At 38.6% G+C, this 72,089-nt stretch overlaps 2 protein-coding genes across 2 annotated transcripts; both read right to left on the minus strand.

Annotated features, from left to right (window-relative positions):
- Positions 1-7,022: 7,022 nt before the first annotated feature.
- On the minus strand, positions 7,023-9,573 carry LOC137185249 (golgin subfamily A member 6-like protein 22). Its single transcript, XM_067593598.1, has 3 exons — positions 9,468-9,573; positions 7,819-8,694; positions 7,023-7,696 (listed from the first exon to the last, which is right to left on the minus strand). The coding sequence occupies exons 1-3, from the start codon at positions 9,495-9,497 to the stop codon at positions 7,373-7,375; spliced, it is 1,230 nt and encodes a 409-aa protein (XP_067449699.1). The 5' UTR covers positions 9,498-9,573; the 3' UTR covers positions 7,023-7,372.
- Positions 9,574-11,339: 1,766 nt separating this feature from the next.
- Positions 11,340-12,264, minus strand: LOC137185325 (uncharacterized). The gene is made up of 2 exons (XM_067593663.1): positions 12,136-12,264; positions 11,340-12,013 (listed from the first exon to the last, which is right to left on the minus strand). The coding sequence occupies exons 1-2, from the start codon at positions 12,241-12,243 to the stop codon at positions 11,690-11,692; spliced, it is 432 nt and encodes a 143-aa protein (XP_067449764.1). The 5' UTR covers positions 12,244-12,264; the 3' UTR covers positions 11,340-11,689.
- Between the last annotated feature and the right edge of the window lie 59,825 nt (positions 12,265-72,089).

Raw genomic sequence — 72,089 nt, forward strand, 5'->3', positions numbered from 1 at the left:
TTCTTGTGTATTTAACACATACTCAACTGGTTCAATAACAGTAAAGTTCTTTTCATAAAATCTTTTGTGCTGTCCCAAGAGGCCTCTCCCTTGAGAGCAAGTTGAGTGGGTTCAAAGTTACAACAGAGACATCAGCTATGCAATTATTGTCTATGAAAACTTTATCAATGACTATCTTCATATTTTGATGAGCAAATTGTCCGATGTCAAATTCAATTATCAATCAATCATCAATTATTTCCTGTACTGCTGAATTAAATATACAGACAGGTGACAAATTAAAGGAAAGACTGGTATAGGTCTGAATGCTTGACCCCTAGAGTGAGGGGATCTGGTGGCTCTGTTATGCTGTGGGGGGCATTTTGCTGGCATGGTTTGGGTCCACTTGTCCCCTTAGAGGGAAGGGTCACTGCAAATCAATACAAAGTTGTTCTGATTGATTACCTTTATCCTATGATGAAACATTTCTATCCTGGTGGGAGTGGTCTCTTCCAGGATGACAATGCCCCAATTCACAGGGCACAAGGGGTCACTGAATGGTTTGATGAGTATGAAAATTATGTGAATCATATGCTATGGCCTTCACAGTCACCAGATCTCAACCCAACTGAACACCTATGGGAGATTTAGGACTGACGTATTAGACAGCGCTCTTCACCACCATCATCAAAACACCAAATGAGGGAATATCTTGGAAGAATGGCAACCTTGGCATTGATTCTACAAATCTCTGGAACTCTTCTGGAGGGATGAACGCCATGAATTTTTCCTTTTCACCAGGTAAGAAAACGGCAATGCTATTAAGTTTTAACAACACAAATTCAAAAGCAATATTAAAAAAAATATATACAAACTCACCTCCTCTTTGTCTTTGTGTAACTCAGTCGGAAACTTCATGTAACTTAGCATTTCTCCAATTTGCATTTGCACTCAGTCTGCCTCAACTTGTAGTCCGTAGTCAGGTGCAACACTCTATCACTGAAAGTATTCCACTGTTTTTTACTACAGTGTCAATATTTTAGCTGTCGTTGGAATACTATGGTCTTATCCTCTGTGGATAACTGGTTAGCACCACACTTCAGTATTATTACTGTTTATAGTAATAGCTCTGTGTTACATTCTTACTCTGTCAAGTGGCAACTTCTCTGGATTTCCTCCCCCCTTCCAGTTTCCCTTTTTTCATCTTATACCTCACAGACATGAGTTAAATGAACATTGACAATCCGCACGAAACTCACAATTAGTCAAGACAATGGATAACTAAGCTTAACTTTTGAAAGCTTGAGTTCAATATCAAAAACTTGTGAGTTAAAGAGAAGAAATAAGTTCACATAACTTAATGGGTCTATCGTATTTTACAGTGTATGATCTAAAAAAAACCTTTAAAGCTTAAGCGTGTGTTTTGAAGGACAGTGTATTATTGGTGGGTCATCCATATCTGCAAGGCCCAGAAGTTTAGCAGTGCAACCACGGATTTGTCAGTCATCTCTCTGTCAGATGGAATGATGTTAACTTTTTTTCATTCCCCCAAAAGGGATATATGATGACAACTGCGGCTGTGCTTGAGTATTCCCCAGCACTCAACACTAAGATACATCCACTCTTCTCTCTCCGGCCACTTGTTTTGCTTTCATTCAGGATGAAGAAAAAGACTTCTTAATACATCCCCAGATGTCAGAAGTACTCTTCTTTTCAACAGGGAAAGTCTGTCTACATCGCAGGCGACCACTTGGCTGAAATTCAAAGAGAGATGCACATTTAGAATGATAATCACCTCACAGTGGATTTTTGTGAAGCTCTCCAGCCTCGCTGATGGATGAGCTAACGAATCAGAAAGATGACAGATATTATCTGAATTAACACATTCCCCCCAAAAGTCCCCCACTGTCTCAAAGTTCAGCATACAAGTGTGATTTGTTGTCAAAAAGGGGACAGCAGGAGTGACTTTTTTTTGCTTTTGAAGTGTCTTTTTAATCAACTGGCGCAAAGGGAACCCTGCTGTCAGCTGACAGGAGAGAGGAAAAGGGGGAAAAGCTGAGTGTCAGACTTAAATCCCTTACTGACATTGATTTAATTGAGATCTCTGAGGTGAACTCAAATGATGAGATTTAAATCAATCTCAGGCTTTGGATTTGGAGTTTCAGAGAAAACTAACGGCACATATAGAGGATTACCCACATGAATAACAATGATGATGTGACTAAAGGCTTAATTAGTATCTTTTAGTACTTGCGGGGTCACAGAGAAAAATGTCACCTTTAAGCAAAGACATGAAGGCAGAGATTCAATCAAAATCTATCTCTGATATCTCTCCAAATACCTGTCTTATAACTAAAATGCCCTAAAATCATGTAAAGATTTTTTTAAACTGCATCAGGCAAGACTCTGTAGGAAAAAATAACCTCAACCTTATGTCGAGCTGCAGTGGAAAGAGCTTCACACTAATGCTGGTCAAAAATTGAATCTTTTGTACAAATTCTATTTCTAGTTTGCACTGTCACATACTGCTTCCAGGAAATAGCCACGGCTTTGCACTCTGAGTCTGACACCGACAAAGGTTCTTGTCTTCTCCCACCTACTCGGCTTTCATATGTTGCCTAGTAATCAAAATAGAAACATTTTAGGCTTAAACAGCCTTACAAACTCACTCAGTATTGTGTAATAACGTTTATGTTTGGTGAGGCATTGCTGGTGGTCACTGATTGACTCAAGATGTTTTCCCCTTGGGGCTGACCAAAGCTGTATGTGTTTGCTCTTGAGACCATTCAACACAACAAAACTGTATACTTGACTCAAACTTACTTGACACAGCTGCTGCAGATACCTGCTCTCATACATTTTCACTGCCTTTGATACTACTTTGATGCTGCCTTTGGTTCTATCATGTACCAGAGTCAGACAGTAGAGTCAGTGCTTGTTAATTTGTTTGCCTGTGGATACTCTTTCTGGCTGCCTATTGACTTTGGCGATATTCAGTCCTGTAGTTTGGTTGACGACTTTTGGTGCCACAACATGCAACTTTGTACATTTTTGTTTATTTTCTGTAAGAATAATACACAAGTAGCATCAACACAATTATCACAATATGTAAAGTAAAATTTTGGAGGTAAAATGTAGGCTAAATTGCTCTACTTCCACTCAGTACCTGCAAATCCTGTTAGCGAGACGTAGAGCCCTGCCACTATTGTGCCTACAAATTATCTCTGATTTGCTTACATTAATCTGATGTGATATTTAACAAATATAAAGCCTACCTTGTATAGTTTTTCTTTGACACTATGGCAACTCACTAGCCTTGACCTTGAACATTAAGTGCACATAAATGAGCCAGTGTTGATGTTGATAAGCTGCTGTACCTTGAGTATTAATAAATTAATTATTATTATTACTACTACTACTACTACTAATAATAATAATAATAATAATAATAATAATAATAATAATAATAATAAGCTCAATCGGCTTCTCTCAGAGTGTAAATAAACATACTCACTGCTTTAACCACACCCACCTTGTTCTGACATGTGGCATCAAAATTGAACATTTAATAGTCTTTCCACAAAATCCTATTTTATCAGACAATTATTTAGTAACTTTTTAATTGAGTGGGGTTACTGGACTACACACTATTAGACAAAGATGTCTATCTGATGGTGCTGTTGCTGTAGCTAAATTTAAGGAAGTGATTCCATCAGAATAGAATTCAATGCCATGTCTCAATACAACAGGGGACTCTTATGCTAACTTCATTCCCTCTTGAATGACACTCAACTCCATCGCCCCTTTAAAAAATAAGATAATAAAACAAAATAGGTTAGCTCCATGGTATAACTCCCAAGCCCGCAAATTAAAGCAAACATTGCAAAAATTTGAAAGGATTTGGCATTCAAACTGGAAGAATCTCGCTTAGTTTGGCAAGATAGTTTAAACATATGGGAAGGCCCTCTGTAATGCCAGAGCCACCTATTACACATAATTAATAGAGGAGAATAAAACAGTCCTAAGTTCCTTTTCAGCACCTTGGCCAGGCTGACAAAGAGTCATAACTCTATTGATCCATGTATTCCTATAGCTCTCAGTAGTAACAACTTCATGAGCTTCTTTAATGATAAAATTCTAACTGTTAGTCAAAATTCATCACCTTCTGCCCTCAACAGACACCGATTTATCCCAAATGCGGAAACCTTAGAAACAGCTGTAAAACCTGATATATATTTAAACTGTTTTTTTCCAATCAACCTTCTTGAGCTAACAATTTCCTTATCTAAACCATCAACCTGTCTCTTAGACCCCCAAATAGGCTCCTTAAGGAAGTTTTACCCTTAGTTAGCACTTCTTTACTAGATATGATCAATCTGTCTTTATTAACAGGCTATGTACCACAGTCCTTTAAGGTAGCTGTAATTAAACCTCTTCTTAAAAAAACCTACTCTTTATTCAGGGGTTTTAGCTAATTATAGACCCATATCTAACCTTCCCTTTCTCTGCAAGATCATTGGGAAAGCAGTCACCAATCAGTTATGTGACTTTCTACATAACAATAGTTTATTTGAGGATTTTCAGTCAGGATTTAGAGCGCATCATAGCACAGAGATAGCACTGATGAAAGTTACAAATGACCTCCTGATTGCATCGGACAAAGGATTTGTCTCTATACTTGTCTTGTTAGATCTTAGTGTTGCATTTGACACCATTGACCATCACATCCTTTTACAGAGACTGGAACATTTAATTGGCATTAAAGGAACTGCATTAAGCTGGTTTAAGTCCTATTTATCAGACCGATTTCAGTTTGTACATGTTAATGATGAATCCTCTGTGAAGGCAAAAGTTAGACACGGAGTTCCACAAGGTTCTGTACTTGGACCAATTCTATTCACCCTATATATGCTTCCTTTAGGTAATATTATTAGGAAACACTCCATAAATTTTCATTGTTACGCAGATGACACCCAATTATATTTATCAATGAAGCCAGATGAACCCAATCAGTTAAACAAACTCCAAGCATGCCTTAAGAACATAAAGACCTGGATGACCTGCAATTTTCTACTACTAAATTCAGATAAAACTGAAGTTATTGTGCTTGGCCCTAAACACCTTAGAAACACATTATCTAATGATATAGCTACTCTGGATGGCATTACCCTGGCCTCCAGCACCACCGTAAGGAATCTGGGAGTTATCTTTGATCAGGATATGTCCTTTAACTCCCACATAAATCAAATCTCAAGGACAAATCTCAAAAGGCCTTTTTTCACTTACGTAATATCGCAAAAATCAGGCACATCCTGTCCCTAAAAGATGCAGAAAAACTAGTTCACGCATTTGTTACTTCTAGGCTGGATTATTGCAATTCCTTACTATCAGGCTGCCCTAACAAGTCTCTAAAGACTCTCCAGCTGGTCCAGAATGCAGCTGCACGTGTATTGACTAAAACTAGAAAAAGAGACCACATTTCTCCCATTTTAGCTTCACTACATTGGCTTCATGTAAAATCTAGAATAGAATTTAAAATCCTTCTCCTAACTTACAAAGCCCTTAATGGTCAGGCACCATCATATCTTGAAGAGCTCATAATACCGTATTATCCCACTAGAACACTGCGCTCCCAGTATGCAGGCTTACTGGTGGTCCCAACAGTCTTTAAAAGTAGAATGGGAGGCAGAGCCTTCAGCTATCAGGCTCCTCTTCTATGGAACCATCTACCAGATTCAGTCCAGGGTGCAGACACCCTCTCTATGTTTAAGAGTAGGCTTAAAACTTTCCTTTTTGATAAAGCTTATAGTTAGGGCCGACCAGGCTCCCCTTGGATCAGCCCTTAGTTATGCTGCTATAGGCCTAGACTGCTGGGGGACTTCCCATAATGCACTGAGCTCCTCTCTCCTCCTCCTCCTCTCCATCTGTATGCATTCATGTAACATCAATGCATGTCACTAACTTTGCTTCTTCCCCAGAGTTTTTTGTGCTTTCTCATCTCACAGGAACCCCGGGTCCTGGGCCGAGCCTTCACGGTCCTTCACAGTCCTGATGGCATCCTTCCCTGGCTATTGATACTTATACTTATTGTTGTTGTTATGATTGTTGTTCTTCTGTCCCCCCTCCCCCTTTCCCTCTCTCTTTCTCTCTCTCAACCCAACCGGTCAAAGCAGATGGCCGCCCACCAAGAGCCGGGGTCTGCTTGAGGTTTCTACCCGTTAAAGGGGAGTTTTTCCTTACCGCTGTCGCCAAGTGCTTGCTCATGGGGGAATTGTTGGGTCTCTGTAAATTAAAGAGTATGGTCTTGACCTTCTCTATGTGAAAAGTGCCTTGAGATGACTTTTGTTGTGATATGGCGCTATATAAATAAAAATTGACTGATTGATTGATTGATTTACTTTGTTAGTTTAGGTTGGTAGGATGTAAACCCAGAACGAGAAGCTTAGGATCCAGTGGTAATGTCTTTTATAACATTTGATCAATCATATTAATAATATCTTGCCAAAAGAATTTCACTCTCACACATTCCCATACACAGTGGTACAATGTCCTTCTTGCCTCATTACACTTGACACAAGTATCAGGAATGTTATCATTAAACATATGCAATTTAACAGGAGTTATGCATGTATGCATGAGCCATTTATACTGTATAAGTTTCAAGCTACTGTTGACTCTAGGCTGAACAGTATTCACCATGGCAACAAACAATAAATATATTATTTGAAAAATAATTTAGGGTTGAGTTGTTGTATTCAATTTATTCATTTCATATTTTTGAGATGACAAAAAGCAGAATTGATGACCCCACATGACCCCTAAAGTTTACTTCTGAGACAACATATATACATTAAAAATTAGTGGCCCCAACACTGATCCCTGGGAAACCCCACAAATTATTTAAGAGTGTTATCAGAAATGATCATTATTCATTCATTACTTTCATTGTCATCTAAATTTATAGTGTCAACTACTTTTACATTGTGTTAGGGTGAAAATGATCATCATCAGTTTACAGAGAGTCATATAAGATAGATATTGAAAACCTTTTCTGTTAATTTTTTATTGATAGTACAGTACTAAGCTTCACAGGAAGAAGAAGCTGAGTGGCTTCTTCTTCTTGTGAAGCTGCAAACGTAATTACTGGACCACCGTGTTGCCCTTGTAGAGGAGAGAAGGAGGGTGACATAGGCTGAATTGGTGGATGGATGGATGAGACGAGATGAGAGAGAGAATTTCCTGAGAGAGGGAGGCGGGGGAGAGTCTGGACGGGAGGAGAAGAGATGGGAGAGGTTTATGGGGTAAAGGGGTAGAGGGGTTGGGATGGTTTGTCGGGTAGGGGTGAAAGAGAAGAGGTTGGGGAAGGGGGGCGGTTAGGAAGGGAGAAAGGATGTCACTCATCTCTCCTTTCCTTCTCTCTTTTTTCCCTCTCCTTCCTCTCCTTCTTCTCCTTCTTCTCCTCCTCTTTCTTTTCTTTTTTCTCTCTTTTTTCCCTCTCCTTCCTCTCCTTCTTCTCTTTCTTCTCCCTCTCCTCCTCCTCTTTCTTTGCTTTCTTCAATCTTTCCTTCTCCATCTTCTCATGTTCTGATTTTTCTTTCTTCATTCTCTCCTCCTCCTCTTTTCTCTCCCTCTTCAGTCTCTTCTCTATTTCTTTCTGCGCCTTCTTTTCCTCCTTTTTCATTCTTGCCTTTTCTTTATCTGTTTTCTTGGCCAGCTCCTGAAAAGACAGACAACATACAATTCAGTGTTTTCTGCGTCCGAAGGTTCAATCTGAAACAAACTGAAACAAAATCCAACAGGTTATTATTCAAATCAAAATGATCAGCTGATGTGACGTACCTGAAGTTGGGCATTTTCTTCATTCAGGAGCTTTATCTCCTCTTCCATCTGGCTGGCCTTATGGCGCCACTCGTCTTCCAGTTGCTGTCTTTGTCTCTGCATTTCCATTTTCAATCCATCTTCTAGAGATTCATATTTTCTTCTCCACGCTGCCTCACTTTGTTTGCTGGCTACTTCTCTTTGGCTCAGCTGAAACATATTCTCTACAAGAGCCTTCTTTTTCTCCCTTACTACTGAGATCAGGTCTTGCTTTTCATGGGTGACTTGGCTCAACTTCCTCTCTAAGTCCTCCTGCAGAGTTTTTTGTTCGGCGAGGACCTTCTCCTGTTGAGACCACTTGCTTTCCCATGTTGCCTTCAACTCAGTGACAGTCTTGTTGGATGAGCATTCCAGCTCTGCCTTTTCCTCCTGGCAGACTTTTGATATCTTATCATTTTCGCTCTTCCAGAAGGCCGTCATCTTTTCATATTCTTGCTGCCAATACTTGATGACCCTCCTGATCTCTACTTTATGGTGATGCAGATCTTTCTTAAGGGAGTGGACTTCCTCCTCCTTTCCTCTCAGTTTCATGTCCATCTTTCTGCAATGATCATCAAACTGCTGGTGATTTTTGTTTGCGGTCTTCACCAAAATGGCTTTTTCATCCAGCAGTTCCTGATACTTCTGCTCCCAGTCGATCTCTCTGCAGGCCATCTGCTCCTTCAGAGCAGAATTTTCTGCGGCCAACTGCTGGTTTACTGTTTTGGAGTCCAACAGGGCTCGCCGCAGGGCCTGCAGGACTCTACCGGGAGTGTGCTGGTTCTGCTCCGCCGTTTCAGCTTGGCTGACATGGTCTGGACCACTGGCAGAGTCTTGGTGCAGCACTTGGAAAGGTGTCTGAAAGACAGAAATGTACATGCAGGTAAAAATACTGTCCCATCCTTACTTTGGATACATACAAAAAGACAAGAGGTCTTTCATCATTATATTTATCAATACAGTTGAATGTACTGTAGCCATAAAAAAATCTCTTTCATTGGCCTAAGCGAAAATGTAAGTGAAAATATATCTGAATATATCTAACAGGATGTGAGAAATGGTTTTACACTTGTTCTTATTTGCTGCCCTGAATGATAATCATTATTCTCACAACAGCATGTACATGCACTGCACAGTATATGTATATGGAGCATTTCTCTCAAGTCTTCATATTTTATCTAAAGCCTTAACAACTACAAGGAAATGATTTTCAAGATACACTTTCTTCCATCACTTCATTATCTCTTTCCATTAAAATGATCAAAATATTAAGTGTAATTATCACATGACAGCACAGCACTTCATTTAAGCTGCAAATGGCCATTAGTCACTCAAAACATTAAATGCATGTGCCAAAGCCTTGACCAAAACACTCACATTCTTGTGACAAAGTGCACTAAAATATAGTTTCTGTATTTCACTTAAATACACTCACTCAATAGTGAAGTTAAATATCCTCAACACACAAATGTATAGTAGAACATCAGGCTAGCAACGTGAGTTGTTTATTAAAAATCCCTTGTGTCAAGAAATATTCACAAGGATTTTTGTCTGAGCTTTAGATAAAAGATGAAGCAGATAGCAATTGAAAAAAGTTTGCCTGAAAGCATTTCTTGCTGAAAAATTCTTACCTCAACTCTTGACATGTTGCTTTTCTGCATGACGCTTTAACACAAATAGTGTAGCGATATTTGTTGCTTGTGGAGATGTGCTAGTTCAGTTTTCGTACTACTTGAACTGTCGATTCTTCAGTGGGCGCTCTGTTTGTACTGAGAGATGTCTCTCTGTTTGAGTCCAAGTTGCAACAGGCTGAGTCTGTCCTTTACGATGTAAACATTCCGTATGACATCTCAAAGGACACATGACAGCGTCATCACTGGAGTTCAGAATGTGATGTCATCATTAGACCTTTTTATTGTCATGTGACATGGTCAGATTAAACCTCTCATGATAAAATGCAAGACTGGATGCTTTCGATTTAAAAAATAAAAGCACACAAAACACAAGTGCAGCCCAACATGGCATTTTGAATGATAACGGAGTATTAGGGACACAATGAGGGGAAAAAAATATTTTGATAATATAATAGTTTTGAGATTTTGAGGAAATAATATCATTGCTTTGAAAAGGTTCATTGCTCTATGAGAACAAACTCCTAATATTATGAGAAAAAAATAACATTTCAGTGGGAAATATGAGAGGAGCAGTCTACTTTTTGTTGTAAGTAATATATTTATTGGTTTTCAGTTTGCATTACACATCAAATTGTAGCAGTTATATAGAACATAGCAAACATTTTTCACCCTGCCCCCCCCCCCGATCCTCCATCCCTTTCAGCTGAATACATACATACAAACAAACAAATAAACAAAAAAAGTAATAATAATAATAATAATGATCAAATCAAATCAAATAAATAAAGTAAAGTGTGTTCCTCAAGTCTGTGTACAAGATTGTTATGCTACCTTACTCCCTCAGAGTTTGTTCCTGCTGAAGCAGATTACCGACATTAACATCATGTCTTAAGAAGTACATAAAAGGTCTCCAAATATAAAGACATTTTGTTTACGTCTAACAATGTACATTATCTTTTCCATTGACATGTTTGATGCCATTTCTTTAATCCACATTCCGATTCTTGGCCCATCAGCATTTTTCCAATTAATAGCAATTATACATTTAGCTTGTAATATACGCATGTCTACGAATGTAAGCTCTTTACTTTGTAAGTTTAGGTTGGTAGGATATAAACCCAGAACGAGAAGCTTAGGATCCAGTGGTAATGTCTTTGATAACATTTGATCAATCATATTAATAATATCTTGCCAAAAGAATTTCACTCTCACACATTCCCATACACAGTGGTACAATGTCCTTCTTGCCTCATTACACTTGACACAAGTATCAGGAATGTTATCATTAAACATATGCAATTTAACAGGAGTTATGCATGTATGCATGAGCCATTGATACTGTATAAGTTTCAAGCTACTGTTGACTCTAGGCTGAACAGTATTCACCATGGCAACAAACAATAAATATATTATTTGAAAAATAATTTAGGGTTGAGCTGTTGTATTCAATTTATTCATTTCATATTTTTGAGATGATAAAAAGCAGAATTGATGACCCCACATGACCCCTAAAGTTTACTTCTGAGACAACATATATACATTAAAAATTAGTGGCCCCAACACTGATCCCTGGGAAACCCCACAAATTATTTAAGAGTGTTATCAGAAATGATCATTACTTGTGGCAAAGAGCTCTCTGTCAGAGAGATAAGAGGCAAACCAGTTAAAAACATTTCCAGACACTACAATGTCTTCCTTCAGTCTGTGGAAAATAAATTTGTGAGCAACTGCATTAATGGCAAATCAAGTACCAAAACCAAAAGTTCATTGTCATCTAAATTTATAGTGTCAACTACTTTTACATTGTGTTAGGGTGAAAATGAAGAGTCATCATCAGTTTACAGAGAGTCATATAAGATAGATATTGAAAACCTTTTCTGTTAATTTTTTATTGATAGTACAGTACTAAGCTTCACAGGAAGAAGAAGCTGAGTGGCTTCTTCTTCTTGTGAAGCTGCAAACGTAATTACTGGACCACCGTGTTGCCCTTGTAGAGGAGAGAAGGAGGGTGACATAGGCTGAATTGGTGGATGGATGGATGAGACGAGATGAGAGAGAGAATTTCCTGAGAGAGGGAGGCGGGGGAGAGTCTGGACGGGAGGAGAAGAGATGGGAGAGGTTTATGGGGTAAAGGGGTAGAGGGGTTGGGATGGTTTGTCGGGTAGGGGTGAAAGAGAAGAGGTTGGGGAAGGGGGGCGGTTAGGAAGGGAGAAAGGATGTCACTCATCTCTCCTTTCCTTCTCTCTTTTTTCTCTCTCCTTCCTCTCCTTCTTCTCCTTCTTCTCCTCCTCATTCTTTTCTTTTTTCTCTCTTTTTTCCCTCTCCTTCCTCTCCTTCTTCTCTTTCTTCTCCCTCTCCTCCTCCTCTTTCTTTGCTTTCTTCAATCTTTCCTTCTCCATTTTCTCATGTTCTGCTTTTTCTTTATTCATTCTCTCCTCCTCCTCTTTTCTCTCCCTCTTCAGTCTCTTCTCTATTTCTTTCTGCGCCTTCTTTTCCTCCTTTTTCATTCTTGCCTTTTCTTTATCTGTTTTCTTGGCCAGCTCCTGAAAAGACAGACAACATACAATTCAGTGTTTTCTGCGTCCGAAGGTTCAATCTGAAACAAACTGAAACAAAATCCAACAGGTTATTATTCAAATCAAAATGATCAGCTGATGTGACGTACCTGAAGTTGGGCATTTTCTTCATTCAGGAGCTTTATCTCCTCTTCCATCTGGCTGGCCTTATGGCGCCACTCGTCTTCCAGTTGCTGTCTTTGTCTCTGCATTTCCATTTTCAATCCATCTTCTAGAGATTCATATTTTCTTCTCCACGCTGCCTCACTTTGTTTGCTGGCTACTTCTCTTTGGCTCAGCTGAAACATATTCTCTACAAGAGCCTTCTTTTTCTCCCTTACTACGGAGATCAGGTCTTGCTTTTCATGGGTGACTTGGCTCAACTTCCTCTCTAAGTCCTCCTGCAGAGTTTTTTGTTCGGCGAGGACCTTCTCCTGTTCAGACCACTTGCTTTCCCATGTTGCCTTCAACTCAGTGACAGTCTTGTTGGATGAGCATTCCAGCTCTGCCTTTTCCTCCTGGCAGACTTGATATCTTATCATTTTCGCTCTTCCAGAAGGCCGTCATCTTTTCATATTCTTGCTGCCAATACTTGATGACCCTCCTGATCTCTACTTTATGGTGATGCAGATCTTTCTTAAGGGAGTGGACTTCCTCCTCCTTTCCTCTTAGTTTCATGTCCATCTTTCTGCAATGGTCATCAAACTGCTGGTGATTTTTGTTTGCGGTCTTCACCAAAATGGCTTTTTCATCCAGCAGTTCCTGATACTTCTGCTCCCAGTCGATCTCTCTGCAGGCCATCTGCTCCTTCAGAGCAGAATTTTCTGCGGCCAACTGCTGGTTTACTGTTTTGGAGTCCAACAGGGCTCGCCGCAGGGCCTGCAGGACTCTACCGGGAGTGTGCTGGTTCTGCTCCGCCGTTTCAGCTTGGCTGACATGGTCTGGACCACTGGCAGAGTCTTGGTGCAGCACTTGGAAAGGTGTCTGAAAGACAGAAATGTACATGCAGGTAAAAATACTGTCCCATCCTTACTTTGGATACATACAAAAAGACAAGAGGTCTTTCATCATTATATTTATCAATACAGTTGAATGTACTGTAGCCATAAAAAAAATCTCTTTCATTGGCCTAAGAGAAAATGTAAGTGAAAATATATCTGAATATATCTAACAGGATGTGAGAAATGGCTTTATACTTGTTCTTATTTGCTGCCCTGAATGATAATCATTATTCTCACAACAGCATGTACATGCACTGCACAGTATATGAATATGGAGCATTTCTCTCAAGTCTTCATATTTTATCTAAAGCCTTAACAACTACAAGGAAATGATTTTCAAGATACACTTTCTTCCATCAGTTCATTATCTCTTTCCATTAAAATGATCAAAATATTAAGTGTAATTATCACATGACAGCACAGCACTTCATTTAAGCTGCAAATGGCCATTAGTCACTCAAAACATTAAATGCATGTGCCAAAGCCTTGACCAAAACACTCACATTCTTGTGACAAAGTACACTAAAATATAGTTTCTGTATTTCACTTAAATACACTCACTCAATAGTGAAGTTAAATATCCTCAACACACAAATGTATAGTAGAACATCAGGCTAGCAACGTGAGTTGTTTATTAAAAATCCCTTGTGTCAAGAAATATTCACAAGGATTTTTGTCTGAGCTTTAGATAAAAGATGAAGCAGATAGCAATTGAAAAAAGTTTGCCTGAAAGCATTTCTTGCTGAAAAATTCTTACCTCAACTCTTGACATGTTGCTTTTCTGCATGACGCTTTAACACAAATAGTGTAGCGATATTTGTTGCTTGTGGAGATGTGCTAGTTCAGTTTTCGTACTACTTGAACTGTCGATTCTTCAGTGGGCGCTCTGTTTGTACTGAGAGATGCCCCTCTGTTTGAGTCCAAGTTGCAACAGGCTGAGTTTGTCCTTTACGATGTAAACATTCCGTATGACATCTCAAAGGACACATGACAGCGTCATCACTGGAGTTCAGAATGTGATGTCATCATTAGACCTTTTTATTGTCATGTGACATGGTCAGATTAAACCTTTCATGATAAAATGCAAGACTGGATGCTTTCGATTTAAAAAATAAAAGCACACAAAACACAAGTGCAGCCCAACATGGCATTTTGAATGATAACAGAGTATTAGGGACACAATGAGGGGAAAAAAATATTTTGATAATATAATAGTTTTGAGATTTTGAGGAAATAATATCATTGCTTTGAAAAGGTTCATTGCTCTATGAGAATAAACTCCTAATATTATGAGAAAAAAATAACATTTCAGTGGGAAATATGAGAGGAGCAGTCTACTTTTTTTGTAAGTAATATATTTATTGGTTTTCAGTTTGCATTACACATCAAATTGTAGCAGTTATATAGAACATAGCAAACATTTTTCACCCTGTCCCCCCCGATCCTCCATCCCTTTCAGCTGAATACATACATACAAACAAACAAATAAACAAAAAAAGTAATAATAATAATAATAATCAAATAAAATAAAACAAATAAAGTAAAGTGTGTTCCTCAAGTCTGTGTACAAGATTGTTATGCTACCTTACTCCCTCAGAGTTTGTTCCTGCTGAAGCAGATTACCAACATTAACATCATGTCTTAAGAAGTACATAAAAGGTCTCCAAATATAAAGACATTTTGTTAACGTCTAACAATGTACGTTATCTTTTCCATTGACATGTTTGATGCCATTTCTTTAATCCACATTCCGATTCTTGGCCCATCAGCATTTTTCCAATTAATAGCAATTATACATTTAGCTTGTAATATACGTATGTCTACGAATGTAAGCTCTTTACTTTGTAAGTTTAGGTTGGTAGGATATAAACCCAGAACGAGAAGCTTAGGATCCAGTGGTAATGTCTTTTATAACATTTGATCAATCATATTAATAATATCTTGCCAAAAGAATTTCACTCTCACACATTCCCATACACAGTGGTACAATGTCCTTCTTGCCTCATTTCACTTGACACAAGTATCAGGAATGTTATCATTAAACATATGCAATTTAACAGGAGTTATGCATGTATGCATGAGCCATTTATACTGTATAAGTTTCAAGCTACTGTTGACTCTAGGCTGAACAGTATTCACCATGGCAACAAACAATAAATATATTATTTGAAAAATAATTTAGGGTTGAGCTGTTGTATTCATTTTATTCATTTCATATTTTTGAGATGATAAAAAGCAGAATTTTAGCTCTGCAGCTAGCATTAGCAGCTAACGTAAACTAAGCAGTTAGCGATGGCTTCTCTCTCTCCCTCTCGTTCTCCTGCTCTCTCTTGCTCGGTGTGTCAAATGTTTAGTTATTCCTCTGCCTCCTTTAGTGATAGTGGTACGTGTAATAAGTGTAGTTTATTTGCAGTACTGGAGGCAAGGCTTAGTGAATTGGAAGCGCGGCTCCGCACCATGGAAAAACAATCAGCAGCTAATGTAGTTAGCCAGCCCCCAGTATCCTTTACGGGCCGACCTAGCGTAGCTCCCACTCCCCCCGGTAGCTCCTGAGCAGCCGGGAAGCCAGCAAACGATGTGGGCTTCATAGATAATTGGCAGACTTTCTGGGGAAGACCTGGTCTGATTAGGAGAGACGGCATACATCCCACTTTGGATGGAGCTGCTCTCATATCTAGAAATATGGCCAAGTTTATTAGTAGACCAAAACCATGACAACCCAGAGTTGAGACCAGGAAGCAGAGCTGCAGTCCCACACGCTTCTCTGCGCTTCCATTAGAGCAGTTACCCACCCAAAACCACATAGAGACTGTGTCTGTCCCCCGACCACATAAATCAATTAAATCCAAAGTAAACAAAAGAAGAGTCATTCATGAAAATCTAGTAAAAATTAAAACCACTACTGCAATAGTACAACAAAATAAGATAATTAAATGTGGACTCTTGAACATTAGATCTCTATCATCTAAAGCTGTTTTAGTAAACGATTTAATTTCAGATCATCGTATTGATTTATTTTGTCTCACTGAAACCTGGCTGTGTCATGAAGAATATGTCAGCCTTAATGAATCCACTCCCCCCAGTCATATTAATACTCATATTCCTCGAGACACTGGCCGAGGAGGAGGAGTTGCAGCCATTTTCAACTCAAGCCTAATCATCAACCCTAGACCTAAATTTAATTATAACTCATTCGAAAGCCTTGTTCTTAGTCTCTCTCAGCCAACCTGGAAAACTTTACAGCCAGTTCTATTTGTTATAGTGTACCGTCCTCCTGGTCCGTACTCTGAATTCCTATCTGAATTCACAGAGTTTTTGTCGTATTTAGTCCTTAGTACAGATAAAGTAATTATAGTAGGTGATTTTAATATTCATGTGGACGTTGATAGTGACAGTCTCAACACTGCATTTATCTCATTATTAGACTCAATTGGCTTCTCTCAGTGTGTAAATAATCCCACTCACCATCTTAACCACACCCTAGACTTTGTTCTGACTTATGGGATTGAAATTTAATTTCATTTCATTTAATAATTTTTCCACAAATCCTATTCTATCAGATCATTTTTTAATAACTTTTGAATTCCTATTACTGGACTACACACCATTAGACAAAAATGTCCTCACTAGATGTCTCTCTGATAGTGTTGTAGATAAATTTAAGGAAGCAATTCCATCAGTACTGAATTCACTGCCATATCTCAATACTACAGAGGACTCTTATGTTAACTTTAGTCCCTCCCAAATTGATAATCTTGTTGATAGTGCTGCAGGCTCATTAAGAAAAACACTCGACTCCATCGCCTCCTTAAAAAAGAAGATAATAAAACATAAGAGGTTAGCTCCATGGTATAACTCCCAAACCCGCAAATTAAAGCAAACATCGCGAAAATTGGGAAGGATTTGGCGTTCCACCAAAGTAGAAGAATCTCGCTTAGTCTGGCAAGATAGTCTTATAACATATAGGAAGGCCCTCTGTCATGCCAGAGCCGCCTATTACTCAGCATTAATAGAAGAGAATAAAAACAGCCCTAGGTTCCTTTTCAGCACTTTGGCCAGGCTGACAAAGAGTCATAACTCTATTGATCCATGTATTCCTATAGATCTCAGTAGTAACGACTTTATGAGCTTCTTTAATGCTAAAATTCTAACTATTAGAGACAAAATTAACCACCTCCTGCCCTCAACAGGCACCGTTCTCTCCCCAAACACAGGAACCTTAGTAACAGCAGTAAATCCTGACATATATTTGGACTGTTTTTTCTCCAGTAGACTTTCCTGAACTAACTTCAATGATTTGTTCAGCTAAACCATCAACCTGTCTCTTAGATCCCATCCCAACTAGGCTGCTTAAGGAAGCCTTACCCTTAGTGAGCACTTCTTTACTAGATATGATCAATCTGTCTTTAGTAACAGGCTATGTACCACAGTCCTTTAAAGTAGCTGTAATTAAACCTCTTCTTAAGAAGCCTACTCTTGATTCAGGTGTTTTAGCCAATTATAGACCCATATCTAACCTTCCATTTCTATTTAAGATACTTGAGAAAGCAGTCTCTAATCAGTTATGTGACTTTCTACATAACAATAGGTTATTTGAGGATTTTCAGTTAGGATTTAGAGCGCATCATAGCACAGAGACAGCACTGGTGAAAGTTACAAATGACCTCCTAACTGCATTGGACAAAGGATTTGTCTCTTTACTTGTCCTGTTAGATCTTAGTGCCGCATTCAACACAATTGACCATCAAATCCTTTTGCAGAGACTGGAACATTTAATTGGCATTAAAGGAACTGCATTAAGCTGGTTTAAGTCCTATTTATCAGATCGTTTTCAGTTTGTACATGTTAACAATGAGTCCTCCATTCTAGCAAGAGTTAAACAACAACAACAGTTCTACAAGGTTCTGTGCTTAAACCAATTCTATTCACCTTATATATGCTTCCTTCAGGTAATATCATTACAAAGCACTCCATAAATTTTCATTGTTATGCAGATGATACCCAATTATATTTATCAATGAAGCCAGATGAAACTAATCAGTTAACTAAACTCCAAGCATGCTTTAAGGACATAAAGACCTGGATGACCTGCGATTCTCTACTACTGAACTCAGATAAAACTGAAGTTATTGTGCTTGGCCCTAAACACCTTAGAAACACATTATCTAATGATAGCTACTCTAGATGGCATTACCCTGGCCTCCAGCACCACCGTAAGGAATCTGGGAGTTATCTTTCATCAGGATATGTCCTTTAACTCCCACATGAAACAAATTTCAAGGAATACCTTTTTTCACCTATGTAACATTGCAAAAGTCAGGCACGTCCTGTCTCAAAAAGATGCAGAAAAACTAGTCCACGCTCCTCTTCTAGGCTGGATTATCACAATTCCTTACTATCAGGCTGCCCTAACAAGTCTCTAAAGACTCTACAGCTGGACCAGAATGCAGCTGCACGTGTATTGACTAAAACTAGAAAAAGAGACCACATTTCTCCCACTTTAGCTTCACTACATTGGCTTCCTGTAAAATCTAGAATAGAATTTAAAATCCTTCTCCTAACTTACAAAGCCCTTAATGGTCAGGCACCATCATATCTTGAAGAGCTCATAGTACCATATTACCCCACTAGAACACTGCACTCCTAGTATGCAGGCTTACTGGTGGTTCCTACAGTCTTTAAAAGTAGAATTGGAGGCAGAGCCTTCAGTTATCAGGCTCTGCTCTTGTGGAACCATCTTCCAGATTTGGTCCAAGGGGTAGACACCCTCTCTACATTTAAGAGTCGGCTTAAAACTTTCCTTTTTGATAAAGCTTATAGTTAGGGCTGGCCAGGCTCCCCTTGGATCAGCCCTTAGTTATGCTGGTATAGGCCTAGACTGCGGGGGGACTTCCCATGATGCAGTGAGCTCCTCTCTCCTCCTCCTCCTCTCCATCTGTATGCATTCATGTTATATCAATGCATGTTACTAACTTGGCTTCTTCCCCAGAGTTTTTTGTGCTTTCTCATCTCCCAGAAAACCCTGGGTTGCAGGCCGAGCCTTCACGGTCCTTCGCAGTCCTGTTGGTGTCCTTCCCCAGCTATTGCTGCTGTTGTTATTGTTATGATTGTTGTTATTCTGGTTGATTGATTGATTGATTGATATACATGAATACAGGGTCCAGTCCCATTTACAGACAGTCATGGGTCAAAGGTTTCAGCTTTTTCCCCCTAAGAGTCTATATTTATAGTCAAGCTGAACTAATCTTGTTTTATTGAATTTCTACAAGTCAGGTTGCACATTATGAGCAATGACCCTGTGGCATATTTTTACAATACTTCTGTTATACCAACCCCCTTCGTACTCCAAAGCAATGACACTGTGAAGTGGAGGAAGTTTACTAAAAAGCATGAAAAAGGAGTCACTAAGTACCTGGAGCTGTCAACATACAACATTCTGGTGCAATTTTAACATTTTATTAATCCAGGGAAGGTTTATGCTGGGCATGGATGGTGCCTTTCAGTATAACTGCCTCATATTCATACTATCCCACAGTGCGCAACAGTAAAACTAGTAAAACTGGTATGAATGCTGCTGGAAAATACTGTAAGTAGAGCAACTGGGATGTATATACATGTGCAAAGCTGTGCAGGGAAGAGAAACTGTTAGATATTTTTTCCCTGATTTAATTTTCAACATCAGGGATTTAAACTTTTTCATCTACTGTATCCCTTCTCTTTAGAATTAAATAAATACAATATATTTTAGACTTTGCCCGATGTCCAGTTAACATGTTTCAACCTTTTTGATTTCATGCTCAGCAGGTTATAAGGAGAGAATGTCCAAAGGCTTTGATGGTGTAAGCCGATTTTCTCCTTCACTTCAGTCTTAATTGAGTCTCATCAAGCTGCTGATTGGATCCTGATAGGACTCTGCCGTCATCTGATTACTTGCCAGCTGTAATTTCTTTTTTTAATCAAATTAAATCAATTGGCAATGTTAAAGGGATTTATTACTACTAAGTCTTTTTTGCAATTCAACTGAGCTCAGGCATTTATTCATCATAATCTGGACCTTAAAGTAAATTAACATGGTACTATAACAATATGTTTAATTACGAAAAATGGTTACATTCAATTATTCCTGCTTTATTGTGGATCTACAAAGAACAATTATTTGAAGGCCTTAAATTACATCCTAAATTATTTTTTTTTTTCATTATTTAAGAACTAATAGTTGCTTGAACCTCAAAGGCGGACTGATTATAATAGGTTTAAAAACAGAATCATGAAATGGTTTTATCTATATTTTGTTGTTCAACATTTAAAGCCAGTTGGAAATCAGCATTTGAATACTGTGACTCTCAACTGTGTTGATGGGCCTCAAAATGGAGGTTAAATTGGCAGGCAAACTCACAGGGGTGTACAATGCCCTGAAACACAAACACAATCACTTCATTTGTCACACTTAAATTCCTGTGGAACGATACTTCAAATTCCCAAGATATACAGTCTGTACATCAGAAACTCATTACACGCTTATTACCAAGCAATTAGACAGCAGAGAGCATGTGAGCCCGTTCAAGAGAAATCTGACACTCCTTGTTATGCTAAATAATAAGCTAAAAAAAAAAACTGTGATTTTGGCACTGTAGTCTTTGGTAGGCTTGTTTATTGCTGTCATTATAATGTGCCCTCACACTTCAAGATGCTCTCTGAATGTAAGAGCAGTGTTGACTGGAGTTAAACTGCAATATTAGTTTGCTGAGTTATATCAAAATTAAACTTTTATTAAAATTCAGATATCAGCCAGTGTTATGTCTCTTTCATATGGATATGATGCAGTTTGTTTTATTTCACTGTCTTTTGGTGGCCCTTAAAATGAATGTATTCTAAAGCAGCACATTTTACATTAATTATTTTACTGATGGTAAAAATAATACTAATTTTCTTTCAGTTTGTGGAGAGAAATGTTGTGGGTCTGGACCTCTAAATATCATCTTTTTTGAGTTTTTGAGTATTGAGAATTTGACATGTTTCCACACACAAGTGCAAGGCGCACTGACAGGACTTATATAGTTACATTTAGTTGATGACTGTTCATATTTTAAAGGGTTTTTTTAGGAGCTAAGATAATTATTAAGCTCTGGTAGCATTAATACAAACAAATTCACATTTCTAACATTCTAGATATTTTAGCACACTTTCCTCCTGCAGTAGGCAGCTTCAACCTTCGTCGTATTTTTTCCAACAAGGCAGGCAGCAGGACCAGCATGAAAAATTGGTTGTTTCTAGCAATTAATACAATGGACAAATGAAATCCCATCAATAAGCATCTTAACTATTTAACAAATACACTATTTTAATAGCTAAAAGCAGGAATAGCACATAAATAAGTGATTTGTGCATTAGAATATTTTCACAGTTGCAGGGAGGAAAATAGGCATTGCTGGACATGAAGAGGGGAAACTATTAAAAACTACTCATTTGTGTAGACTAATTCATTTTATAATAAAAACAGTAACAAACTAATTTCTCTAATCTTTCTCTATCTTATTCTGGTGCCAGCAGCTGCGACTGAAAGTGTGTATTAGGATATGGAGAAGTTGTGCGCATCATTATTATGTCATTAATTATTCATGACAGTTTGGCAGAACTCCAAAAAGCAAAACTAGAGTCTCCAGGCTGTCATGTCTCAAGTCGAGTTTCACTGAAGATGAGTACAAATCAAGTCGCAAGTCTTCATTTTTGCCACTCAAGTCCGAGTCTCAAGTCTATAGCTCAGGTAATGTTATATATAATGCTGAATTTTCAGCCCAGGTTTAGCCCTATTATATTGATAATGTTAGTGGCCTTCAAAACCCAGATGAACTATCATCGGTAGTGAAAGCAGTAGCAGTTTCTGAGCACTGGCCTCTACATGTCTGTCTGTGGGCTCTGTTGTAATGAGGCCCAGGGAGGCTTAAAGCTGCATATTCATTTTCCCTGTGGTACTCCTTCCTCGGCCCCTTCATCTCGGCCACTAATCCTTCCTTTGCAGATTCCCAAGGTAAGGTAAACTGAGGGAACAGTGCAGTGGTTGCAGTTCAGCAGTGCATGTTAGGGAACGCTTCTGATACAGGTTATTGTAATTCGTCTCACATGGGAAAAAGCTGACTTCAGGATACCCAGGCGTACTATAAGTTAAAAGAGATGGCAATGTAGTTACGGTGGACAGTTTTGAATATTTTTTGAGTCCCATATAAGGATTAGATACATAGAGTACATGACTTTCAAACACTTGTTGGAAGTTTTCTTTTTGTCAAGAAGCAAGTATTCTTGTTCTACAGTTGAGGTATGAGGGAGGAAATCTACTTCCCATAAAGGTTCAGTAGTGTTAAGATCTGCTGACTGGGGCCATGAAGGGAAGTCCACATTACATTGCTGTTAAAGAAATCAGTGTTGAATTTAGTAAGATGTGTGTTTGTGGGACTTACTGTATCATTTTGTACTTAAAGATAAACCTCATCCTGCAAAATATTGCAGAGTGGCTACAACAGACGAGCAAAATGAGCAAGTATAAGGCTGTTTTCATGTTTCTGTTTCTGGTCTTAAGGTGCCGCAGAAATGTAAAAAATGCATTGGGTGGGCTGGTAGCAAAGCAACACTGTAAACAACAGACAGCAATATATAAATATAAAACATATGGTGATGCAACCAGTACAACAAACATTGAGGAGGTAGAAGAAGTCATCTTTTATTTATTCATTGCTATTTGATTATTAGATAGATGTTTCCATTTACAAACAGAGATAGCAAGACCCACCTGTTTATGAGAAACAGAATAAACCAAAAATAAATATCCTGTCAATCCTTCACTTGCAGTAGACACCTTGTTCAAACATTAAATAATATGAATTTTGCTTTATCAATTATTGTCATACAGTGCTTATTACTTACAACCAGGTCGGACTGTCCTCAGTGCAGGAAGGGGATTGGCTCACATTAAAGGTGTCGGGTCAGTGGCAATGAGAGGCAGAAAGCGCCTTCCTGGTGCAAGGATGCCCTCTTTACTCTTTTCCTTTTTGTTCTCCAGTGGAGTACCAGACAAGCACATCGATATAATAAAAATTTTGTCTGATCTGCACCAAAACAGGCTTCCTATATTCTGTCTGTGATATATTATTAATCAAAGGATGGTCAATTAATTGACCATTTCAATAATTACAATGTATATTGTAATGATTTGGTGAGGAACACCACCAAAGGCACTAATCAGTCAAAATGTATTTCTCCCCATTTACTAAAGGGTCACACTGAGGCTGTGCACTGGTGAAACTGGAAAAAAAATGCACCACTCAAAATTCCATGTTTGGGCTCATATTTTAAGGCATTTCTGTTTAGAGGTGCAAAATATTAGAGGAGGCAAATAGCTGCACCTGATTTATCACGGCAGACTGACCACTGCAGCAAAGGAAACTGTGTCTGAAATTTACCATCTGGGAAGGGTAGGTTTAAAATCTGCTGCATTGTTTTAGTGCGCACACACACAGAGGGAAAGAGAGTATGGCAGAGAGAAACAGGGAGAGACGCAGTTTAAAAGATGCCTTACAAAGTGACTTTAGTGGAGCTCACTGCTCAGCAACACAACACAAGACAGAAGAGCAGGAATGCAACTTTCTATTATTTTTGACAGCAATTTTACCTTTCCTTTTCCCTTTGGTCTGCCTGCCTATTTTTCCTGACTTTAAATGGCCCCCAGCAGCTCCAGTCAAGTGCAATATGATTTTGGCAGCCAGTTGCAGTTGTTAGCTGTTATATTATGTTTGCGAAAACAATCTTGTGAAAGGAGTTTAAAAATTCTACCAAAAATCTTCCACTGATTTTTCAGAACTCATTCAAACACTGATCTTTTTGTTGAGCTGACATCATCAGAACATTTAACTAATATTTCCTCACCCATAATGGGTGCAACTAGAAGTTGCTGATAAAACACAATTACTATATGACAAGTTTACTCACAGCTATTAAACCAGATGAAGAAATATGTACTTGAGTACAATTGAACATCCGACTTTATATATATGTCTGAAAATAAGAAAACCATAATACGACCCCTTTAAATGTGTCACGTGTCCAAACAACTTCACACTTGACACTGCAACACTCAGCAAGTAGGTCTATCTACAGACTCGCAGTCTCTACACGACACACCCACTTTACTACATGACACTCCCACTTTAGGCATGAGGAGGGGGGCATGTCATGTAGTAAAGTTGATATGTCATGTAGGTCTGCAAGACTCCAGATAGACCCTTCTCATTGAGTCAGAGCCCAGAAGCCCCACCCCCCTGTGATGTGACGGTATATAAAACAGCCCCTGCTGCACTCACACAGAGCTGAGCAGCTCGCTGTTCACTTGTTTATTCAAAGCTTATTAATATAAAACATGCCATGTGTCCAAAATGCACTAAATTCCAAATTCAACACTGCACATCCTTGGGTCCCCCACAATACACCCGCCGAGTGTGAAGTTGATCGGATGAACGGTTCTAGAGATATGCGAGGGACACACATACATACAGACAGACAGAGATTCCTTGCTTTTTAGTCAGATGAACTGCAGTGCCTATTCAAAATGTGTCTGAGACATTCTGAAGTAAGTTTGAACATTCAATTTTTAAAAAAAATTTTCAGTTCATTTTTTATTTATATAGTGCCAAATCATGACAATAGTTATCTCAGGGCACTTTTCACATAGAGGAGGTCAAAGACCATACTCTTTGATTTAGAGACCCAGCAATTCCCCCATAAGCAAGTACTTGGTGACAGCGGCAAGGAGAAACCTCAAGCAGAACGAAGCTCTAGGTGGGCGCCCATCTGCTTTGACAGGAATATGCATGCCAAGTTTCGTTCACAATACACAGTTCAATAGTAGAGCTTAAGTCTCAAACTTTTTCAAGTCATTATCAGTATGGATGTAATTCCACCTCCAACCACAATGTGGGTTGCAATGACAGAGTGGCGCTGTCCATTATTCTGCTTGTTGACTTCACGGGCAGAAGAAGAAGCAAATCAACGTTGAGATGTTTGCTTTATATAGTGAGATTATATGGTTAGATTTCACAGATGTATTGTACGCATAATGCATTGGTACAGATAAAATTATTCCACATTATAAAGCTAATTTTGAACCAGATTCAATGTGGAGATGCTGCCTACACAAAAATACTTCAATAATTAAACACTTTGAAAGAGGTCCATTTTAAACTTCATGTTAACACATGCTGCACTTTTACTAGAGTACATTTCTAAATGCAGTTTTGCTTGTTAAGGAAGATTTTTACATTGCTGTTTTGCAACTTTTTTTCTTAATTAAAGCACTCTAATAATTTTTCTACCCATTATTAAAAAGTGGAGTTATGCTGGAGTTATGCTGCACCACCAGGACCTGCAGGACTGAGATGAAGTCTCCCCCAAAAGTTTCTGGTACTATCATGTATCCTTTTCTCATTTTGGATCAACCTTTTCACCCCCAGAAACTGCAAACACAGTTGTCTTTCAACAGAGTACAGCGCTGCACATTGGGTGGCCAATGCAATTTCATTTGTAAATATTAGTTGCAATAATACATTACAATATATGGCCTCATTTCCAACAATAAGAGTTTGTTGTTTACTAAGTGTTTACCCCCATATTTTCACAATGCAGGACATCTTTGATGATTTATGAATGAATCATCATGTGTTTTTATGAGTATATTTAACTAATTCAGGCCTTGCCTTTGATGGAAGAGCACTGGGACTGAGTTACCACATTACATAACCTCTATCCAACTCATTCAAACATTTACAGAGTATACAACATATGTGGAGGTTTCTGTGCACAACTTCAGAAAGCTGTGTTTGCTGTGAAGCAGGAATTTCAGGCACACGTTTCTGATCTACCCCTTGACAAATCACTTTGATGGTGATTCGCTTGTCTGTTTGCATTCACAGCAACTGTCCTGAATTTTGTACAAGTCAATTTTCCCGGCTTGTATGCATGTGGCGCTTTAAAATTGTCTCATTTCCTGCCTCAAACTGTCAAGGGGCAGAATCCAAGATGTCATGGTTAAAATAATTATACTTGAGGAAGTGGCATGATGACTTTGTAGCTGTCACTCAGGCTTATGCTGATTTATATTTAAATATTCATTTATGTTGCTTCTCTTTTTTGTGTTTTGCTCCACTTTTGTCATATGGTTACTATAGAAACTAAGAGAAGAGGAACCCATGTTGTTTTTACTTGATGAAGTCTGCTGGCAGCTTTGAGTGTAAAGTAAATTATGTGGCATCAAACTGAGGTTTCGTTTTCTCTTCCCCTTGTCAAACATCCTGAAGCCCACAATTCATCAAACACACAGCAAATATGTGGATCAAGGCTATAATGTGCAGCAGTTCAGTGATAGTGAATTCCATGTGCTTTGATATATGAGATAACACGTCAGAATAAATATATCTGTTGTGTAAATGTGTAGAAATGTATGCTTAAGGCAAAGTACTGTACTAGTGTGGTATAACCACTGGTAACAGGGACATACAGTACATGGTAGATTTGACACTTAATTTCAGTCCAAAGTGAAAAGTCCAAAATGACCGATGTCAATTTTTTACTATTTACATAATATTTCTGCAAGCTTTACATGAATACTTTAACTCCCATTCTCCTCCTCCTATCTTCTATGCACACACGCATACGCCATTAGCTTTGTACTGACCCCATTATAATTCATGCTAATTCTTTGTGACATTTAGGTTTACGTACAATGTTGGTCAACCCTGTCATCTAAAAATAACACACAATTCTAAAACACTATCCAGAGAAAAAATATGTGCAGGTGCTTGAATTACTTGAAAGTGTGTCAGCAGATAAGAAGCTTTTAGAGCAACTAAAGTAAAGTGGATTGTTGTACCCACTGCCAAATTATTCTGAATGTCTTAAGTTGTTTATTATGAAAACAATCATAAAACATATGTAAGAAATTATTGGTTGTGTTTTACCTAAAGGTGCTACATTTATCATTTTGACATCAACATTACCACATTAATTTTATGATATAATGATAATTACTGTAAACAAACAAGACTGTTTTGTACAATGGTCCTCATTTAATATTTTGAGCTCCCACTTGAACTGACAGGATATCTGCTGCACTGCTTTACCGCTAAAAAGGCTGGATGCTTTCAGTGAGTACCAACAACAGATGGTGGAAGAACTGAATGAATGTTGGCTGGTAGTGAAACTTGAGCTTTGTAGTGGTCTTCAAAACAAACATATGAGTGATGGAGGGTGGTGGCACAATATACAGTACGTCTGGCAGGCAGAGGTGAGGTTGATGGGAATGGTGTCCATGCCTGAAATTTTGGAGAGAGTAACGTTGACTGTTTGGCAAGATGAAGTTAACCAACACTTTTCATCATGGATTTATTTGTTCACTCAGTTTTAAAAAGACACTGAGAAATACTAATTAACTACAGTTAGGTAAAATCAGCACTGCACTTGACACTTTTTTTAGGCTACTTTTATGATACAGTAGGTTTCAATTATGTTACATGGCAACATCTTTGAATGTAATTATAACATAGTTTCATTGTTGCTAAAAAAAAAAAAAAAAAAAAAAAAAAGATGTTGGGTTTCCAAACAGATAAACACATACTAGTAACACAAGTATGAGACATTTATTCTCCATGTTCCATTATACACACATATTCCTCCCTACAATAATACCAAGCCCTATTTAAGCCTTATTTTAGCCTACGGTAATTTATTTTCACATCTTATGTTGTTGTTTGGTGGAGGGGGGGTTGGTGTTTTTTTAAATTTTCTTAGCACCCAACAGTTCTGTGTAAACATCTTCTTGTTTGATTACCTGGAATTGGTTGATAATGATCAGTTTATTAGGACTGCATGACTGGCTGACTGTAAATAATTACAGGAAGTCTATTTCCTACAGGCACATAATTTTCACACTAAGATGCTCCCTGCATTCAGCTTTGTTCCACAATTTTTCAGTTGAAAGTTCTCAACCTTAGGCTGCCAGGTTGTGAAAAATCCTCCTTTCTATACAACCATAAAATTTGCTTTATTTAATTCTTTAGGATGACGCCTCAAATGTACTGTTCAACCGCTTACCTTTTGGAAAGGGCTGCAGGGCATCCAGATGAAAATTGTTTTATTAACAATTTATTAACATTCAAAACTACAGACTAATTATTTTCATCAATGACTTATTAAATATAACTGCAGACATTAGAAAATGTTTACATCTCTGATTCTACTGCATCAATTTTTTTAACCTTCCATCATGAGTCTGACAATGTCATAGGAGTGCAATGCTAAACAGGTGGAGTGCTCTTTTACTTAATTGTATTCCCAAGTCTCATTTCCTTTTCGATAGGAAGTGTTACCCTACTTTGAGCAATTCTTTGGGTGTCAGTGAGTGCTACAATGAACAGAATAGAGCCTTCTTTTATTTCCCTCGACACCAGCACCCTCTTGAATGGCACTCAAGGTGTCAATTATTATGCCCTCTGTCAGTAAGGAGACATTAATAATTTATTCATTCTTGAGGGGAAATTTTCATTTTTCTCAGATCAGAGGTCAAACTCCAGCACAGGACAGCATCCTGGAGCTGGTAAGGATTCAGTATCTTGCACTCCAGTATTTGATGAAGAAACTGGAAGTGAAGAATGATAATTAGGAATAGCCTGTGAACATCAGGAAAGTTAGCAAATAAAGAAAGATATTGTATACATAGACAGTAAATATCATATATCTAGTTGTACTTACAGTAATCAGAAACATAAATGCTCAGTCTTTGCTTTTCTTTGCTCCTTCCCAACCTACTGGCTGGCTTAATTTCTTTCTCTCCTTTCTCCCCTGATCAAGAATTGAAACATGAAACTGAAAAAAGGTTTGAAGCAGAACAACCAGCAGTCCGCTTGACCTGATTCATCCTTCTGGCAAAGCTTTGTCGTTGACCTGTGGACTTTTCCTCTATCAACTGTCAGCTCCTTTAATTGTTGTTAAATTACATAACTTTTAGATTGCTTGAACACTTCCTTTTAACCATGATGGCTGCCAAGTGCTCCTCTGAGTGTTGGTTGTGTGTGTCCTCATATATTAACGCTAAGTGTCATCAAGATGCAAGCTCATGAACATAGGGGTCAGTGTATCAGGATGTGAAATAAGGTCAACAGCAGCATCTGCACAAACCACAACAGTTGGCAAAAGTTTTGAGGAGAATTAAGCTTTGATGATTTCTTCTGCCCAGGGCCTGTATCAAACTGTTAAAAGTAAAATTTTCAACTTTCGAGTGAAAAATAAAAGTAAGAATCCTTCACAATTACTCCTACTCACAAACCTAAGAATAAAGGTTTTTCACAGCCTACAAGAGCCAATGAAAGTCTGTGTTGAAAGGAAGTGTCTGCCTCTCTTCTTTCATGTACAGACCAAGCCAAAACAAACAGATTCTGCTGATGACTGGTGCTTCGAATAGCCAATGAAATTCCGAAAAGTGTTTTCCAGCTAATATGTCCCAGCTATAGATCATCTGCAGGCATCTGTTTGCAAAAAAATATTAAGGCGGAAATAAAAAACCTTCTATTTCAGTGTATTCAAACTTTTATTACTCAATGCCAAAAGCACTTACAATGATTTTGACTGTTGGGGAAAAAGTTTCAGAGTGTTACCTTTCAAAAGAGACCAGAACCATGCATGTACTCCTAATGGTTCAAGAACAGCTTTCAATTTACTTTAGGTATGCCTTGGATAAGCGTTTTAGGCTAATTTTACAAGAATTTAAAGGACTGTTGAGGGGTTAAGTGTAATTCTTGGAATTTTGATAAATACTATCTGATCTTTACATTATACACTATGACAACAGTATAGTAACATCCTTAAGTGCTGACATGTTTATAGCGTACAAAATCAGAATATCTCAATTAAGATATTAAGGTGTTGACCTGGGATGATTCAGCCCTGATCTGCCCTTAGCCCTGTAAGGCCCACAGTTGCAAAATTACATATATCACTTTAGCTCTCCTTAAAAAATCTAAATCTAAATTGACATAGTCTATTGTTTATTCTCACAATGCTTTTGAATAGTAAATGTGTTTATATGTCCAGCCATCTGGTCATGAATTCACACAACATGCAAACTTTCCTTAAAGCTCATCTCTTCGTTTTAATGGACTGGATTTGTCAAGATTTAAGTAAGTAAAATGCCTTAAACATTTCTGTGATCATTACAATGTCCAGAACATGTACATATTTAGTTTTTGTGGAGTGCATTCATCAAATTTTGAGCTTGTTACGTCTATGTTACAATTCTACATATCTGGGTGAGGTTGGTAGTCAAAATAGCATGTGTACCTTACACATTACATAGGGAAATTGCACTTCTCACATGTCCAAATATGGGAAATAATATTATTAGAAATATACTGTCTTTGATGATTCACTAGTTCTAAATATGTTCTCTCTGTTGAATTTTTGAGTTTAGACCAGAATTGAATAGACAAATAAATTATTATGGTTTCAGTATTTGAAACTCTATCTGTATCTAATCAGTTAAAAAATACATTTAACTGATCCCAGACTTTTTTCTGGGTTTTGTTTGTTTGCCCGAATAGCTGCCTGTTGTATTAGGCAGAAACAGGTTCTGAATGTCTTGGGGGATGCTTGTTGCATTGTTCAGGGACAGGTGAGGATGTTCCTGAATGTGAGGATGTAAGTGTTCTGGGGGTATGCATGTATTCTTTTTAGTATGATAAGGAGAGAGCATAATAGGCTAGCCAGACAGTATTGTGTGAATTTAGTAGAATGTGTAAATAGGATTAGGATTAATTTACATTGAAATGATTTAGCCTGGAAAATACTTAGCTCTCTACCCTGAACACCTGGTCCACCCTCCTATCTATTTCTTCAGGTTATCTACTACAATGTAATACTCATATATATTATTTATACATATTTATTATTATTATCATTATTATTATTACTATTATTATTATTCACTTTTTCCATTTCTGAATGCAACCAGGAAAGAGAGGTCCTCTATACAGTGTGCAGGATGTGACTGTTGCCATCCAAATTGAAGAGCGTGATTTTGAGATGGAATCAAACGACACTGATGTGAGTGGAGAAGAGGCAGATGAAAATGCCTGTGAAGTGGACAAAAAAAACCAACAACATACTGACGGCCCAGCTGGTGATTATGTGGACATACACATCCCAGGCAAGTGTGCAAGCAAATACGTACGTGAACAGTATAGCTCACATTGCAGCCGCTTGTCTACATATAGATGTTGGTAAAAAGTGTATCATGAGCATTAAAAGCGCTGTTCGTTGTCATCTTTTTCTTTCACTATTCTCAATCACAACTGTACTCCTCACAGTTTCAGAGTCACTTAATACTATACCATAGTCCTTGATGCCATCTTTTTCTCACTTTACACCAAAATCCTGTGTCTTAGTCATCATATCCCACAAATTGTTTTAACATTTCTATGCTAATGACACTCAACAGTAGGCCTATCACACCATCCCCTCTAACCCTCAGGCTCAAACCATCTCAGTTTTCTATATGCCCGGTTGACATCCTCGGGTTGATCTTCTCCCATAACCTGTCTTCTATGAGATCATTTTTTCACCACTGTCAAAACCAAGTGATACACAACCAATCTGCTAAAAACCTTGGTGCGACCCTTGATAACTATGTCCATGTTATAGCCACAGCTCAATCCTGCAATATACTTTATGTTATAAATGTTTCAGTAAAGATACTGGCCCAGGCTCTTCACAAATATGGTTGACTAATGTAATATCCTCTGTTCTGGCCTCCCTGCATCTACTATGAAACCCTTGAAACTCATGCAGAATGGATCAAAATACCTCTATACATCCAGTTCATGATTCAATCCTAAACTCAAGCCTGTGGCTACTGCTCAGCTTTCGTTCTCAACCAGGTTGTCACCCTGACATGTCCCAACTTTTCACAGTCATGATCCTTGTCAATCAGAGCTGCACACTGTCCAGAAAGCAGTCTTGAAAAAGCCATCTCCATAGCTTTTAAACTTCGACCTGACCCTGACCCTCTTACTGAAACTGGTTTCCAATCTTTCTCTGCCCTCCTCAACCTTGGGCCTTACAACCAGAATTGTACCTCATCTAGAAGCCCCCTCCCCATGATTCATTCTGATTTTGGATAACAGCATTTGGTAAATGCCCAAATTGCAAACTGTTGTTTTAAATGAGCAACTTTAACTTTTACAATTATAATTTTATTTCCACTAACCAAAACTCTATCAAACATATGTCCAATTGAACAATATTTTGGCATTTTTCCACCTTAATGAAAAATAGCTTTAAGGGTGCATCTGCCACTATGAGCAGCCTTTAGTGAAAAACGGACAGGCATGAAGTAGACTGTCTTGGCCTTATGGCTTTCTGTGGCACATCATTACTCTGCCTAATTAGATAATAATGACTCTGCTTTCCATTACAGGCTGGTGTAGTACACATGGCGCTCAGAGCAGCTTCAGAAGACCTTACTCATGCCAAGACAAGTCATCTCAGCTGACAAAGTAGTTCAGAGATTGCTTGCTCCCCCACATTTCTCCTTTTATCTCTTTTTTCTTTTGTATTCTCAGCTGCTGTCATGGTCAAATTCAAGCTGAAATGCTATTCCGACAGACAAGCAAACATGCTGCTCATTTGTAGTTATTGGATTAGGGTTTCTCAAGTACTTCATACCTCTTGGGGCAATACTTTTTGCAGAGCGTTCTTCTTCTTTTGTTGTCCATCGAAATCCAATGATGACGTTCATTTCTTTAACATCTCATTGTCCTCTCCATCTCCAGTGTAGTAACCTTATCCCTACACAGCTGCTGCTAAGTGGTACTGTCAGCAGCAACATCCTCTAGGTCCTCAGGTCTGATCTTGCACTTCCTCAAAGCTTTTTTCATCTGATCCGTATAGCGCTTCTTTGGCCTGCCAGCTGAGTGTTGGAGAAATCTTGTACTTCAATGTCTGTCCAATAACACTTTGATGAAGAATAAAGATGAAGAAACTCCACAAGATCCAGTTGATTCTTACTTGAATATATGAAGTTTACTGAAGACAAATATCTGACATCAGAGAAGCCTTTGGCACAACGTATGTAGGGATTCAGTCTCACCAAAAACTTAAAGGAAACAGTCAGTTCTTATAGTATAGCACAGATCATGCAACCTGAGAGGAGGGAATATTTGGGCACACAGGGTCAAAGTGAACTCTAATTGTAAATAACAAAGATAGTGGTTCTTTTCCATCCGAGGCCATCTTATCTCTTCCCTTGGCGCCTCCACATAAAACATCTTTCGTGAGAGACCATGAAGGTCAGAGAGACAGAGGCCTTGTAGTTTAAATCATTATGACAAGGTTTAACCTACAACATTCCTTTGTAATCATATAGCCCAAAAATTGAAATTGAACTCTCTAAAGAGAGTGGGTCCTGGAGCTTTCTGTCTTCTGTCTTGTCTTGAGAGTTGGTGGTTGCGTGGAGCCTCCTGATGTTAAAGAGGTTGCCATTCTAGTCTGAAGTCCACCGCCACAACCGCTGCTGTCTTCAATATCATTGTGGAGAAGCTTGGTGACACACTGGAGAAAGATGTTAGAGAGCACTCGTGCTAGCACACACCCCTGCCTCACCGCTGTGCATGCAAGGAAGGGCTCAGACTCTTGTCCTCCTATGTCCACCCGAGCAGTCATCCTATTGTGGAACTGGCAGAGGATGTTAACAAACTTGTTGGAACAGCCAATCCTGAGAAGAACATCCCATCAGAGTGCTCTTTGCACAGTTTGAATGCTTTGGAGAGGTCGACAAAGGCCATAAACAGGTCCTGATGTTGCTCCCAGCACTTTTCCTGAAGCTGCCATGCTGTGAAGATCATGTTGTCGTGCTCCTGTTCTTCCTACATCCGTACTACAATTCAGGCCGCATTGACTTGGTGATGTTGCTGATGAGTCTCTGAAGCAACACCTTAGCCAGAACCTTGTCAGCAACAGAAAGGAGTGATATGCCCCTACTACTACCACAAATGGCCTTTTCACCCTCGTTCTTATAAAGGACAACGATGTTTGCATCTCTCCATCGATGGGATGTTCGCATCAGTCCACTGGACTGGTAGAGGGTGTGCATACTAGGGATGTGCAGAGGGCCCAGTATTTGTATTTGTTTCTGTATTTGTTGAGGCAAATCCTGTTTTTGTTTTTATCATGCTTTTAATTTTAGAAAATTAAAGTGTTACAATAAGTTTTCATGAATAAACTACCTTACAAAGGAGTTCCCCACACCGGGTCTCGAACTGGAGTCTCTCTGATCATAGATGACTCCAATGACTACTGAGCTAAAACTTTATTCATCGCCTCATTGCAGACAGACCTCTACCTATTTATACACCCATAACACAGAGACGGCCCAGCGTGTAACGTGTAGGGAAGAACTTCAAAGGCGATTCTTTTAATTTATTGCCTATTTTTTTCAACCTAACTTTGTGGAAAAGAGAAGGGGAACAACAGGTTATGGAGAGTCCCTTGAGAGCACTTCACGTGTGTCAATAGCTCAGCTTTATCTCTGGGGAACACCCCCAACTCCGGGAGTGTAGTCAAAATTAGGAAATATGCGTCATGTAGAAGGTGGATGTGACTCCCCTCACTGAGACCTGCTGATAGACCTAACAGCGGAGCAGAGAGAGACTGAGATAGCGATGTAACCAATCTGCACACTATTTGACATCGTTTTTTTTTTTTCTCCCCCAAAAAAAATGTTTTTTAAAATATTAGTGTAAAACAAATATTCATAAAAAAACCCACTATTTCCGCTTTGCAGAATAACGTATTTGTATTCGAGCACACCCCTAGCGCATACACATGTACCCTCCCTCCTTCAGTAGCTCAGCAGGGATATTGTCAGCGCCAGGGGACTTATTGTTCTTAAGGAAGTGGAATACTGATGGAATCTCCTAGAAGGTTGGTGGTAGACTGAGGTTTTGGATGGGAGGAAGTTCAGCCAGTTCAGCCAGGATGGTGGGGTCTGCATCAGGGTCCTGATTAAGCCGGGTGTCAAAATTTTCAGCCCACATCAGCAGGACGCTATTCTGATCCTTCAGAAGTGTTAGACCATCTGCTGTTTTCAGGGGAGTGACGCAGCAATTTATTTGGCCTTAGATGGTTTTGACAGCATTGTAAAAAATATGCATTTTTATTGGCAAAGGACTGGATTCTTCAGGCCACCACTCATTCTATATGGCCTGTATTGCCTTTTGCACTTTCCTGCCAATGCTGTCTGGTGTTGGTGGATGAAGGATTGTTTAAATTGTGCTTTGTGCATGTCGTTAAGTAAGTTGTGGATGGCATCTGAGTTGACTTTAAATTAGTCTTGGTGGTTCCTGCTTTCATGGCTGATGGATTGGGCTGCTGCCTCGTAGAGCGCAGAGCTGATATAGGTCCACTGATGCTCCATGGTCTTTTCTGAGCTCTGACAAGGTTCCAGCTAATGCTGGGTGATGTGGCGAAAAATATGATCACAATATTTTTTTCCATATTGATCAACATCAATATTTATCACAATATACTGTATATAATTTGATAATGCTGCCATTTGAAGAGTATCTCGTTAATGACTGAGGCTTTAAGAAACCAGAGTTATATTACATATATTTTTCTTCAAAACATAGGATAAGAAAGATCTATGCTGCTCACCATGGGTGCCTGGTTATGTTTTAAAATGAGGGAGCAAACTTGGAAAGATGCATCATTGGCAGGGTGGTCTGGGGGTCCTCCACCAGAAAAAAAGTATTTTAAATCAAATTTCCTGCATTTGTACACCACCTAACCTCTTGGATTAAATCAATAAACAGCCACCTGCACTAGTCTAGATTAGTTAGATTGAGGGTGCTATGAAAACCATGAATGCATCAAGAACAGTACAAGAACTGTATATAATTTGGTGGATCAGGACAGGAAAAGATTGTCAGACTATTTCATGTTGAAATTATATTTATTAAAACATTATATAGCCTAAAATGGTAGTAGGTTGCAGGCTACTAGGCCATCTTCGAGGTCAAACAAAGACAAACAATTTATATAAATGAAATAGCCTTGTAACACATCACAGTATGAGTTGGATAATTAAGCATGGTTAAACAATGTTAAACCTGAGGGTTGTTATTCTTAATATTCACAAGGCCATCTTCAAGGTCTAACAACTGAAAGAAAGTACAAACAATTTGGATGAATGAAAGGCCTCACAACTAACCTAAAAAGCTATTGTTAGGAATTGTTAGAAAGTTTCAGAGCGACAGAGACACAGAGCGTCCCTGTAAACATAGTAGCTCACTCTCACTCCTGCGTGCATACACATGGTGCAAGAGAGGGAGAGACTGTGCTAAGAGCCACTGACTGAGGTTACTCTGAGCAGTATGCATGGGAATAAATTACAGTAGATAATATACAATAGATTTGTGTATATTTCTCACCGAATAACTCACTTCTGCATGGTGCTGCTATTGCACTGTGCTGTTCTGTCTTGTCTGTCCATGCGTTGTCAGTGTCCTCTTTTCGCACCATGACATTGTCAGTTATGAATTTGTTTTTCACTGCATGTGGCATGAGAACATGTGAAAAGTGTCAATTGTGTGAGTCTCACAGTCAGTGCGTGAGAGTTGGCAGCCCTGTTTGTTGTTGTTCATTGTTGTCATTGCCAATTAATATGACCAATGTTATGACATGGAGAGATTATCTCAATAATGATAATAATGATAATGGCAATAATAACGTTACATTATAAATATGACAGTTAAGTTGGAGGTATGAGGCAAAATTCCAGAGATAAAACAACATTATACCTTTAAAATTCATCTGGTTCTACAGTGGAGAAACAGCTGAATAAATATCAGGAACAAACTCACTGAAGGCCAGGAGATGACTATCAGCTCAAACAAAGAAAAGTCTTGCGAGTTATTTCACCACAAAAATAAAAAGACATGAATATCTAATGATTGGGCTAAACTTTTCAGCAAAGGTAGTCATTGAATTGCTTCTGCTTCTTCACTTCTGTGGAGTCAGTTTGCCAGTTTTAGGTTGTATTGTATGACCCGATAGGCATGGTAACATAAGGTGAGTGATAGAATGGGCAATTTTTAGGCCACCTTTTCTAGGCCCTTCCCCAGTTGGGGTAACCATTGCGGCCCCTAAATAGGGCTGCTCAGTTACACAGGGGTATTCCTAAAACAGCTGCTACTTAGTCCAAGTTGTTAGCGAACAAATGCCCTGTGCCGATGCCGTGCAGGGTTATGACTAGGAGCTCCCATTCCATTCATACCTGCTCCCATTGCCAGATGCCCTATCACCATCAGACTTCATCCATTTGTAAGGTCCAGGTATTGTTCACCGTGGACATTAGCATCCCCATAAGCACTGTCTTCACCATAATGAGGTAAATTCCGGTGGCAATGATGGTCCTCTCTACTGGCAGGAGCAGGCTTACACACTCGGCTCCTCCTTTCACCTTCTATTAAGCCAGCGGCAATAGCTATAAACAGAGAGTAGCAAGCAGAGCACACAAGGTGGCATGCAGCATGCACTAACTACAAGCACTACTACACTACTGTACTACTGCTCTAGACACTTCACACACACACACACCCTGTGTGCATGCACACTCACACTTTGCAGAACATATATACATAAGCACTCCTGTCTAGACAAATGTAAAGGAGGGTCAACTATGGCCCCCTGTCAGTGAGCATCACAAGCCTCACAATCAGATGTTTTCAGCAAGGCTTTATTCTTTTGTTCCTGTAGACACTGTATCCTTCCATGACTTACAATATCGTACATTATGAATTTCTTTGCAATAAAGATTTCAGCCCACAGAGATGACTAAGCTCTATTGTGCAAATGAAAAGGTGGCTAAAGTGACTTTTTCTTGGTTTACTTTACACAGTACTGCCTTTGACTCATTTTAAACAATGAGCGCAGCCAGGGTATTTGAATATCTTTTAATAGGTTTTAAAACTCCAATTTAAAAAGTCTGGTAAATCTGGGGCAACATGGGTATATCTTTTTTAGAACTGTTATCAATACACAAGTGAATGGAGAGTGAAAAAGCTGGTGCCGCTGGTGGAGCTCTGGAGCATTTTAGTCAATCGCTGATGCTCATGAATTCTTAACCCTAAAATCTAGAAGAATTTTCATCAAGTTTCCCAAAGCAACTTTCAACTCTTCGGCTATTCACATCCTCAGAAAAGCCAGGGAAAAGGATGTTTAGGTTAGAGTAGCAGTGGTAAAAATGAACAAACAAGTCTTTTGTACTGATTCATGTCCATGCTCAGTATGTGCCAGGTCTGTAGTCAGATTCACAACCAACTATAGGACTTATTATACAAACTCAGGTGTACTGTACAGGGTATAGTCAGATACTTGTTTAAAGTGTAGTACAGTCCAATGTAACAAAACATTGTAGACCAGAGTGATCAACAGAGCTGTACTGACAGCCAACACTGGGCCGTCAAGATTATTTAATTAAAACAAGAGATAGGATGATAAAATGTAATGTATTCTGTGTTGTGTATGCAGCTGTTGTTTGCTTTGACTTTTTTCCCTTTCAGAGCTCCCATGTGCTGTGCGGAGTATTAACACTCGCCTCATGTATTGAGACTGGCACTGAATGCTGGACATAGTGCTGGTCTGACTTCTGCTTTTCATTGATTAGTTCAGATACTGGTACCTCATATTAAATATTAAATGCTTGTCTAATGACAGCCTGCGGGGTTTGGCAAAGCAGGCTTTATTAGCTGCTTGTGACTTGTTTTTTTTATTGTTGAAAATTATATTTAACCTGCTGCTACACTCTTCATTTTAAATGTATACAAGCATAATTCAAAGCATGTATGTTTTAGTGATTTCTTTCAAATTAAATATTGATTTTTAAATGTTTAAGTGGCATAAACACAATTATACACTTCATAAAATAAAACTCAGAATCCAGTGTGTGTGGAATAGATGGAAATTCAGAAGCTCTGTACTCATTATGCGTGTGAATCCATAATTCATAATAAACACTTGTGTTGTTAACAGTTAACTTGGTGGAAGCATATTTATCTCTTCTTTGGAACATTACGCTCCTGCAATCTTATTGTCATGTTGAAGATTATACTATAGGGTAAACAGTGCTATAGTAACACAATTTATGGGACCACTGTGGGATCAGTATACTGTAGACTGACAAATATTTAAGGAATGTATTCAAATTCTGTGTGAGATATAGGTGAATGGTATATTTTCAGCATCACTCAAAGAAGTCTATGTATTGTTTGAATATGCTAGTAGTGCTGGTTGATCCCTTTCCATTCAAGACCAATCAAATGAAATCACTTCATTCTCTAAGCTTCAAACTTAATTCCAACCAATTGTCAGAATGACCACAATGTATATCCACCATTCAGTTTATATATGTGGTGAATGCACTGAGAATCAAAGCAGTTTGAATACAACCGATGCTTTACAAACAAATACTGCCTGGGGAGGATGGAGAGCTCTGATGTAGCTATGGGCTTTCAGGTAATCTGCGCAAAGCTATCAGAAGGATTAAACTGTGCTTTTGAGATGAAATATGACTATACTGAAGAAAGTACATGTCTTGTGCGAATATTTCATAAGCGTGAAAGGTACCTGGGGAACCGGTGCTAGTGTTGATTCAGCAGATTCATTCGTATGAGAGAGCCCCATTGGAACAGGTTATAAATAAGCCCTCATGTCACTGGCTGTAGCTGTGAGGTAGTGCACTCAGATTGACCCTGTTTAAAAGGTGTCAGCAACACAGCGTGGACCCTCATCTCCCAGAATCACTCAGATAATGTGACCTACTGTACATACGCAGCTGGTAGAGATCAGAGGTATAACAGATGTGTGAAACACTGCCCTCCATCCAACCTGGTCTTCTAAAAATGTGTTTACATTAATACTGAATAGTTTTGCCACATATGTTTTGGAGGAAACATAAACGCTGCTTCATTAATATTCACTGGCAATGTGTTTTTCATCGCATAGCTGTGGGGAGGTGGTACAAAGTGCAGATCTTTGAAGAACAAGGTACACATCCTGTTAGGTTTATGCGTCTAAAAAAACAAAAAACAATTGAGTTAAGGTTAGTGAAAGACTGCGGTAAGTAAGCACGTCCTGTTTTGTGAATGCCACGGTCACAGGTTGTCATTAGTCTCAGTGATTGGTAGCCAAATGTCAAGAAGGTGGGTCTTAGCTAATATGTGCCTGTCAGAGGACAGTCGCCAGATGGATGAGGGATGAGAGAAGAGAGGAGAGGAGAGTGGCGTGCTGCTGATGGTGATGGACCATTTTGCTGAGATCATGATGGGCAATAAATAATAACCCTCATCCCTGAAGTATTTTGATTTAGTTTCTGTCTGCATCTGTTTGTTAACCTACTGTACATGAACTGAAACCAACGATGAGCTCAGTTGGTGATGCAAGAGCACACTGGGCCTGGCTCCAACCACCCAGTTGAGTGAGCCAGCACTACGGGAGGTGAGTCAAGCGATTGCGGGAAGCAAGTTGAGCTCAGCAGTATTCAGGTAAGGCATGCATCCTTTTTTCTCTTGCTCGTTGTCAACAACGACATTCAGTGTATGTTGTGGCCTGAGGGAAAAGCCCAAAGCACTCGGAGTATAATAAAAAGCCTTTAATATTACATGTCTGACATCACCTGTTTCAGCTGACAGCCTTCATCAAAGCATTGAGATAAAATACAAAACACAGACACTTAAGTAGCATAAGACATGACACAAAAGAGTTGCAGGTACACAGCTTTTAACCTTTTGAGCAGTATATTGACAGTATGATACACAGTATTACTGTGGCCACAAAGCTAGATATCCCTTATCTCCCTGCTCATCCTTTATCTTCTCCTGACCTGCAAAGAGAAGATGGCAAGTTTAGTTTATTTTGACAGATGTGGCTTCATGGGGTAAAGAAATAATTTTGGAAAGAATGATAAAAACAATCTCAGCACATTTTACAGATTCTGTGGTGCTTAATATTTCAACTTTTCATTTGTAAGATAAATATTGTGTCAATTCTCCTTTTAAAAGTTGCATAGAGTGGCTTTATTCCTGACAATGTGTATGAAGTACAGAAAAACTGCTTTGACAAACAGACACAAGTTGAATCTGAACAAAATATTGGCAATAATGCACAGACCAACGATCACTATTGCCAAGTTGACATTTTAATCAACTTTTCATTTGTTACAGTGTTTCTTTAAGTGGAACATTTATTTTTGGTATTGCCACATTGGCAGGAAACAAGGGTCAGAAATCAGGTGATTCTCTCATCTAATCTATTGATTGATAAAAACTGCCAAAGATTCAATTTTGATTATCTTTTCAATGAACAACATCTTGTCCATCATGGAAGTCTAACCAAAGCTAAAACATACTCTACATCACCCCTGACAATATTGTGCCATCAAAAATTTATATTACATGCTATGAAAATGTGAAAAAATTGTTACAGTCAAGTTAAAGGCTGTCTGAGAACAATTGCGCACACACAAAAAATCTCCATACCCGAATCTCAAGAACATTACTGAGAAATTGTGCATGAAGTTCAAATTAGCATTCAGGCATGCATTCATTAATGCAGTTGTCATGTTGAATAAATGTAGTCAATATATGGCTGCCCTAAATGTAATGAGTGTGTTCATGTCACATCAATCACTACTGTAAATAACAATTAACAAGACCTAATTACCATTTGAAAGCCAGTGATAATGGCCACAGTGATATGGGGACAACAGAGGCCTTCAGTCTAAATCAAAACAATTTAAGGGGTTGATTTCCCGCAATGACTGCCAATTCAGCTGATGAAATGAATGTTCCGCTTCAGCAGCCTGGGAGTATAAAAAATGAGACTTCTTGTCCATTTGGTGGAAAATGTCTCTGTCTCCACGCTGCAAATGTAACCTTGCCTACCTGGCAAACAGGGAGGAAAAGAAGCGGGTCTCATCACGCAATCAAACAATCAATCATAACAAGACACAAGAGGGGCAGTGATCATTACACACACAAATCAAACATTTCAAAAGCAGTAAATCACAGCAAATAACCCCAGCTGACAGAAAGTCATCCCACCCACCAGCTGAATATTTTGGTCAGTGTTTTTCTATTTAAATGCAAATTAAGTAACAGGTTTCTCACAGGCACAAGGCCTCTGGCCACGGCGATTAGTTTAATTAAATATTTTATATATAAAAGGATTGCAATCGCTTGTGGTACCAAGTTCTCTGTCCAGGGCAAACAACAGCAAACAAACAGTGCCGAAATGGAGCAGGCATATAATGAGTACATTTTGGATAAACTCATTCATAATTTGTTTTTGTTTTGTTTTTTAAAGGTTGATACGATAACGTACGCCAGATGGTACATTCTTAAGGCTTGGTTATGCTTGAAACAAACTAGTTCATACACAGTGCCATCCCAACACGGCTAAGAGGTTTCAGGCTCTGTTTGACGATCTAACAAGCACTTCATTTGAAGCCTTTACAATAAATCAACTCTTCTCATGTTCGCCACTGTTACTCTGTGGAGGCCAAAGTGATATAACTAAGAACACTTTAACTAGATCATACAACCAAATAAAAGGCAAATAACCAGGTATATTTATCATGTTTGAATTTCTTAATGTTGTGATTTTTTTTCACCATCTCTGCAGCTCCTCAGTCATGACAAAGTCAAACATGTTTTTTTTTTTAACATAGTTTGCCTCTTTTCAAATGTTTCACAAAGTCTGCTTCTGTCAAGCAACCCTAGATGTAACAAACACCTGCAACATCCTCAGATTACCAGTAATAGCAGCATATCTAATCAGAGATAAGATGAAATTGTTGATTTCTGTTGGGAATGAAGTGGCTGCAGCAGCAAAATGTAATACTCAGTGATGTAGGCTGTAAGAAATAGAGTAGAAATATACAACAAGAAAAAAGCAATAGAACCGATAGAATAGAAAAACAAACAAAAGAAAGCAGCTAAATGATTAATCCTGCTTGATAAGGTCTACTGCATGTGACTGAAATGCTGTGACTAAGGCCTTAAAATGCTAAATTGCTAAATATGCTGCAGTCATCATACTTTTAATTCACCATCATCATGTCAGTCTTAAAATATGTGTCTTTTTACACAGTTATTTTGTATTCCTTGGAGCTGCAGTGATGACATACAAGTCCAAAATAGGCTGCATTTAACCAGACAGGATCAGGAACAAGCAAGTATAGATCTAATTCATTATTGACTCAGCTAGTTTCCTACTGTTTCTTAGAAGCCTTGTTGACTGGCTGTCTCACAGGTGTGTGTATTTTTTATACAACATGAAAAGCAAAGTAGTTGCTGCATGGTCTTTATCAAGTTATTTTAAATATGAAGGCTGTGTGTTTCACAGAAACATGTAGGGATGATGACTCCATTTGTTCAGTGAATTGACTGGTTAATACGTAGGCTATCCGGTAACCATGGTAATGATTTATCACAGTTAAAGGACAGATTCAAAATTTTTCAAGTCTGTCTTTAAACAACAGACAGATGCTCAAATGAACACTGAAACAGGTTTTTTCTTGCTGTAATTATTCCTCCTGTTCACACTAACCATTAGAAAATCTCTTAATTATACACTTACTTAGTGATGGGGGCACAATCCTCAAGCCTCCTTCTGTGCAAAAATGCATTTAAAAGTTTATCTGAAGCTATTATGAAGCCTAAGTCATTCAAATGAGTCAAATCAAGTATATATCTTTCAACATTACAGTCTTTTTAGTGGCAAAGTCCCTCTTTTTGTTACTATACTTACACCACAGCTCAACAGGGAAACACTGGCCGAGGAAACACAGAGAGGGAATTTGATGCTAAAAAGACTGTAAATGTGGCATAAATCCACTTGATATGACTAACTCAGACTGCTGAAGCCTCATATAAGCTACAGCTAAATGCATTTTTGCATAAAATGACCGTGACTGTGGACACGCTGTAGATTTTGGCCTCCATCACTTACATTGAAAGCACATTTGAAGGGGATCTTTTAATAGCCAGTATGAACAGGAGGAATGATTACAGCGAGGAAAAACTCTTTCACTGTTTATATGGACACCTGACTGTAGTTTTAAGACAAGCTTGAAAAATTGTGATCCCTCCTTTAAATTGAGAAAACTTTGTAAGACACAGAGAGCTTGGCTTAAAGAAATATTTTAACATTTCAGGAAACACTTGTATTCACTTTCTTGTCTACATGAAAAAATTCATACCGCTATAATGCCTGTGCATTAACTATGGAGCTAGAGTCAATTGATTAAGTTAATTAATCTGTACACAAAGTTTACAACTGAAATGTAAAAATGTGAAGTGGTGGTTATATAGTGGTTATATCTGGAGTTATGTGCTGGGACTATTTTTCTCCACACCTGGTAAAGATTAAACGTTATATTCTTCTGCTGCATCACTTAAATTATTTTATAAAAAACTATTAGATTAATTTTGCCCTCATAAGCATAAAGTTGTGTTTTTTATGTTTAATTCCTCCCCTTTTTCACATTCCTGGTAACTCCTGCTCCACCTGCTATTGCACAATACTTTCAGAGGTGAATAACAGCTAACTTTTACTCGCGCCACTTTAAGTTGGTTGGCACCATTGCTTTGCTAAAAGCAATCAGTTTGATTAACAAAAGTAAGAAGCCACCAAGTAGCTTTTAGCAATGTTGCCAGACTCCTAACAAAATATGTTTGTGGCTACAGATGATTCCTTTCAGTTCCCTGCGACCTCTGAGGCCTCAGAATAAAAGCTGTGCAGCAGCTGATAGCACGACTATGACAGAAATCTCTTCTAAACCCTCAAGGTAACTCAGCAAATCTATCCAAGGATTCCTTTTTCTTTAAAACAAGGCTGGACATCCTTATATCCCGCATGTGTGTGAACAAAAACATTTAATTTCATGGCTAGAAAGACAACATAAGGTAGTAGGGATGAATGAACCAGCACAATGTGTCTCTAGTGTTCCCCGTCTGTTTGCTGATGAGATATTAGCATTCATATTTTGTTTCAAGAGGGAGGAGAGCATGGCGACGCCTGCAGAGCATGAAGTTCTCCTGCCTTGCCAGCTTCCCCTCTCTTTTTGAAAACTTTCCTCTCCTGGATCCTCGGGAGATGTAATTACTGTGCAGTCAACTTGTAAGACCCATAGTCCCGGGGAATGCATCTCCCTCATCGACCATTCCTGGCTGTTATTTTTAACAGCTTTTATCAGAATATGGCTGTATGAAGTTTTCCTTTGCTAAAGTGTATACCACTCTGTCACAATCAAGAGAAAAGCATATCAATTCAAAAGATCCACCCAGGCAATGAAAGTATTGTGGGTCATTTGGTGAGTCGTTTCATTGCTTGAGCTGTGACATCTAAAGGGTTACATTAGGTTTTGTTGAGTGGGAATATAATGTGCAATATTACATAAGGATGGAAATATTGGTCAGTGAGCTATCATATGCCATACATCTCCATGCATAATATTTCAGCTTTCATTTTCAGCAGCAATGAGCAGAGAGTTGACTCAATCTCTTTAATGGTGCTGCAGTCAATACAGAACTGACTTCCCTAATAATTTGTGCCTCTCCATGGCTCATTGGTTTCATATTGAGTTTTATAATTCTGTGAGCCATATGGCTACAGTGGAAACTGATTGTTCTGGCCTCTGCAGAGTGCCAGTATCTTCTACAATGTTGTTCCTTTCAAGTATGTTTCATTCAGTTCTTTCACCTGCTGTATTCAAAAATCAAGCTATTAACCCTGAAGAGGACAATACACATGTAGTCTACGTGCATTTCTATGGTTTGTCAGGCTTTTATGTCATATACATTCTCAGACAACCAAGTACAGGAGCAAATTTACTTGCACAACAATGTTATGCCAATAATTTCTGCTTTTGCATGATAAAAACCCACATTGCTTATTTATACTAGGAGCATGTACTTCATTATAGGAGATTTGCATGAGAGGAACCTGCCAATCCGCTGAACCATCATTGAGGCCTTGTCAGTCCTAACCTCCTGCGGACACTCTGACATCATGCAAACAAACATCTACTATATCTAATCACAAATGTTTTCTCTCCCTTTGGATGCTACAGAATACTAAAGAAATTATTCGGGGTGTTGTGTTATGCTGATAAGAATGTGAGTTGTGCCACTTAAAAGCTCCAGTACATGTTTTATTAATAAAGTGTGCAAAATGCTAAGCTGCAAGAACTGTGCTGAGCAAAAACAGTCATTTATTGTCAATTTATGTGACAAGGAGATATAAGGAACACATGTGATGAAGAGGGTGACATTTTTTTTAGTGGGGCTCAATTGAAATCTATCATTCAGAAAAGCAGAATTCAGACAAAAGGCACTCTTAATCTTAGACATCATCAGAATATATCATGGTTCATTCAGTTTGGAATAAGAGCATGAGGAGGTAGAGGAAAAGCTTTTGAAGACATGGGCCAGAGACACACACTCTGCACTGTGCTTAGAAGCAAGCTTTCGGTATGTTCCTTGATCTCGCAGCTTACATAATATAATTAAGCAGTTTAAGCTGGCTTTATTGACGCAAGCACTGAGCGCAGCAGCGTCATGGGGGGAAAATCCCATCAGAGGTCTCCCCACCAACTCCTCACCCACCACACTCCCCCGTTTCCCTCCTCAGCATATGTGGATTGATAACAAGAAAAAAAAAGGTCTTTCTTGCATTGCCTTGCCAGGGATTGCCAGGAGGAATCGGTTTGTTCCACAGCTCTTCGCTCTCGTTGGCCTGCCAGCCTCACATCCTACCGGCTGCTACAGAGCAAATGCGAGGAGGTTTCCTCTCAGATATCATTCACAGAGAAAACGGGACAGCAGTTAAAGCGGAGTGAATACATAGACTGCGGGATCTATTCCATTTGATTATTGCTCCGTTTGAATTATTTAACACAAATGCAGGATTGCTGGTGGTAGTGGGTGGAGGTGGAGTATCAGGGATAAGTGAAGGGAGATGAGGAAAAAATATAACTGTGCAAATCAAACCCTGAGTGCTGAATTTTAAAGATGAAATGCATTATTCATGACTAATCACTTCTGGCAGTGATTGCGTGAACGTAAATTGCAAGTGGTGGGGAATTGACAAATGCGCAACAAACACAACACAGTTAAGATGTAAATACTTCTATTAAGCCTCCAAACATACACAAGGTGAAGTTGAAATAATCAGAGGTGTTGTAGCTTGACTTTTGATTTGCAGAGACTCAGTAGGAGGCTGTCATGTCTCCATGAAAATACAGGCTCCTTATCTCTGCAGTGAAGATTGAAGAAGACTAGAAGACTAACAAATTTTGTAGAAGACACTGATAGGCTTCTGCATATGTGCTGTAACAACCCAGTCTCGCACTAACTTTGACACCTGAAGTCTCACATCCTCAGTCAGCTGCTGCTAGGTTAAGGATTAAAATAAACTTTGCTCAAAGTTAAGGAAAGATTATGGTTTTGTTAAATATTGAAACTAAATATTAACCCATAACTGTAAAATTTATATTTCACCAGAAATCACCATGATACAACTCAGTATCCCACATGTTGCATCAGAAATCTCCAAATGCTCCAATGTGACACTGATGGATTTACAAGACTTTTTCTGAGACCCGAGAGCTGAAAGCTTCAAGATTAGACCTCAACTTGTGGCACCCAAGGTATTGAAATGAAATCCCCATCCAGGGTTAATATGTCATGATTTTGATGTCTAATATACACTCACCAGCCACTTTATTAGGTACACCTGTGCAATCGAATGCAATCCAATACAACAGCTCTGCCATAAATTCAACATTTATGAAGCTTATACATTTTCAGTTTTCGTTGACATTGTCAGAAAGGTTATAATTCTACTTTATTATTGAGGTCGTAGTGGGTGGTGGTGGTGTACTGGAGTGCATTATATTGAAAAGTCTTCCTAATATTTTGCCCCCCACGTGTATGTTAATGGAGTGGACAAAATATTAGGAACACCATTCAATATAATGCACTCCAGTAAACCACCACCTACTACGACCTCAATAATGAACATAAAGTAGAATTATCACCTTTCTGACAATGTCAACGAAAACTGAAAATGTATAAGCTTCGTAAATGTAGAATTTATGGCAGAGTTGTTGTATTAGATTGCATTAGATTGCACAGGTGTACTGAATGAAGTGGCCAGTGAGTGTATGTAATCAGAGTAATGTGGGGTGGTGGTGGTGGGATTGGTGGGGTGTATGCACCCTGAAGCGGGTAGGCGAATCTATTTTTGTCTGGAGGAATTAGCTGCGAAGATACAGAACTTGCAAATGTGTGAACGCCCACGTCACATGTCAGAGAAAATGAAATGTCTCTCGTGCAACTGTGTTACTAAAGAAAGAAGACAGTCAAATGGGGAGGGAAAGACCTACTATACAGTATATTTATGATTTGAAAAGACTCTAACTGTGATTACTGTATAGGTGTCGTTAGGAATAATTTCTGGCAAATGCTCTGTTTTGTGAAAGGTAAACAGTAGGGCTTAGGAGGCGCAGTCAGAAAATAAAAAAGGTTTTCAAACCCTCTCCTCCCTCTGCAACGATTGATATATTACTCAGTGTGTTTGCCATGTAATGCTCCCACTAAAAATCTATTTTACATTCAGAAAAAGGCCCTTATCTTCAAATGTCCTTTAAACACAGAGGAGTCAGAATCATTTAGCAAAATCATCAGAGAGGAAATTACACAGTGGTAATGGTAAAATGCATGACCAGACTGACAAGGACATGGAAGCAACATGCAATAGTTTCTGGATAAACGCTGTTCTTAATACGATCTTATCATGTGCTGTACCCCTGTTTCAACATGCCACTTCCACATGTTCCTGTGGTGCTCTGGGGAAACAAGTATTTACATAAGGATATTAAATTGCATTAATCATGTAGGTAGCCAAAATGTTTGCTTTGATTTATGGCGAGTGGCTTTTAAGTTAAAGATGGTGGGGATTGCTCCATCAGCAAACAATTCAATCACTCAGTGGTGTTTTCTTGTAGAGGGCACAGGGGATAAGGAGCAGAAGAGGGGGGGTGGGGGATACATGCAGTGGTGGGGGGTTGAATAATTAACAGAGCCTCAGGGGAGGGTTTTGCATACTCTTCAACATCGCGGTGGGGGCCGACTGCCGAGAGAAACAACCAACTCATTCCTCATTCATGGAAATGGCCCGCTTCCTCCCCAGTCATATGGCTCCAGTCTAAAAATACTCCAGAGGTCATTTGCTATGCTTATTACGATCAATATTTCCTCCCTGCCTCCCCCCTTGCCAGCTGCTCCCAGGTGGGACCCTACTTTGCTCGGAAAAGCTTTGCAGCACCGAGGGGGTCCAGTAGCCGTACAAGTGAAGTCCATGAGGGTCGGATCTGAACGGCAGGCTGTGACAGGAAACAGATTGCTGATTTGACATAACAAAGGTCAAGGAGTTGTCCATGTTGCAGCCCGGGTTAGACCAATATATTGGTTTGTTAACATTTGACAGGCTGGTTGTGAAGAGCGATTAGCAGGGTATCGGCCTGTCAATGCTGTCTGCGTTGATAGGACTGAAGTGAGGATTTGATTTTACTTGACAGCATCAGGGGAGTTGGTCTGTTAAGTCTTGCTTCAGGAGCTGCTAACCTAACTACATCTATTTGATTAGAGAGATATGACACTAAATGCTGTTGCAGCGTTTAAAGGGTTTTTAAAGTGGTCTGATTTTTAACACAAGAAGGTCCAGTTCATTCATGTCACAGTTTGAAACAACACAGTGGCAGATGTATGACTGTAAAATTAAACATAAATCCACAGGCAAGTGCAGTATATGAAAGGTTTTTAGAGTGGGTGTGCTCCAGTCCTGCGGGACTTCATCTGCGTGCAGGTGGCGGTGCCGGTAATTGGCATGTTTGCAATAGAAACCATACAGAGATAATTGTCCTGGCTTATGTTTCTCAACGTGATGCTCCATGTCATGCACCGCTCTGTGCTTACATGCATTTGTGATGCACTGAGCATCAGAAGAGAGTAATTGTCGGAGTTCAGGGTCATTCAAGAAGCAGCAGGGAGGCCGGTGCGGCTAGCAGGATGTCTAATGCATTCAGAGGTTTACACATGCTCAGATGGCTTGGCTAAAAAAAATACACTGATTGCCCTGCTCAAATGTGAAAAATGTTGCTGATGTGGTGCAGATACAGTAACCTCTTCGCTTCATTCCCAGGTTTAGTAAAGGAAAAGCACCTGATGAGGGAATCGATATCATGTATTAGTGTCACCATGCACGCTAAGGTGGATCAGCAGTTAGCTCTGTGGCCTCAGAGCAGTAAGGATTACCGCGTGCAGCTCTCATGCTCTCGTGCTCTCTTGGGTCTCCCACAGTCCATAGATTGTGCACTTACGAAGGCCTTGTCCCTCACAACATTCAGCCATTGAAGTCAAGTTTACTTTTCCCTCAGCACTTGTATGAGCAATTGACTGTTATATCATGTACATCAGCATCTAATGGTACTAAATTGACTTTGTTATCAGTGATGCAACAGAGATAAGCCACGATCCAGTGTAATACACTCCCTCCATCTTGTATGCACTCCAATATTACCTTTAGAAAAGAGAAGAACTGTAGAAGATAGTTTGATATACATTTTTTCTGTAGTAAACAGGTACTCCAACAATTTAGTGTTTCCCTAAAGTTACAAGGGGCAAAATTATACAAGAATGGTCAAAATCGAGGCAGCAAAGGCTCACATATTTTAAATTTTAGTCCCTTTTAAGGATGACGTTCCAAAAATATCTCCCTGCCCGATAAATACCCACATCTTTCAAACTGTTCATAACATAATTGTAGTCTACGAGCCCAATCAGAGATAACCCTGATGATATCATTGTTATTTTCAGTCTTTACAAAGCTCCCTCCAGAGCCACAGCAGACAGTATATGACAGTTTTTGCAGGCTGTGCAGCAGTCGTCATGATAAGTAAATTGAATGGCATGGGTAAAAAGGATAGAATGGCTCTTTGAATCTGTCACTCTTACCAATGAGCGGCATTAAGGAGTAAAGTTTGATGCTCCAAACCCTAAGTTCATTGTTCTCACTCAGAAGGTTAAATGTTGCCGCCTGGAACCAGGTGAGAATTTCCAAATGATAACCATTAAAAAGTTGTTACCTGATTGGTTGTTCCATTTGCTTCTGCAAATTAATGCAGTCTCTGATTTCGGGTTTAATTCATCTAGCTCTCTGAAAAAGTTCAACCTTGGTTCCTGGTGTTTCAAAGTTAGAATGAGTGTCTTATTAATCTACTACAGAACCTGCTAATAGAATATTGAAAAATAACTTTTTAATAGAATTTGAAGCCTTTCTGATAATAAAGTGAAACAACATTTAACTTGTTAGATTCAAACTCCTACAGCTCCTATTAAATCTTTTCTATGGCTTTACATGCATTATACACCATTGTAACAGTTTCTGTCTTATCTTTTATTTCCTCTCATAGCCTCCTCTCCATTCTCATAGCTGTCTGTAAAGCTGGTGACGTTTTGTCTGCAACTGTCTGGGGACGGTGAGAAATGCTGTCTGTTAAAGGCTGCTAAAAATTCTAATATAAAAAAACAACAATATTAAATTATTGTCTAGACAGATGGAGTGAACCACAGGACATACTGTTAAGCAAGGTTATGTTTATTACAAATAAAAATGTGATTTTGAAGGAAGTTTTCTTACTTCTGAAACAAAACCCAGAAGTTCCAGTTTCACTTCGGCTCTCAATAACATTTGCCTCTTTCTTGTATGATCTCAGTTAAAGATAAACTGATAAATGTGGCTCAGATTTTCTTTTTATTTGTTGACTAAATCTGTAGTAGATTTCATCTTTGGTCTGTGTACAGGTTCATTTTTATTGTTTTATTTATGTCATGGAAACCATTCATCATACTTTTTGTTCTTATCCTTGAACGTGTTGATCTAACCACAGCAGTTACCTTATACATGGGTTTCTTTTGAGAGCCAACAAAGTGGCCCATTGGGTCTCTACTCTACACCACTGTGAGTACAAGTGATCCCATTTAGGCCATTTCCCTGGAGAGGCCACACAAACGCTAATGCTCCACTGAGCATCTGCTGTAAGTGAAATGTTTGCCCTGTGACAGACAATCCTCTGCAGAGCCTCAAATCCACAGTATCACCTTATGCTAGGTGCTTTGCTGCCAAGTCCCTCCAAAACCCACTGCTCTTACTAATTTAGTCTGAACGTTTTGACAAGTCAAATTACTCTTTAGTATATTGCTCTTAATTTCATTTCATGTACCGCTGTATAATTCAAATTATTTCTCAGGCACTGACAAGTTCATTGGGACAAGCATTACGAGAATAAGTCCCACCTCAAAGTACATATTTGATCTAGTTCAAGCAGTCATTCTGGTTGTGAGGTGTTGCACACAATTAGCTAACACGATCGGCTTGTCAGCGCCCGAAGTTCCATGAGGATAACAGCTGTCAGTTAGCGTAACTGCCCATAGCGGTGATCATAAAAGGAGGAAGGTTGCGAGAGGTCCCAACGTGAAATAAATATTTGATGTAGATTTTAATAAAAGGCTTAACAAGCTGAATTATTGAGGGGACAAGTCTCAAGTGAACTGCACCCAGAGCTAAACGGGTGTACGCTTAATTATTTAGCCGCCCGCATTTAGCTCCAAAAAAACCTCGTCACGTTAACAAGTTGGATGACCTCTTGACTCTTTCCATTGAACCCTCTACTGAGCAGTGAAATATGTCTGTTCGTTGTCAGATATTGATTCAGGATAAAACTATGACAGAGCTTTTTTCTTTTGGTAGAAGCTGGATGCTTTGAAAAGAGCACAGAGTCTCCATGGGTCAAAAGACTATATCCGTCATATTGTTTTGCACAAGGATCAGAACCCACAAAGAGGATATGACAGTAACTCTAGCGCCATGTGTGGCCAAGTTTTACAGCCTTTTCCAACCTTCAAGGTGGACCAGCTTTTCTCATTTTAGTGACAATCTCAGCCACTTCTCCAAGCTTTGCTCAGCACCCCACCTGCCAAACGCCCACCCCCTGTTGCTGACTTTTAGCCTCTCCAACCATGATGTCCCTGCACCACTCATGCCTTGAAGTTTATTTTGAGATGGACAATTGACTTTAAAAGAGGCATTGATCTTTTATCTTCCATGAACAGCTGTATTGACTCCTTTCAGTGAACAGGCCCAAAGGCTACAGTGTCTTAACAGACAGAAGTAAGATAGAAAGTTAGAAAGAGATTCAACAGAAAGATGAAATGAAGGGTCAATGCTAGTGTAAAAATATGATTGTCTTGCACCGCTTACTTACTGAAAATTGTAGGGGATTCTGAAAATGTATCAGATCATTTTGCATTTATCTATACTGTGAAGTTTATTTCCAATTTTGGAATACTGAAATGTTTACTCCTTATCAAAATAACAGTGAAACAACAAGTCCTCCAAATTAAACAACCAAATAGGTCATTTGACCATGTGACTCCAGAATGACACATATGAGCATTTTCTAATCTGGTGCCCTTATAATTAGTAGGACAACCAAATACATCTGTGCTTTCCAAAACCGTCACAAATCACTGTTAAAAAATAATGTTTTATGATGTGACAACGCTGTGGTTAAGCTCTGGTTAGGTTTAGGCACAAAAACCACTTGGTTAGGTTTAGGGAAAGATTGTGGTTTGGGTTAAAATGATCACTTTGTTAAGGTTCGAGAAACGTGTTGTGGATTCAAGTTACCACTTCCCAGCTTCATCATCATGGCTACAATAATAGTCACAGGGTTTAGGTTAGGAAACTATCATAGTTACATTTTTTAGAAATTTTTCCCAACCCATGGTCGGAAACAGAAAGCGAACAGTGGTCTCCTGTGGCAGAGTCCACTGTTGGGTCAACCCACTACCTGAGGAAATACTTAATAGATGTAATAATAGATGTCATCTGAACTGCACCCCTGCTCCGGGTCATAATTACTACGACCACTGGATGGCACCTGTTGTGTATCACAGAATATTGTGGGAAAATACATCTTCAGTGAAAAACGACAGAGAGATGAAGAAAGCGAACTACAATGGTTTCCTTATTAGGAGCCAGGTGAACATAATTCTGCACTCTTTGTATTCATTGAGCACCCCAAAATGCCATAAGGCCACCTTCAGGCGATGACAGATAACAACATAGCATCCCAAAACAGCACTGTTATATCATTATAATAGTACATTCTTCTCATTGTTAAGCATTTTAATTTATTTTCTTTTATACACCACAGCACCTGTCACTCAAACATAACTATATGTTGTTTTGGGGTGACTAACATTACGACCTATTGTGTCGTTTTTCTTGGGAAGACTGTCTCCAGTGAAAACAAAGTAGTTATTTACTTTTTTTTTTGGTATTTACAGTTAATGCAATTTGGGGTACTTAAGAAGACACTGTAATTCATGGGCAAGTTTATATTCCAGCAATGGGAAGTGATGACAAATTGCTAAGCAACCACACTGGCTCTATGTGTAAGTATGGATATAATGCTGATACCAATCCCACAGTTGGGCTAGACCAAGCCAGAGAGGTGCTTCGATGGGGAGGAGGCTGCGGTAGGTGTGCTTAAAAGTTCCCTCTATAGTGAGTTGCCAGAGGGTTGGAGTGTAAAACAGATGAATGAACGGAAGATGTGCAGCACCTGGTTTAATGTCAAGAGAGGAAAGCCCGAATGTTTTGTGTGCAGGGAGACTAAAAGTTTGCTACTTGCTGAAAAGAAACAAGACATAGACATTGTATTAGACTGAATAAATGGTGACAGTGCTTAAGATGCCAGAAGGCTACAAATAAAAATACTAACTTACTTAAATAATTAAGTAAGTCTGGCCCCTGAAAAAACGGTTGAAAAACAGGTGGTTTTGTTTTATTAAGAATAATTTTTTTTTAGAAAAGACTTTTTAAGTGCAATAAATGTAAACCAAAACGTATGGAGGGGAAAGTCATTATTTCTCATAATGGAAAAAGTAAAAACAGCCCTTTAATAACTCAATAGATACATTTAAAAATGGATCTAGTTTTTGTGCACTGCACTCATATTTAGTAAGCAGCTAATTTCAGATGAGCTCCTCGCATTTTAAATCTTGCTTTGGAATATTTACAGCAGCACTACTTATTTTTTGACGGCATACAGTGTTGGTCCCATCTTATTAGGATGTTTAAACATGTGGTGTTGTTGTATAGCTACTTGGATCATTTGATTGATCTTAATGTGGGTCTAGTTTGTTGGTACTTTGCATACCGGCTACTCATATACTATAAATAATGCTTTGCTGTTCTCTTTCTTTCAATGGCCATGACCACGAGGTATTGGCATTTTTAACTGAACTGGTAGCTGTTGCACTTGAAGCACTGTCCTCCATCACTGAGTAGCTGAAAATATGTCTGATTGTTGGTCTTGAAACTCCAGTTGGTGTGGAGCTTTTGTTCCAAATACTCAGTGTAAGAGCCTGAAAGTGAAAAAACATCTTAATAAAAGTCTTAACAAGAAAGCCAGAAGACTCAGCAGCTCTTCAGGTAATGGCAGAGTCACTGGTATTGATCATCCAGCCTATCAACTACACACACATATATAAGAGTCATTCTGTGTCATGAGCCAGTAAGACTCTTGCCTCCTGCAGGTTTACTCCCGTGGAGCTGCTCAGTACCCGCTCTGGGTAAATTGTGCATCTCAAAGCTGCACTTATCAGTATTTCTATATTACCAGTGGGCCAAATGATTGTGTGTAAAAGAGGAAAGCGTCACTCATAGTGACAAACCCACAGTTCCCCTCAACTCTATGGAGCTTTTTAGCGTCTTTCAACTCAGTGTTTCAGTTTTAATTTCTGTTTTGGATCAAAAACACCATTCTTGGGTTCATCAGAAGTAAACCCACAGTACTCTACTTGGCCAGCACAAAATGACAGTCAAAGTTAGTGTCTAGCTAGAGAAGAAACATTTAGCAGCTAAAGTGCTGTATATTTTTGTCAGGAGTTGGTGGAAACCAAAGAATCCACATGAATGTGTGAATATGATTGAAAAAGAAACAGACTACAGAACTTTGAACAATCCCATCAACTCAAATTATTTCCACTCCTTTAGGTGTCATGGTATAGAACTGTGACTTTCATTCATCTTGACTGGCTGTTAGTATTTTCTCTAACTCACTTTTAGTAAGTAAATCCCAAACGCCCATCTACCAAAGTGATTAAAATTCAGAAACACATTTTCCATTATAAGGCCCTCCAGATAATGTCAACATAATCAATAATGCCATTACCTTTAAATTAGCCACAATCATGCTGAGTTTATTAGATTAACACTGCAATAATATCCCTCAATAAAATCAAGCAATCCTTTTTGAAAGTCAAGACATGTGCCTGCCTCTTGCAATCTACACTTCAATCTGCTCTTTACCATCCCTGTGACATCTCTAATGACGTCTCCGCCCCAGCGCTAAAGTATCCCCTCTGGTGACATCTCCTATACCTTTGCAATTTCCCTCTTTGCGCTACAGTGATGGATGTGTGAACTAACATGCCCTGACCAAACATCATTTTATAGCAGAGAAGGGCCAGTATTTGTAAATCTTCCAGGCATTTCAGACTAGCATCCTTGATTGTGGCATTAAATATCCTGCAGACAGACCTATCATAGGCAGAGGTTTCATATCGCCTTAAAACGTCTTTCACTAGGAACTTTACTGTTGCTTTACTACTTTTACTGTTTTTACAGTAATGTAAATCTGACCCTTCGCTGCCATCAAAAAGAAAACTTCACCAAAGTTTTCAGAAGGCAGTTTTTAAGGGGTGTACGTCAGAGGGAGAACACAATCCACTTTGATCACAACATCTGTGCTGTAGTACTTCTGTTCCTTGTTATGTCATGGGAACAGCTGAATACTTTCTGTGAGAGCTTCTAACCAGGACGGGGTGTTCTTCTTGTTTATCCACCATGGTTTCCCGCTGGCGTGAAAGGGCTGTTGGTTAATTTTTAATTTCATCCTTTGAAACACATCAGTAAAGTGGGTTTCCTAATTAACCCCATTGCCTATGCAGATTGAGGCAAGAAGCAGCCTGAAACAACACCAGCCTCCAAAGTGTTGAGTGTTTTACTAAGACCTAGTTCCATCACCTAAAACCTCGCCATCACCACTCACTCACCCCGCCGAGTGAAGTGTCGAAAGAGCAGGCAGCGTAAACATCCTCAAGAAAAAAAAATCCTATGACTGATACTAGATTTTTCCATTGCTCAAAAATAGAAAAACACCCTCATAACATAAGATGGTAAAGTTAACTTCAATGAATGATTTCTCTCTTATATCTGTGTGGGTAAGATTACTCCCTCCTTCATGCCTCTTGCTATAAATTGGTCTTTTTCATCTCCCTCCACCCTTTTTCATGTCTGATAGCAGAAAAAACAGGCCTGAAGATGGCCGCATATCTGCTATATGAATGGAAAACAAAGCCTACATCAGCCCATAGACCTTGTGTAGGAGACACTTCCATCCATTATCTTGTTATCTCCTGTTTGGGAATTGAATCGGGTGAGAGGAGTTATACGGTAATCATTCTGCCAGATTCCATTAATTTTGTGTTCCAGGGAGCGTGATGCAAAAATGCCTGTTGTCCTCACTGTCACAGCACTTAAACATGTCCCAGAAATGTGGAAATGTGACATTTAATCCTTGGTGTCAAAACACAGAGAGATAAAGAAGAAGAGAATGTTTGTCACCTTGTCATATGCGTTTTTTCATCTACTCCTGAAATTTGTGCCTTGAAAAAAAAAAAACAATACATTACAAGGCTGGAGACATTACAGGGATAATTAGCATCATAGTTGGCATAACAGTTTAAAAATAATTTGTTAACTCAACCTAAATGCACTGGCTTGGTCTTGTTATTTTTCTTGTAATCATTTACAACAAACAAACTACAACTATTTTTTTTTAAGCTAGTTTTACTTTTTCACCAGTGACTACATGAGAACCCTCTTAAATAATCTTTTAGACCTTGATCTTCCTATGAGCCCTCCTCCAAATCGAGCTTTAGGTACAAAGGGAAAGTAAAATTTCTGACATGCACCTTAACAGCAGGTTAAAAAAAATATTTTCGAGTGTTTGTTTGAAGGCTGGATTGCCCTAGGCTCAAAAGTATTTCCAAAATATTCTCCAAAATTCCAAAGCCTTTGAAAAAAAATGTGATAAAAGTCACAAAGATAGGCAGCCTGGCAGGTTGGGCAGCTTGTTTTTGTTTTGTTTGTCTGTTTCTTTGTTTGTTGTCTTGTTTTTTGTTTTTCTGGTTGTTTTTTTTGGGTTTTTTTTTAGTTATGTCTCTTTTATCTTCTATCTTATCTTATTTTTATCTTATCTTTTATATCTTTTATCTCTCTTTTTTCCTATTAAAGTAAACCCCCCCCCCCCCCCCAATAGAATTTTTGCATCTTTTCTAAATAAGTGTATTCATGACTAAGCTGCATGTTGTTATGTTTATAATCATAGAAATAACAGACATACTCCACCATCATGATCGTGTTTCACAATATCTTGCTGTTGAATTAACATTCTATAGAAATAATAAATGGCTGAAGAGGAAATAATTACTGTATTTAAAGTATGAAACAGGAAGATGACAGTGTAATAAAAATGCTCTGATTTCATCTGAATACAGTGTTATAATTCATCAGCTGTGACATTAAATATCAATCGTACTTCTTGTATGACTTTTAAGACGTAAACATACACAGAGCTGTCCACCGTATGATCTTATGGATCACTGTAAATGAGTATAAAGATGACAGGTTTTGCAATATAATGATGATTTTCTTTTTTTAATAGCTGTATTATAGAAAGAAAAGATCAAAGTGATTATGTCAGCATACTATCCAAGCAAATAAAAGAATAAGAAAAAAGGAAATTAATGAATTTGAAGCAACACAGCTTAACACTTAACTTCTATTTTCTTATATCAAGAAACTCCTCCAGAAGTGTGTTCACATCTGCTGAGCTGCTGGATACAAACACAGGCATCAATCAAGACTCCACACCCTGGACCAAATACAAGGAAGCTTAGTGTCCACTCAGCGATGTTTGCGATATTGCTACTGAATCAAATTATTGTGTGTAATGTGAAAAGAGATGCTCAACATGCTGAAATTGCAGAAAATTATAACCCAAATGCCCAGATCCATGTAGATTCAGCCCACAAATTACTGCTGTTTACTCCCGCTGGAACTGGAGACATTAAATAGTATTATTTCAAGAGCAAAAAGGGGAGAAACACAAAGTTGCCCTTAGCAGTGTTGATGCTGAATTATCTGAAACAAACTTCAGTCGACAGTGTCCTTATATCAGTGTACAATTAGGTTAGACCCAAAACAAATATATATGCATTTTTATTAGTTTTTGAAATATCTGTCTGAACTTTTTATTTTTAAATCATGCCTGTATAAAAAGATTCTCCAGCTGTATACATACTTGCCAATGTAACCTTGAAACAGAGGACTGTGCTTGTTTGAGAAGTCAAATTGTGTACATACTGTACCCCTGCTGCTGCGCTGATCACATGCTGATGACTCAAAGCCTCTGAAGGTTATACTTTTATTACAAAAAGGAAGAGAAACTGTAAACAAATAGAAGGACAAAAACAAGTCTGTGTTTATTTGGCCTTTTGAATTGTTGGGAGGTCTCAGCTCTCATCCTTTTTACTGCACAGTCATTGCCACAGAGACATTCATGTAATCTTACAGCTACATGATTTGGTTTTGTTTAGAGGCAGAACAGTATCAGCATTTAAAACTGTTGCAAATGCCAATTCATGCAATCAGTTTGCAAAATACATGCACATCATTCTCATCTAGGTGCTGAGTCCAAACAAGACATTGTAGGTGATTTCTGCCTCCCACTTACAAAATTGTAGGTATTATAGTGAATTATCTGGCCCCAGTCAGAACGTGTATTTGAATATATGCATCATTTTGCTTATTTCAGAGTAGAACTATGGTATGGTTTGTGGTGCCCTCCCAACACCTTCACCAACAACTTGATGTGACCTCCATGAAGTGCTTTGCTAAAATAAAAGTAGTTTGAAACAATCATAGTTAAACAAGTAACAAGAGTACTGTACGCTCTCCAGTGTAATGAACTTGTCGTTTTCCATGTATTACTGCGTATGTCCTTCAACTCTTCTGATGATATACTTACGTTTAACTAACTTTCCCAACTGGTTATTGCTTTGGTTTTCTTTTTCCTCTGGAGGACCTTCTTTGTCTGTACAACATTTCATGAAATCCATCCAATAGTTGTTAAGATATTTCAGTTTGACAGAGGGCTACATTTTGAATGATAACACTCTTAAAAATGGAGCAAGTAAAGGACAGCTGTGCTAGGCTGCAAACAAAATGTGTGTACTGAAGATATGAGGAAACCGGTATGTTTTGAAAATCTTCTAACACTGTATAACTGCCCCCATTCATCTCAGCAAAGCTCCTCTTTTCCTGGTTATCATCAGTGGATACTGAGATTCTTTGAAATAATCATCACAAAAACAAGAAAGAAAAAATGAAAAGGGAAGGCCTAGGAAGCATTGAGGAATATTGAGTGACACCTGCCTCCGATATGGATCAAAACCAAAGGGGGCGGGGTGGCGGGGATTCCTACTGAGTGACATCTGAAACCTGAACACACATCAGGCGCTGCATGAAGACTGACATACTACACAAGGTGAGTTAATATTCACTCAGCAGCTGCGTTTGAGGTTTTTCAGTTTTTGTGTGTGTGTATATTCAACAGTATGCAAAATAGCTCTGTTTATATTTGTGTGTGTGTGTGTGTGTGTGTGTGTGTGTGTGTGTGTGTGTGTGTGTGTGCTGGCAGGTTATTGTTTCCATGTGGATATAAATAAAAGATTCAAATGTTGACTTTGCCAGCTCAGCCTGTGTGTTTCTGGCGATCTGATTTTTATCTGCTTCGTTTCAAGCAAATGGACAGAGCGGATGGGAAAAGTGATCACCAATCTCAACTTCACTCAACCACAAGGACGTAAGTTTGGTTTTAACTTTGGTGGGGATCTTTTTTGTCAGACGGCCAAAATAATTGTGTATGTGTATTGCTCTCTAGCACTCTTTTCTCTTTCATAGGCACACATACACACAGAAAGTGCCTGACTCTGCAAAATGTTTACTTTACTGAATATGCATTTTCTGGCTTGCCTGAGACCGGACTTGTATCATGATTTTTTACATTTTTTTTCCATTGAATTTGAGAGCAAAATCTCTCTGTAACTCGCTGTTGTAAGGTTTTCAAACCTCACCTGAAATTCTGTCCTCTCAGTTTGTGGATTTGAGCAACACAACTCAAGGGTTTCATAACAGAGCCACAGTGATGCTCAAACCTAACTTTAAATCATCTCAAAAATGTTTAATTGTATTATTTTTCATTCAACTCTTGAACTTATGGCTAATCTTTCACTATGACGTCAGAGAGGCTGCAGCTCACCTGTTGGGTCCTGCAGTTCCAAAACCTTGAGTCAATTCGGGCCAATTTTTTTTGTTTTTTTTCATAAATTGGGCTCAGGTCGCGCTTGGGCTCATTTAACTTCTGTCCTTTCATTGTGCCCATACACACAGAGCACACATAGGCCACTGTATGAAATATTGTTATATTTATTATATTATAAATATTATACATATGCATGTATGCATGTATTATACTTGATAGTTGACATTGCAGAGCATCAGGGAGAAGCTGGAGCGTTGTTCTTCAGTTTCTGTAAAGTTACATCAAAGAAAGGTAGGCTGTAAATCTTTATTCACTTATTTGCTGCTGGATCACGTAGCTTGGCTATATTCTATACTGCATGCTTATGCTTCTCTGTAATAGACAGGTTGTATTAATATTTGCGGGCATGATTGTCAGGGGCACTGGTAGTTATGTTTGAGGCCTATAATAAGTTTACTTCAAAAGTTTGATTTCATGAAATATAGCATTTAGCATTTTAATAATGCTTCGTGTTTCTACAACAATGCCAACAAAAAATGTTTGGCTCAACAGAGTATCCTCATGTTTGCGTGTATCAGAGAGAACTTTAAGTTATATTGGTGTCGGGCTCGGGCTGAAAAATGCTGACAGGATTTTTGTAATAAAATGATGCCTGACAGTCACAAACAAATCAGCTGGACGAGCTGTGGTTAATTTAGCTTATAAATAATGTTCATGTCTTAATGACACATATGCAATAATAACTCTGCTCCTGACCCACTCATGGAAAAGGGGAGAGATGACATTAAATAGTAAATATTTCTACTAATTTCAAAGATTAATGTTGGATTGATTACAGAACATGCTTATTAATGAAGCCCAAATGTTACTGACAATTTTGTTCTTCTTTAAAATGGACCAGATGTTTAATTTGCTTTTGGGAGGAATTTTCACCAACAGTAGTAAAGTTGGTTAATTAAACAGCATGTCTGAGCAACAATCACAAATTAGCACCTAAAGCTTGCCTGAAGCTAGTATATAACATCAAATTATCTTAGTTTCGTCCAGTGAAGTTGTTTTCAATTCTGTAACTTTTGGAACATTTAAACTATAAATGTTTCTCTGCCTCACCAGCTCCACTGCTGGTGCTGCTGCCAAGCTGCTGCTAGTCAACAATGCATACAGCTTGTAGTTGAAGGTTGCCAAATCATCAGGTCAAGTATCCTCAACCACCATGCTCAACCACATACTGTTCAATAATCTGCTTCAATAATACGCCTCATATTTCACTCTCAGTCTTAAACAAATTGCAGAGATTTTCTGTATTTGCATTGTCTGAGATATTTTATAGCACAGAAACCCTTGCAGGGACTCAATCAGTACTTCTTTTCCTGGAAACTCAAGTCATGATTTATATTGTGAAGTAAGGAACTGAATTTGAATGTTGCAGCTTCTGCTTGTCGAAGACCAACCCTGTCTCCTAGATGTTACGTGTATATACTACTAATTTGCAACAACAAATATGTTTTGAAGGAGGGGTAATGCCAGCCAGATAACACTTTCTATCCAAATAATGAGGAAATGTTAACATATTTGGCAAGTCACAAATGTTGAGACTAAACATATGAACAAAATACCAATCTTATAATCGTACAATATCCTTTTGTAGCAACTACAGCATTACTAAATATCTTATTGTTACATTTAGGCACTCATAGCACAAAAAGATCATGGTTTTGGTTTAATACAGAAAAAGTCAGCTATGACTTGAAACATGAGACACAATATATTTGCTTTATCAACATTAAATCAAGACCACAATATTTCCTTCACCTTAGTCAAAGGGCTTTTCTTACCTAAACCTAGCCACACCCTCCCTATGACTCCTCTGGGGTACATAAATGTAACACTTCATTCACAAAAAAGCAAGCAGCAAATACATTTAATTTCTGGGGAAAGGGGTTACAAATACAAAAACAAGCAGTAAGTGGTTTGACAAAATGAAGAACATCAGCATCAGTCGTTTGTTTAAGTACGGGTCAACAATCGGCCGACCAAGTGTGTGACCTAAACATAGCAGACTGTTGTTCGCTTACCAACAGTGGTCAACAATGACCATGATCTTTCTATGACCCTAAACAATTTGTTTTAGTTACTTAAACTAAACCAAACCAAACCTTAAAGGAATAGTGTGACATTTTGGGAATTTGTGCTTGTTTGCTTCCTTGCTGAGAATAAGATGAGAGGATTAATACCACTCTCATGTCTGTACAGTAATATGAAGCTACTGTCAGAAGTCGGTTAGCCTAGCTTTGTATAAAGACTGTGTAATGGCAAATTTCATTTTTCAATGTCCTTTCTTTTCCTAATTTTCCATTTGCCATTAATACACAGGTAAGGTAGGTGGGAGTGATCTTACACAGATTCAAAAACAGATTTTCCAGTCAGTTGGCTGCTGTTTAGTTTGTTGTTTTATTGAAGTATTTGTACAAGCCATGAACATACCAGGTTTTCTGTCCTGCAAGCTGTAGTGTGTGTCTGTTACCGGTCTGGTAAGAACTGTATGTGCTCCCCCTACCTGTGCCTACTGTTTCCTGTCACCTATGCCCCTGAATATACAACACTGTGCATCTAATGACCGCCAAACAGTATCCAAAATAATACTGCAAGTTATAACTAAACAAATGACATGCCAACAATCAACATAAATGGCTCCTACAGACTGGAAGCAAGGGGGAAATAGCTAGCCTGGCTCTGTTCAATAATTAACATTCATGTGTTGTGTGTCAAGTTATGTGCCGGACTATTTTTTGGCCAGGCGCAGGCAAATCAGAAAATGCTAATACCAATCTTTTTTGCAACTATGATTTGTAACGTTTCTAGAAGGCACTGTCAAATTATATCATCCTGACAATGGGGGCATCAGATTTGTCTGATAAACATTTCTTTATCTTTGTTTTATGTTCTTTAGGTAATTTTTGTCAAACTGCTGTTTCCAAGGTCAATGATGAATGCATTTACTCATTTAGTTTGGATGACCTGCTGGGTTTGGCACAGCTGATACTCCAGCGCTGTTAGGCGAGACCAAACAAATTGGGCAATATTCATTATGCAGGAATATTAACGCTGAAACAGATGGAGGAAGGTTTAATGCCAGAACATTTTACAGGTTGCATTTTGGCAACTTTAATGGAGACTGAAGTTGGAGTCAGTCGTAACCTTGCGCTGTTAGCACCCACTGGTGCTCAATTTTTTAAGGAAACAGGGTTAACTGGAACTCATGAGGTTTCATGAGATTTATTTTTCACTGCATTGATTGTATTTCAAATTTGTGAGGGTCTTTCATTTCATAAACCATCCCAAATGCCTTTCCTATAATTAAAATGTTTCCCACTCTTATTAGGAAAGAGAACCAAAATCAATATGGCCTACAGTTAGCGTTGTGAAAGGTTTTGGAACAGTCGATCTTGGTGCAGTTGGGAAATCACTGAAGTCTCATTAACAGAGAGTTATTCCATACAGCCAGCAATATATACAGTAATTACTGCATTCTTTATATTCTATATGTGCTGAAGCTTTTAGATATAATGGTGCCTCATTAATCTTCCTTACTTAAAGAGATTTTTTTTTATGCGTTTGCTTCCTCTCTCTATTCTGTTGCCAACATGTAGTATTGATAAAATAATAAAGTGTATATCCAAGATATTTACCAAAAGTTTGTACCCTCAAACTAAGTGGTGAAATTTCAGGAGATATATGGCATTACTGTTGCCGGAAAACCTGCCCCTGTGTGTCATTACACTGCTACTTTTCTCACCATTCTCCTGCAGTGTGTGACTAATTTCTGCCTGAGCTGACTTGGAATGTCATAGTCAAAGTCAAACCTCCAGCTTTGGACAATCCGCTGCTCATTGCAGAGACCACAGAAATCCAATCCAAATCCAATTTGGCCTGTGATTGATTACCGTGCTCGCTACTTAATTAGGTGGGCAGCTAGGCTAGTAACTGATGTAGATACATAAGGGCTATTTCCTTCAGCATCCCTGTAAACACACTCTTGACCTTTCTAGCCATGTATGGCCACGTAGCATCACTTATCTGCCACTAGCTTGTAAAAAAAGAATCTCTCCCTAATTCCACAGATATGCAGATAATCTGCTAATTCATCTTCTAAGCCTGGAATCCTTTTATAAATGAATTCAAATATTTCACTGCTCTATGCACTGTAATTGTTCTTCTGATTTGTGAAGTGACCTTTGCACAGAAACCTTCTTCACCTCATGGCAATAATCAAGCGAGGGATTTAAGGAAGACAGAGGAGGCCATTTACTCGTATCTAGAAGCAATCCTTTGCTCTTATCAGACAAATGACAGCCTCCAGCATGATAACACAAGGTGAGCTAGATAAATACACATAGCTCTTTCAAGTTTAGTGGGAGCTTCTGGTTGGGGATGATGGGCAACAGAGCGTTAGACAAACAGTCAACTGCCATCTTGACCTGTGATTGTCATGAGTAAATATTTTGGGACCCTGAATGGGCCAGGTCCAAGATATTTTCCCTCCTGACCAAACATTGTGCAGCCAGCTAACATCTGCTGAATGAAAAATGAAAATAAAGTTTTTTTTCTCTGGGCCTTCCATCCACACGAAGCTGGTATTTTCCTCACCTGAAAATTAAGCTTTACTTTTTATTTTGTGTAGATGTAGGGAAAACTGAGATTTGAAAAACACTGACATAAGCCTTGTCTTGGCACAAGTGTTATGGGTTTTACTAGAGATTATTTTCAATATTGATAAATATGTCTTTTTTTGAATTGCCCAATTAATGTTTTGTCTCTATGATGTCACAAAACATTGAAAAATCTTTCCATGATGATCAGTCCAAAACCACATAAAAACAAAAGAAGATATTCAATTAACATCGATGTAAAACAGAAAAAGCAGCAAATATTCACATTTGAGAAAATGTAACCGGAGAATGATCAGTATTTTTACATGATAAAGGACTTAAATATCTAAATGATGACTTTTCATATAGCAGTGACATTTGTAAACAAAACAAAAATATGATGCACTGTGTGAATGTATGTGTACTTTCCTGCCTAATGTACAAGAAGAAGAAGAAGAATGTGCTGAAGAAATGCAAAGAGCAAAGGTTTGTGAAGTTAATGAAGAGCCTCAATCTTTTATTTTAGTACAACAGTGTTTTAACACTGTACCATATTATTTGTAGATGTGTGTGTATTTCAACGTACTTGTCAAACAAGTAAATAGGTTTACATGTCACTCAGTACATGCATTCATAAACTAATAGGAAAAAGATGTCCGATTATAAATTCAACCTGCTCATTTGTCATCATCAATCAGTGATGCTTTACAACATGTACTGCTGCTCTGACACTGTTGGAGGACATTACCGATGTGTCAGCATCCACCTTTGGCTATTATGGCTGTAGGTTTTTGAATTAATCTTATAGACACATTTACAATTTTATAGTGACTCAGACATAAGGCATGGAAAATGCTGTATGCATAAACCTGCCACAATGACTGTATGTGCATACACACACGTAGCCCCCGCTGTGGTGTCCGGTTGGTGGGGTGGAAGTAACCAATCACATTTATTTACTTTTTTTTTCAAACATTGTACTTTGCCACATTTCAAGTTGCAACAATTACAGAGTAAGAACAAAAGTCACATGAAAGTCATCATAAACTGTGTGAGAATGGAACTGAAGAAAGGCGTCAAATCAGCAGCTGCGCCTGGACCAGGCCCAGCAGTTTATGAGCAGTACAAAAAATGACATCATTGTGGGCTATTGGCATAGGTATAAAAGGTTGTATTTACTTTAATTAATCACTGATTTAATAAACCACCCAGCAAGTACACTAAGTAACCCAGATTAAACAAGATGTTTCATGACCAACATGTGCATCCTGGGTCTAGCTAAAATGCTCATGGTGGACCCTCCAGCAGTGACTGAAGAACTTCTATCTTCTGTGAGGGTGAGGTTTGAAAAACTTCTGTGTTTACCAGGCAAGGGAGGTCCAATAAAAGGGTCCATCAAATTGCACCATGGGAATTGTTAGATCCAATGTTTTTGGTACTTTAGCCATACAAGAGATTAAAAGTCAAAATAATTTTGCCTCTGCTACTTTGATTTTGTCCATTGTTTTGTTTGTTTTTTATCGCCCTACTTAATGGAAGTGCCACACTAAACTGCTGGAGTACCACTTAAATAAAAAAAATATAATAAATGTAGCAGCATGTGGCATGAAGTTGACCCAGTGGCCAATCCTGCTGCATGGACTAATTTTCATATTATTTAAAGGCATTTTTATATTCAATTTCTAGACTTTAGTGCAATCCAGTGGAAGTATTAAATGGCACTACGGCCAACAAAGCATGCCACTCCCACATTACACTCTTTGTTAGTCAATGCAAAGATGATGTCCAACTACCCTCCAAACAACAAACACATACTCACCCTGCCTTGACTCCTGCACAGGATATTGGAGTAAATAAAACACATATAGGTTAACAAATAATTGACATCTTTATATAAATTCTATTAAAAAAAAACAAAAAAAAAAACAGCAAAATATCAACTTGGATGCATACCGAAATTGTCATTAAAAAGACAAACAAAAAACATCTGGACTTTCTCTTGTCACAATGTAAGCGTGTCTCCAAAACATCCACATCAACATCCAACCTCCATTTTGCAGTCTTATGTTTGGAGTGCTGAGTGTTCTTCTTGAGTGACAAAACCATTTCATGCAGACTGGAGAGCGTTCATTTATGCAGACTCTTGACTGATGTCAGCTGGACTGACAGGGGATGAATGCAAAGAAAAGCTGGGGGCATCACAGCCAGCACCACCGAGGTGCCAGCACATCAAAGAGAGAGGTGAAGCTTTTTGATACAGAGGAGAGGGTAGCAGGACAAGCTTCAACCCTGACAGTTCGCCACAGTGTGCTTTTGTAGATTACTGTTTGGTCTTTCCCAGGTGAATGTTGCACAGAAGGTAAGCAGCAGACAAGCTGACAGAACACACATCACAGTATCTCTCAATGTTAGCCAAAAGGAACAGCAGAATTCAAAACAAAAAAGTTGTGTCAGATGTTTGTGGGGCCTGTAACTCAAGGTCAATGCAAAGCAGAAAGAAACACTTAAACTGTTACATTTTGCTGATGTGATCAGCTTCTCAGTTGGTTATTTCTGTTAACTTCATCAAAGTGTCATGTAAAATAAATCCACACAATGCAGCAAAAAGTGACTCTATTCCTACATCCCATATCACTGTCACACATTATATTTAACAAGTTAGGTCACATCATTCCTATCAAAGTTCTCCCCATGATTTCTTTCAGATTCTGTTAAAACAATGGACACAGTGGCATGGCCTTAGTGAGACCAGAGTTTATTATCCAAAAAACAGCACCTTTTTTGACAAGTATCGTGTGTTTTACAGCCGAGCTTGGTTTCCGCATTGTCTGTCCTTACATTTGACACAAGCAACAACCTATAAATTCTTCTTGTCTGTTCTGCTTGTACTTATATAGAAAACAAAATACAGACCTTGGGTAAAATAGCGCCAAACATCCGCTCTTTGGGGCATGACTATCAGTCACAAGCCTCATTTTTCTTTTTCTCATTTTTTGAGGGTGGGCGGGTGTGAAGTTATACTGAAATGAAATAGCATTTTTGTCTGCTACAGCATACATACAGTATCTGCTCAGCACAGTGTGTGTTCTCCCTTGAGAAAAAAATCAGTTGCCAAGAGGGAAAATTTTACATAATTTTTGCTTTAATTAAACAGAATACTGTTAGTTCTCCATCTGCGTAGACCCACATTAGCTTCACTGTGAATGCTTCCTCTACAGTTGCAGTTGGAGTTGCCATGGCCATTTTTTGCATTGAATTGTTGAAAGACAATGCTAAGAAGTGTGGTCCTTGTCTATTACACAACACAACACAGTGATGAATCCACTACACGAGAGTAGTGTCTGTTGTGACCAGGCCCTGATAACAAATAATTTAGAGTTTTGCGATATGACGATATTAGATCATGAATGATTAAAATGTCTCCACGATCTGCCTTTACAGAGAGATCATTAGTATCGTGCTACAGTGCACATTGTATCAGTTCAGCTCTGTGACAGAGTGCAGTTTGCTAGCAGGAGGCTAACATGTAACCATGGTGCCACATCTCCAATCTGCTGGTGAAATCTATAGCAGTTTTAATGTCCTGCTAGGAAGCTCACCTGCTGCGCATCATGTTAAACTGACAGCTAAGCTATAGCCACTGTTTAGCGGCTCGCCTGCTAACTGGTAGCACTAACTTCTGTTATGCTGCAAGCTAGTGTGATGTCAGCTAAGGTGTACTGTTTGCTTTTCAGCTGTGAAATTAGTTTGGTTGCACTGTCAGTTTGGTTTCACACTGCGATATCCATTTTAAACAAGGCCAAATAGACTGTAACTACTTCTTAATGCAGCTTTGCACAAATGCTGTTATTTATTTGTGGAATTGTTTGTGTTTTAATATAATTTTATATGAGTCTTTCATGGGTGTATGTTTTTATGTCGTTTGTGTGCCCCTAACCTAAGACGAATTTCTATCATTATGTGATAGACTCTTGAATCTTGAGTGCTGTTCAGTAACTTGCAAAATAGTCTTAAAAACCAACATGAAAAAGCATCGTGATAAGATCATGGATCATGATCTTGCCTGAAAAAAATTGATATGATATTTTTGCCCACCCCTAAAATAAATACATTTTAGGTTGTAAGATGGTGATGGTGGAATCAATCTTCTATCACTTGGACAAGAGCTAAAGCAAAGACACTGACCTGGTCAAATTTCTTGACTATGACTAATGGCAATGTTTGCAACTACACCTTGTAGCAGCTAATTGTCACTGTGCAGCATGAAACATTTTAATCCTGTCCTTAGGTGTGGTCTGCCAGTCAAACCAAAAACACCCTGCACTGCTCTCTGTGGATCAGCATCACCAGCCTGTTTGCTGAGCTCAAGAGGGACATTGTATGTGGCACCATCTGCTTGACTATTCAGAGGTACATTAGAAAACTAGGAAAGGATTTCTCAGCAAGAAAAGTATTTTTGTACACATGCATTTTGCTTTAGTACAGTTCTGACACTTCTGCTGTTAAAGCTGCACTAATCAATATTTTTATATATTAACAGTGGGAAAAATGTATTTAATGTGACATGTCACTTGACTGTGTAGTTGTACTTGACTCAGTTCTAAGTAGAGCTGGGTTGGGCTGATATACTATACATATTTAATTCAGTAAGTTCAAATTTCTGTTTCTGCACAATGTGTAAAATGTATATGGAGTTATCACACCATCTGACATGAGCAACAGAACAAGGCAATCATTTTCAGTGTGGTTGTATGTGAACTGCCCTGATTTTTCACCTGGTTTTGCATTAAAATTTCAAAATGATTTGATCAATGACCCTGAATATGGTGACCTTCACAATAATGCTTAATAATATAAATATATAATATAATATAAAGAGTATATTACCTAAATGATAGAAACATTTAAATATTAACATTTTAAAACATTTCAGTGTTTTAATATCTGCATTTTTCATTCAATGGCATTCAGTCTTCTTCTCCTATTTCATTGTCGCATTGCTGTCTTTTACAGTGCATTACTGCCAACAACTCTATCGCTCTCTGCAGTCAGCAGAAAGGTGCATTACGTCACATGCTCATGGTATGCATGTGCATCCTCGTGTGTCCTAACACAACATGTAATATCAATACAGGACCCAACCATCAAAATATTGCTCCACAGCACCTTTCATCTAAATTTAAGGAAAAGTAGGCACTTTAGGAAGTTGAGAACCCCAAAGTGACCTTGTGTCATCACTCCAAAGGTATACAAGTAAAATTATAGAAAAACAGGAACACACAGAGAAAAAGCACATCTGGAGGGAAAGCAACTGCATATCTGCGCTCAAACATGCGCCCTGTCAATTAAATATAACTGACATGTTTTCCACTGAGGAAAAGTCTGACCCTGTACTACCCCCCACCACCCACACACATCCATCTCCACTTATCTCTGGGGATCCCAAGCGCACCAGCCTTCAATCTACAAATAAGCCTTTTTAATTATAGCTAACTATCGGCTGTGCTCAAAGCCATGAATTACTTTCCGTAACACTGTCCATGATCAGTTTGTTATACTGTATCTCATGTGATAGATATCAACTGCTTAAATACAAGCAGTTAGCTCAGAGGCTGAGGGAACCTGGGCCTCTGCGTGTAAGATGGATGGCTTCACACAGCCTGAATCAATATATCCCACAAGCTGGGAATCAAGCGAAAGACTAGCTTCACCTCAAAAAGAAAAGAATCCTGATTGGTCAGGTT

This window comes from Thunnus thynnus, chromosome 6, assembly GCF_963924715.1.
Source record: "Thunnus thynnus chromosome 6, fThuThy2.1, whole genome shotgun sequence".
Taxonomy (NCBI): domain Eukaryota; kingdom Metazoa; phylum Chordata; class Actinopteri; order Scombriformes; family Scombridae; genus Thunnus; species Thunnus thynnus.

Coding starts and splice junctions, on each gene's coding strand:
- LOC137185249 (XM_067593598.1), bottom strand. CDS start 9,497: ATGCAGAAAAGCAACATGTCAAGAGTTGAG. Junction 8,695..9,467: donor GCAACATGTCAAGAGTTGAG/GTAAGAATTTTT, acceptor TCTGTCTTTCAG/ACACCTTTCCAAGTGCTGCA. Junction 7,697..7,818: donor AAGAAAATGCCCAACTTCAG/GTACGTCACATC, acceptor CTGTCTTTTCAG/GAGCTGGCCAAGAAAACAGA.
- LOC137185325 (XM_067593663.1), bottom strand. CDS start 12,243: ATGGAAATGCAGAGACAAAGACAGCAACTGGAAGACGAGTGGCGCCAT. Junction 12,014..12,135: donor AAGAAAATGCCCAACTTCAG/GTACGTCACATC, acceptor CTGTCTTTTCAG/GAGCTGGCCAAGAAAACAGA.